The sequence below is a fragment of the Coenobita brevimanus genome, chromosome 62 (genome assembly GCF_032717465.1).
Source record: "Coenobita brevimanus isolate Jiangsu-jjx chromosome 62, ASM3271746v2, whole genome shotgun sequence".
Taxonomy (NCBI): domain Eukaryota; kingdom Metazoa; phylum Arthropoda; class Malacostraca; order Decapoda; family Coenobitidae; genus Coenobita; species Coenobita brevimanus.
Genome location: NC_137015.1, coordinates 20,642,390 through 20,714,478, shown reverse-complemented (window position 1 = coordinate 20,714,478; position 72,089 = coordinate 20,642,390). Strand labels below are relative to the sequence as shown.

General features: G+C 40.3%; 2 pseudogenes; both read right to left on the bottom strand.

The window, feature by feature from the left end:
* Positions 1 to 19,560: 19,560 nt before the first annotated feature.
* On the bottom strand, positions 19,561 to 19,679 carry LOC145404171 (5S ribosomal RNA; annotated as a pseudogene).
* A 14,370-nt stretch (positions 19,680 to 34,049) lies between these two features.
* On the bottom strand, positions 34,050 to 34,169 carry LOC145404154 (5S ribosomal RNA; annotated as a pseudogene).
* Positions 34,170 to 72,089: the final 37,920 nt, after the last annotated feature.

Genomic DNA, 72,089 nt, shown 5'->3' with positions numbered 1-72,089 from the left:
TCAAGTATAACAACCGCTCGTCCACAAGTCTAATATATATATAACTTCTCTACAAGTAACTACAGTCTTTTTATGACATTTGGTAGCAGCGAACGTATACGAACCTCGTCTACGAATCAACAGTGAATTCCTACAAAATATCAAGATTGAAAACAAAAAATACCTCTCACAACCAACAACTCAACCAGCTCCTGACAGTATTCTCTCCAACCAGCCCCTCCGTCTCCCCGATCATCACGCTGATGTAGAGGTGAAGAGGTCACAGGACGCCTTGCAAGTAGTTTAACAAAGTACTGATACAAACAATCTTGCAATTTCTACGACGAACCAGCGAACTACAACCATCTACAATCAACCACAAGTAACAACTCTACGAGTCATCTGTATAATCTTCTACACGCACCTACAAGTAGCGACAGTCTTCATCCTACAACGTGTAAATCACAAGAAAAAAGGACCAAGAATACATCAAAAAAAAAAAAAAAAAAACGAAGAGTGAGACACGACTCAACTCACAGCCACCAGACCTCACCCTCCTCTCTCTGTTATATCCACCCAACCTCCACCGCTGACGCAGGAGTGAAGAGGTCAAGACGACGAAGCAAATACCAAGTCCATATTCACAACTCATCTTACTCACTCATCTTCACTCAAGTTACTCATCGTTACTCATTCACTCACCACAGCTACCAGTGTGGGAAGTCGATGTCATCATGCGTGCTTGCTGAAAAGACGCCACGTCAATCAACCCGTGAGGAACAACGCTGTCACCACCTGCACCATCACTAACACCATTCCCACCACGGTAAAAATTACTGAGTTACTTCATTTATACAATACACAGTGAGAGACAAAAAACTTCTGCACAAACACATAAAACGTGCTGTATAGTTACAACTTAAATACATTTGGGGGAGGCGGTGGCTGAATTGGTAGAGAGGCGGTCTGCAGTCCCGATAGACCCAGGTTCGAATCCCGGCTGGGGCAGGGAACAGTTTAAGGATTTGAATTTCATGGAAGCAGACTTTCCTGATCTACCAGATGACCCGCCGACATGTCATAAAAGTACCCCCGCTAATACCAATACACCAGTCCTGTATGAGACAGCCCTAGCATGTATTCAATATGGACGGTGGGTGTTAGCGCCGAAGTGGTGACATGTGGAGGTGTAGGAGGACTACTGGGCCTTGGGATAGGCTACTGCCCCCGAGATATAGGACATGAAGCCTTTGCCCAGAGTCGGACACATTAAAAAAAAAAAAAAAAAAAAATATACCTACTTCAATTATCTTCATAATTCAATCATTAAAAACTTGCACCAACAATAAATATTCTACACGGTATATATTCATTCATTTATTATAACATTTATTTACTACCAACGAGTGTTACCATTTATAACTACATAAAATACGTGTTTCATACATACAGCTATACATTATTACATCTACAAAGTAATAAAGAAAATATACCATCACAGTTACTCAGTGAGAGATTAAAAGAACTGTATTAAACATTTATTAATTAAAGCTACCTAGTGGAAACATATAAATTAAGTTACAAGGTAAACTAGAGAAAAAAAAAGAAAATGGCGAACACAAATGACATTAGCAAGAGTGAACATCTTCAACACAATCGTGAAGACAATGATTTCCACACAGTGCTGACACACATATTACCCACGATAGGTACAAGTGAACAAGTCAGTGTATATAGTTAATACTGTATATAGTGGATATATATATATATATATTTTTATAAAATAACAAAATATGGGACTATATAATATCATTTTCAGTAATACCTGTGCAATATAAACTAAACTTTAAAAAAGTATCCCTAGGAAATTAGCCAGTAATTATGCAACCATGAACAACACAGAAAAAGCGTAGACAAACGAAGAAAACAAACTATAGAAAATCAATACATACAAAAAAAAAAAAGAATAAAGAGAGAAAAAGAGTAGGATCACATAACAAACAAATGAAAATAAGTGTAAGTGTTACTACATATGCCAAAATACCATATAAACTACAAACAAAAAAGCAAATTGTTGTCTCCACAAGCAAGTGACATGGCACATCATCACTATCATCGACCGCAGCATGACCGGATTCATATGTCAGGACTGCAATTAATACAATTATGTAACTACAAACGATATGTAACAATTATGTAACGACAAACGATTACATTATGTTACACTTGCTGCAATTATGTAACTACAAACAATATGTACCATTTATGTAACAGTTGCATTAACAAGATGTAACTTTTATGTAACTTTAACTACAATTATGTAACTACAAACGATATGTAACAATTATGTAACGACAAACGATTGCATTATGTTACGCTTTGCCAATTATGTTACAGTTGCATTAGCAAGATGTAACTTTTATGTAACTTTAACTACAGTTATAAGGCCTAGACACTTATTTAACAGTTGCATTAACAAAATGTAACTACAGTTATAAGGCCAACACAATTATGCATTACCACAATATTTTGTAACAATTCATAAAATGTTACAATTATGTATTACCACAATGCTACTACAATAAGTCATACAACTATACCACAATTCTGTATTACCAGTATCATCATACAAGTTAGGTGAAATATTAGACATTACTAAAGGGATAACTCAATATGTAATGTGTAACCTAGCAGTATTGCCATTGCACAATTATATGCGTACGTCTGTTGTACATGCACGTCTTACAAAGTGTCAGTGTCATACAACAACCATTGCATTTATTCAAATATATATACAACTTGTTTAAAATGTAATATTATTGAATCATTGCAATTTACTATGAATATTATATGTATACAATATTATAATCAATATTATATACTAATAGATTAGCATATGTCAATGATAATTGCTGTCGGAGGACCTCCAGCTGCGTGTACCGAGCATATGTTAGGACTCCATATTATATTTACAAATCATAATAGATAGATAGATAAATAGACAGATAGACAGCTCTATGCGAGCCTGGGAATGGGAAATGATCTTGCAAGTTACACTGAGGAAAAGCTGATGACAGATTACGAAGTAGCCAGTCAGGAGATGATGCAGTTAGTTTGTCAGCGATACACCAGGTGAACAAGCCTAGTGACCATACACACACATACACACATACTCACACACAGGCTTCTAGAACTTTCCAACCACAGGGAACACACGTGACACGACTCCTGTTTCACCAGAATTTAGGAAAGAGAGCTCAGAAGGAGAGAGGCCATAGAAGCGGCAGGGAATGGGAAGAAAGGCTTAGCAACTTGGAAGAGAGAGAGAGAGAGAGAGAGAGAGAGAGAGATAGGGAGATAGCTAGCGGGACTCAACTTTATACTTCGCTCTGTGTGAGAGACTTGTTAATATTTCCAAGACAAATAAAAATAGTCCCATACTATTCTTTACCTCTCCTTGTCATTGAATGACAAATGGGAAAGATTATCTACTTACAAAGCTACTCAAGTATAACAACCGCTCGTCCGCAAGTCTAATATATATAACTTCTCTACAAGTAACTACAAAGTCCTTTTTATGACACCCACACTGGTAGCTGTGGTGAGTAACTGAGTAGCGATGCGTAACCTGGGTGAAGAAAAGTGAGTAAGATGCGTTATAAATGTGGCTCTGGTGTTTTGCTGTGTGTCTTGACCTCTGCGTCAGTGATGGAGATAGGCGGGAGAGAGTGTTGGGGTTTTGTGTGCTTGTTGCTTGGGTCTTTCATTTTCTTTACTTGCTTTGTTTGTTTGTTTGTTTTTTTATTCTTCTTGCTGCTGCTTGAAGTTATGTGAAGATTATAGAGTTGTTTTGTAGACTTGTAGGCTCATAGGCTTGTGGCCTGTATTTTGTAGGAATTCACTGTAGAACTGAAGCTAATCTTGTAGAGTCTCGCCTGATTTTGTAGAAATTCACTGTTGATTCAAAGCCGAGGTCCGTACATTCGCTGCCAACCAAATGTGACTCGATTCTTGTAGTAGGAATTAAAGATGAATACAGGGAGTTTATCTTGACCTATTATCTTCAGAGAAAATCTTAAGTTTAGCAGTGCATGTATTACAGAGACTGAATACAATAAGTAAGTCTAGTTGGACCCCTCTTCTTGTTGACTCTCTCCACTACCTGTCGGTTCTAATGCTAGCCTCCTTCTCAGCTCTGCTTCCAAAATTCTGGTGTTGCAGGGGTCGTGTCACATGTGTTACACTGTTGTTGGAATGTTCTAGAAACCTGTGTGTGAGTATGTGTGTATGTGTGTGTATGATCACTAGGCATTGTTCATATGCTATCTCGCTGACACACTACCTATATCATCCCCTGACTTGCTACTTCCTGTGTATTGTCAACATTTCTTCAGTTACACTTGCAAGATCATTTCCCGTTCCCAGGCTTGCCTGGTGCTCTGTCTATCTATCTATTCATCTATCTATCTATTATGATTTGTAATTATAATATGGAGTCCTAACATCTCTCTCTCCTGGGGGAGATGTGCGTCACACTAGGGAATTTTGTTTCTTCTGTGTCTTATAAACTTGTGCTTTCATTTCTATATTTTGTTTTTTATTATATTATTGTTTTACATATGGTACCAGATGACCTCAGTGTTGCTGCGCCTTGATTTGTTTTCACTGAATCATTCTCGCCCTCCTTTCTTCCCTCCCTTCATCTTTCCCTCAGCTTGACAATGCACTCAACACTGCCCCTGGCCTGCCTTCTCTCTCTCTCTCTCTCTCCTCGGGGGAGATGTGCATCACCCTTGGGAATTTTGTTTCTTTTATGAGTGACTTATAAACTTGTGCTCCCATTTCTTTATTTTGTTTTTATTATATCTAATTATATTTAAAAATATTATTGTTTTACATATGGCGCCAGATGACCTCGCTGTTGTGGCGCCATGATTTGTTTTCATTCAATCACTCTCTCCCTCCTTCCTTCCCTCCCTTCCTCCATCTCTCACTAAGCTGCACTCAACACTGCCCCTGGTCTGCCTTCCCCTCCCCCCCCCCTCTCTCTCTCTCTCTCTCTCTCTCTCTCTCGTCTGTGGTATTTTAGGATACACTTTGGTTATTTTCTTTTACCTTATAATGTACATATTTTAAATCTGACTATTTCCACACCACCCAGGAGGTAAAATTCTTGGTGCGTTTTTTTTAAGAAGTGTCCCCAAACAGGCCCTCAGGTCAGCCTGGGTGTGTGTGAGTGTTGCCGCTCACGAGGGTTTAATGTATTATTATTTTTTACTAAGAAATTGACATATTTTTACTTATATTCCTGTGCATTATCTTATAATCACAATTGTGATATTATTACCAACCCCAGAAATACGGTAACAGCCAATAAAAGTGACTACTTTTTTTTTAAGCAACACTGTAAAATATTTATGCCACGTTTCTCTATTGCTGTATAAATATTTTATGCATAATAAGTTTATTGTTCTTTCATATATTATAATACACATGTTACCATTATATTCTTATGTGTTTATCTTATTGTGATGCCTATTACATATATCAGAGCCGTTCACATACCGGGTATGGAACACGTGACGACACTGTACAGAGGTTCGTGCCCCACCCAAACCGCCACTTAAGAATGGTACCACCATAGTATGTAATCGAGTCTATATAAAGATAATAAAAATAAAGAGGTTTATTATTATTTAGGATACAGGATATCTTTGACACCTTAAAAACTATACTGCAATGACTAAGAATACAGTTGGCCGCTCACTCCCATGCTCCCCCCTTTCCCTTACATCGCACCATTTCTGGATGAACTTGCCCTCTGTTTCTGAACCACAACTCAACCTGTATCGAGGTTCACGCTACAAGGCAGGAGAATTATTTAATATAACTCAGACTAAGAGTAATATAGTGCATAGCCCATTATCCCAATCACATAATACTTGTTAGCCTATATCACAGCATAAAACAATGGCCACATAATATAATTCGGAAGATGAAGCTTAGCGATTCGAAAAATTGTCGGGCATGTAAACACACACACACACACACACACACACACACACACACACACACACACACACACACACACACACACACACACACACACACACACACGGGCGTGCGCTGTTGCCACGTTAGTCAAATCCCGCAACAAGGTGGTCCAGTCGGAAATCTTGCCGAGTGTACATATATTCTATTTTACCTGAACAATTTTAACACTACATCTTATTCATGTATATTCTCTTTTACTTGTTTCAAGGCCTGGGTGGGTAGAGGGTAGGACAGTAGGTGACAAGGATGCCATATCACCCAATTTCATCAATAAATTAAGACAGAAAATGGGCGAACGTTACATAACGAAGCCCACCTCCTCACGCACGGACGTTACGTAATGTCACCCACCCGTTAGGGGTAAAAAAAAAAAAAAAAAACAGACTTAGAACACCACCTTGCAGAGCGAAAAGATCGAAAGCCTTGGAGGAATTACACGCTCCAAAGGACATTTATACCGGTAGTTCTGTTATGAAGATAACCCCATATCCATCTCAAAAGGTTTCCTTGGACACCAAATTCCACCAGCTGATTGAGGATTATATCTCTGAAACATCAAAGGTACTTTTAAGATCAGTGAATGCTACAAAGGTGGGGCAGAGGAGGGTATAGAGCTCCATTGGACAGTACTTCTTTGTGGCATAAAACATTCAGTCTGGGTGAGAGTTTGTCCTTTAGCCGAAACACAAGACAGGTAAGGAAGATGTGTTCAAGCACCATGCTGAAGCAGGAAGTGAGAAAAATAGATCTGAATTTGCCAGTACCAGGTTTAGGAATGGCCACAATCGTGCTGGAGGTCCAGGCATTAGGCACATATCTGTGAGTTGAGGGCCTGCAAATTTACCACCAGGACTTAAGGTTGATCTTAAAGACTCCGTATGGTTACTGGATGCTTTACTGGGAGCTTAGATGTTACACCCACGGAGTGTAGTTGATCTCTATCTCTCTTGCAGTCTTTCAGGGCATAAGTAGAGAGTTTCCTTTGTGTGTTGCCCAATGTCACCCCTGGACTGTTTACAATGTAGGGGTGACAACACTGTTTATATGTTGTCTTTCTCTCTAGCAGAATTTTGCAAGAGGTCAGCTGGCCTCACCCTGACTCACTGAGAGATCAGTGCAAAGCATCCGGTTGCTTATTCTTACATATCTCTTACAGAAGCAAAGAATTTAGAGCTTTAGCAGGAGGCTACTAGGGACTTTCAGGAGTTGGTTAGCACGACGGTATAAACTATAGAAAACAGGAATAAAATCCAGCCAAATACACAGGCAACAGAAAGGACTGAAACAAAGTCAAAGCATAAACACAAGAGGAAAATAAAGTATTGCGAAACCAGGAAATTAAAGTCAAATATAGAGAGAACAAGAGCGTAAACAGTCAAGGAGATATGCAAGAAAAATAAGAATTCAAAATAATAATGCCGGTATACAAGAGTAATAAAAACAAAGTCAAAAATAAAGATATAACGATGATGGCAGGAATATCCGCAGTGGGCCCGAGCCCTGACGAAGATAAACTATGCATATTGGTTTGCCAGTCATGCCCGGGAAGAGAAGAAATTGGGCTGCGAGATGATTGTGTGCTGAGGTCGTCGGGGGAAGGGGGTGTGGGGATGGAGGGAGACACGACCCCTCCCTTCCTCCCTACGCTACTATATCATCCTTTTCCCCCACTGGTTCAAGGTCTTTCTCTCTCTTGTTTTCGAGGCTTATCTTCCTCCATTTGTTATTTCGTCTTTCTTGTTTCGGTTTATCTCTTCCTTAATTTTTTGTCAATTCTTGCTTGCAATTCTTATTCTTTCCTCGCATTTATATTTCTTCGTATCGTCCTCCGTCCCATTACACCATTTCTTACCCAAGATTACGCCAACCGTTTCAAAAGAGTGCCTCATGACTCCTCGCACCCTTGTAAGCAGTGCCTTTCTCTTTTGTATATTTACTTCTCCCCTTTCTTTCCAGTTTCCTGATTATGTATTTTGCTCTGCTTCATAATTTTATGTCTCGTTCTTTCATCTCTCTTTTGGTTGACGTATCTTTACTCGTTTATCTTTTATTGTGGTCATTGTAGGAGTGAGGTCGACGGCAGGAGGGGCAGAGATCTGGAGGAGAAAGCTCAACCTTGCTTTCCCACCAGCATAACCTTTTCCCTAGCGAATTCACTGCATTTCCTTCTTGTTTATGTTTTCCTTTCTTGCTCTCGAAGTTTCTCTTTTTCTTTCTTTCACATCTAGATTTTCTTCTTCCTTTGGCTTCCAGTTTTCTGTGTGGTATCTTCCTAGCTCATCTTGTCTTTGCTCCAGAATTTCATTTTCTTTTTGTCTCTCTGTCTCCTTTTTGGCGCTTGTTTACTAATTACTTCCGAGCTTGCAAAGCGAGAGAGGGTTTTATTTGATCGGAGTGCGCGCATGAGAGAGAGAGAGAGAGAGAGAGAGAGAGAGAGAGAGAGAGAGAGAGAGAGAGCACTCAACGACACGACTGGAAGATGATATAGAGAGAGCATGAAACAAGAGGACGAATATGGAAAAGAGTAGACGATAAAAGAAGCCAAAAAAAAAAAAAAAATGGAATGCCAGAAACCCTCATAGAGCGCATTCCATTCCTCCACCAACGACACTCTGGAAGATTACTTTAGGGATATTGACTTCATCTTGTCTTTGCTCCCAGAACTAAATTTCATTTTCTTCTTTTCTCTCTGTGTCCTTGTTGGCGCTTGTTTACTTATTACATCCGCGCTTGCAAAGCAAGGGAGGGTTTTATTTGATCGGAGTGCGCGCATGTGAGAGAGAGAGAGAGAGAGAGAGTGTGTCTGTCTGTGTGTGTGTGTGTGTGTGTGTGTGTGTGTGTGTGTGTGTGTGTGTGAGAGAGAGAGAGAGAGAGAGAGAGAGAGAGAGTGTCTGTCTGTCTATGAGGGAGAGAGAGAGAGAGAGAGAGAGAACAAAATTACATTCAATTTAAACTAAACTTGGTGGAAGGGTTGAGGGTCATCTAATGAGTAAACGTCAAAGGTCAAAGGTCAAAGTCAACTTAAACGGTTTTTATCCGAAGGGTTGAGAGCAGGGCAAGAAAGGCGCACTGCAGTTTTGCGAGCAATCAATCAAAGGGCAAGGTCACTGTGAAAAGAGAAATTTCGACCAGTGTGTGTGTGTGTGTGTGTGTGTGTGTGTGTGTGTGTGTGTGTGTGTGTGTGTGTGTGTGTGTGTGATTCTAACTCAAACAGTTTTGAATCGACCTTAACCAGACTTAGTGGACTGGTGGAGGGTCACACAAGGAGTACACCTTTGTCAACAATAGGTCAATAGTCGAAGTCACAGGGCAAGGTCAACTCAAACTTTTTTTTTTTTTTTTCACTTTACACCAATCCTTGTGGAAGGGTTAAACTTAAGGCTAAACTATGAGTTTGTGTTGAGGATGCTCACTCAAATATCAAGGTCACTGGGATAGATTAAAGGCCAAGATCACATGGAAAGGTCAGTTCAGTTTTTAGCTGACTTGATTTAAACTCCGTGGAATAGTTAAGTGTCAGGGAAGAACAAAGGCATTCAGTTTTGAAAAACACCTGACAATGGTTGACGGCAAAGGACAAGGTCAAAGTTCGATCCGTGTCTGTGTGTGTGTGTGTGTGTGTGTGTGTGTGTGTGAACAAAGTAAAGTGTTGACCAGATTTGGATCAAACTTGGTCGATGAGTTGAGGTTCACTTATGAGGTTGATCTATTACTTCTGAAAACAATAGACCAAATGCCAAGGTAACATGGCAAGGTCAACTTAAACTGCTTGTGTTCAGTGTACACTTAATATTGTAGAAGGGTTCAGTTTAAAAACAAGGACGAAGAATTCGATTTTGAAAGCAATCAGTCAAATGTGAAGGTCACAAAAATGTAAAAATCAAGATTGCTGGACGAAGTCAACTGAGACTGTTTTGATGTGACGTGAGCCAAATGTGGTGGAAGAGCGAAGGTTTGGGTAAGAACGATTTAATTCATTTTTAAGAATGATCAGTTGAAGATAAAGGTCACAGTGCAAAGTCAAATATTCCGTCCTCAGACCAATTGGTGAACATTCGAGTTGCACACTTTGACTGCTCCTTGTTTTTCTTGTGGGGACTGGGACAGTGCTGATGGAAACTCGATCCCCCCCTCCTGCAATTATATCACCATCTTTTCTCGAATGTTTCAAGGCCTTTCATTGTTTTATTTTTCAAGAGGTATTTCTTTTTCTACCTTTTATTTTCGGACTGATTTCTCGTTATCCGTTTTTTACTTCATTGCTAATTTTGTTTTTGATAATATACCTGTAAGCTTTTCATTTGGCATTGAGTTTTCCATCTTTAGTATGTCTTTAAGTCTTTTCTCGTGTTTCGATTTGCTTCGCGTCTACTTGTCTCCCTACCTTTTTCTCGACTTGTTTTTTTTTTCTTTCTTTGTGATGGGACCTTCCATCCCCTAACCCGACGATGTCGCCCTATTCTTCAACAACTTCAAAGTCTTTCCCTCTCTTGTTCTCCATTGTTTCTTCTAACCCCACCTTTTCATCCCTGTTTCAACTTTGATCTTTTTCCTCATCTTTTGTTTCATGCCAGAATATTTCTTACCTTAATCAATCTTGCATTTGTTTCTTCTTCCTATTGTTTCCTAACTGCCTGTTTTACTTGTTGCTCCATCATTTTCATCTTTTTTCCTGATACCTATTATTTTTTCCTTGTGTCATTACTGTACACACTGTTTTTGTTTTCCTGCTGCATATGTTATCTTTGTCGCATTTTTTTTTTTCCAGTTTCCTAAATTACCTTTCTTGATCCATAGCCTACCCTTCTTCCTGTTTCTGCTGAACGTATTCTTTCATTTCATTCATATTCTCTACTTTTCTTCTTTTCTGCCTCCTGATGAGTATTTTACTTCTCTTTATTCCTTACGTCTCTCCTTTTTTCTTTTGCTCATTGTACCTTTATTCAGTCTTTTCGATATGTCTTTATTTCTTGTTCTGTTGATTGTGGTGAGCCAGACGAAGTCGACTCAACCCGGGTATCGCCGCAAATATCCTTTGTCAGACACATTCAAGGGCTTTTTCTTTCTGTTTCTAGTTTTTTTCTTTACTCCTTTTTGGCTATTTAATTTCCCTTTTTGTTTCTCGATTTCCTTTTCATCTTACTTTTGCTTTTTGCGTCACTATTATATCAGCATTATCCCAACACATTCGATGCATTTCCATCTCTCTTCTCCTCCAGTCTTTCTTCTTTTAGGGTCTTTTCTAAGAACATTATATTTTTTTCTTATTTGCCACCTTCGCCATCGAAGTTGGACGGAGATTATGTATTGCCCAATTCTGTTTGTCTGCTTGTCTGATTGTGCATGAGATACTGTAAAAAAGTTGCAACCGGATTTCAATGAAATCTGTTGAATGAGTGAGCAGTGGGTGAAGGAACAGTTAATTAGAATTTATGGTGGATCCGGGAAAGGATACATAAATGAAAAAAAAAAAAATGACGTCAGCAAAGGTATGCGCACTCCGGCTCAGTAACAGGGCAAACTAAGAACGTGAAACAAATTGACTGTGTGAGACTGTAAGAGTATTCATCTGGTAGGAAACAGGAGTTATAGCTGCAAATAATATATTTTATTGTCGTTGATGGAAGAATACACTCTGTAAGGGCTTTATGGTATTCCACTCTTTTTCCTTGCCTCTTTTATCGTCTACCTTTTCCATTTTCCTCCATTTTCTTCTACCTATCTATCTATTGCCAGACTCCTCAATCCTGTTCGGGGTGGCCACAAACAAATCGCCTCCACGTCGCCCTATCCCCCGCCATTTCACTGCCCTGCTCCCAACTCACACCCCACTCTCTCATATACCTCTCCACCCCATCCCTCCATCTCATCCTTGCCCTCCCCCTCCCTCTCCCCCCCTCCACCTCACTCTCATACACTCTCTTCGTCAGTCTTTCACCCTCCATCCTCTCCACATGGCCAAACCACCTCAGTGTATTTATCCTAACGCTTCCTATCACATCCACACCACAACGCTCCTTTATATCCTCATTTGTCAGCCTGTCTCTCCAGGTGACTCCACAGGCTCCTCTTAAATAACTCATTTCCACCGCTCCCACTCTTGACTTGTGTCTTTCCAACAACGCCCAAGCTTCACTTCCATACGTTAGAGTTGGTATCACAATACTGTCATGTAGTAACTTTTTCACTTCCATGCTCACTTCCCTGTTTCTTATCACTGCTTTCAAGGAACCAGCAACCTTTCTTCCCTGCTGTACCCTTTCAAGCACTTCACCCTCCAAACCTCCATCCTTGCTCATCACACTACCCAAGTACTTAAACGTACTCACATTTTCCAATTCCTCACCATCCAACCTCGCTGTACATTCACTGACTTCACCTCATCACTTTACTCTTCCGTACATTCACCTTTAGATTCCGTCTCTTACACACTCTCCCAAACTCATCCACCAAGCCTTGCAGCTCCCCTTCGTCTTAACAACACAGTATCATCTGTAAACAACAGTACAGGGAGTTTCCAAACACTACCCTCTCTCACCAGGGCCACTCCAACATCCACTACCCTACCTTGTACCTCTTTTATTACCCCATCCATGTACAGATTGAACAACCATGGAGACATGACACATCCCTGTTTCAACCCAACCTTCAAGGAGAAAAATTCACTCAGTTCACCATCCACACGCACTGCAGCCTTAACACCATCATACATACTCTTCAATGCATTCAACAACTTCCCATCTACTCCATATATTCTTAATACTTTCCACAATCCTTGTCTATCCACCCTGTCATATGCTTTCTCCAAATCCATGAAAGCCGCATTCAACTTCTTTCCCTCCCCTAGAAACTTCCAGTAAAGATCTAAGAATCAATATCTGATCTACATAACCTCGTCCCTTCCTAAAGCCTCCCTGTTCTTCTCCAACTAATTCCTCTGTTCTTTCTCTAACTATGTCAATAAGTATCCTACCATAAACTTTTCCTATTATACTAAGAAGACAAATTTGTTTCATGCTCTCTATTTATTATCTTCCAGTCGTGTTGTTGAGTGCTCTCTCTCTCTCTCTCTTTCTCTCTCTCTCTCTTTCTGTATTGTCTTTTTTCTTCCTACCGCCTGTCACCGGACTTTTTTTCATTTCAGTTTTCAGCACACACACACACACACACACACACACACAGAAAAAAAGAGGAAAAAAAGGATTAGAAAGGAAGTGAAAGAAATCATCAAAAACAACCCCAAATTGGTCAAAGAGTCAGCAGATATCAACAAATCTATGGTAATCATTGGTATAGATGAAGAAGAAATAAGAAACAAAATTTCGAGAAACAAAAAGGAGATGGAAAATAAAATGAACATATTGAAGGAAGTATCGGATATCTGTGACAGACATAGAGGAATACAAAAGACTAAGGAATTATGAGAGAAATAAGTCAATATCCCTAAAGTAATCTTCCAGAGTGTCGTTGGTGGAGGAATGGAATGCGCTCTATGAGGGTTTCTGGCATTCCATTTTTTTTTTTTTTTTGCTTCTTTTTATCGTCTACTCTTTTCCATATTCGTCCTCTTGTTTCATGCTCTCTCTATATCATCTTCCAGTCTTATCGTTGAGTGCTCTCTCTCTCTCTCTCTCTCGCTCCCTCTCTCCATTATTTTCCTCTTTCCTTCCTACCGCCTGTCACTGGACTTTCTTTTTCCCTGTACGGCTCAAGACCCTCTTCTTTTCACTTCAGTTTTACACACACACACACACACACACACACGCACACACACCTTGCGCATTACGGAGGTTATTCTCTCGGGCATGGAAGCATACATTCCTTTCTCATATCCTCTGACTAAAGCAAGAAAGCCTTGGTTTAATCACGCTTGTTCTAATGCTGTCCGCAACAAGGAGAGGGCCTACCGAAGCCAACCCACCCCTGAATCACATCTTTTATACGTTTCTGCCCGGAATCGTGCTAATTCTGTTCTTCGCTCTCCTAAAAATAATTTCATCCGTACTAAATGCTCTCAACTCTCCAACTCGAATTCTTCCCACTCCTTCTGGCACCTTGTCAAAAACCTTTCTAACAACTTTACCTCATCATCCTTCCTTCCTCTTTTCTACTCTGATGGCTCTGTAGCTATTTCTTCTCCTGATAAAGCAGATCTCTTCGCTCAGACTTTCTCCTCCAATTCCACCTTAGACAATTCCGGTGCTGTTCCTTCATCACTTCCCCCCTCTGACTTCCTCATGGCTGACATTAAAATTTCTTCAGCTGATGTATTTTCTGCCATTGCTGGCCTCAATATAAATAAGCCATATGGGCCTGATGGAGTCCCTCCTGTTGTTCTCAAGAACTGTGCTTCTGTGATTTCTGTACATCCTGCCTAGGCAAGCTCTGTCGCATTTGTCTATCAACTTGTACCTTTCCTTCTTGCTGGAAGTTTGCTCTCATTCAGCCAGTTCCAAAGAAGGGTAACCATTCCCAACACTCTAACTATCGTCCAATTGCTTTAACATCCTGTATCTCAAGAGTTTTCGAGTCAATTCTTAATAGAAAAATTTTACAGTATCTTTCCTGTCACAACCTTCTTTCTGATCGTCAGTATGGGTTCCATCAGGGATGCTCCACTGGCGATCTTCTCACCTATCTTTCAGACTCCTGGTCATCCTCCTTTCGGAACTTTGGCGAAAGCTTTGCCATTGCACTTGACATCTCTAAGGCTTTCAATCGAGTCTGGCATAAATCTTTAATTTCCAAACTGCCCTCTTACGGTTTCTATCCTTCTATCTGTGCCTTCTTCTTTAGCTTCCTTTCTGGTCGATCTATAGCCGCTGCTGTAGACGGCCATCGTTCTTCTCCTAGATCTATCAACAGTGGTGTTCCTCAGGCCTCTGTCCAATCATCAACTCTCTTCCTTTTATTCATCAATTTCCTTCTAAGCTGTACATCTAACCATATCCACTCTTATGCTGATAACACCATCCTTCACCTTCCCATTCGGTTCCCACAACGTCCATCTCAGCAGTTACTTCAACAAACAAGGGATGAGGCTATGGCACACCTAATGTCTGACTAGGGTAAAAAAAAAATCTTGGTGTTTTTAATGCATCAAAGACTCAGTTTTTACACCTATCAGCCCGACAAAATCTTCCACAATAATGTTTAATAATATTCAGCTTAATCCTGCATCATCCTTGAACATGCTTGGGGTTTCATTTACTCGGGACTTATCTTGGAAAGATCATATTACATCTCTTGTAAAATTTGCTTCAAAGAGGTGTGCTAAGCCGACTTCGTTCCTTCTTTACCCCGCAAAATTGTTGACTCTATACAGGGGTTTTATCCGCCCCTGTGTGGAGTACAACTCCCATGCGTGGGAAGGCTCTCCATGTATAGCTCTTCTCAATAGGGTGGAGTCAAAGGCTTTTCATGTCATTAACTCTCCTTCTCTTACTGACTCCCTTCAACCTCTGTCTCTTTGTCGCACTGTTGCATCTTTATCTCTTTTCTATCGCTACTTCAATGGTCACTGCTCCTCTGAACTGTCTGCATGCATTCCTCCACCTCTACAACGGGCACGTAGCACCCATCTAGCAGCAAACGCTCATCCTTTTTCTGTCCAACTCTCTAATGCAGGAGTTAACCTTTACTCCCAGTCCTTCATTTATGCAACAGGTACACTCTGGAACTGTCTTCCTCTGTCTGTATTTCCTGCTTCATATGATCTCCTGTCTTTCAAATGCAGTGTGTCCAGGCATCTCAAAATGTGCGGATCTTCAATTTGGCTCTCTCTTGTGTTTTGTTTTTCTCTTGGAAGGAGCAACAATTGTGGGCTTGCAGCCTTTGGTTCCTTCTTCCTCGCATAAAAAAATGCACAAACACACACACACACACACACACACACAAAGAATAAAAGATAAAAAAAAAAGCATTAGAAAAGAAGTGAAATAAATCATTAAAACCAATCCAAAACTGGTCAAAGATTCAGCAGATATCAACACATCTATAGTAATCACTGGTATAGATGAAGAAGAAATAAGAAAGAGAATTTTGAGAGCAAAAAGGAGATGGTAAATATAATGAACATATTGAAGGAAGTATCAGAGGATATCTGTGATAAAGGCATAGAGGAACAAAAAAGGGTAAGGAAATATGGGAGAAATAAGTCATGGCCTCAGAAAGCAACCTTTCAGAGTGCGAACACTGTGGAGGAAATACAAAAAAATTCAAATTCATGGAAAAAGAGTAATTTCAAAAAGTATAGAAAAAAATGCCTAACTAAAGAGGAATCGGGAATACTACCGGAGAAGAGAGAGGAAACAAAATCAAAGAATGAGGAAAGATCAGAGAAAGAAGAGTAATTTTTTTTTTCCAAAGTAATTGGGTTGCAGGTACGAAAGTGGTAAATGACCAGCAGGGAATAAAAAGAAGGAAGGTAGGAGACTCAAGGTATGGCAAGTATGTAAACAAGATGATTAAGATGATGTACTCAAATGTAGATGGAATGGTGTTTAAATAATTAGAGATGAAAGACTATACCAAAGAAAAGGAATCGCATAATATCTGCCAAACTGAAACAAAATTAACCCCAAAGATATCAGTTAAATGATACCCTAAACTTAGAGGAATACAGTATATGGAGAAAGGACAGAAATTTAAGAAAAAGTAGAGGAATTATAATATTAAAAAAGAAAAATCTATAAGTCTAATAAACAGAACTACATATACCCTCACAGGCAGAACAGATTGCAGTAGAGATTAACACATTGGAAGGGAAAGTAACTGTGGCAAAATTATACATGCCACCCAGAACAAACACTTGTGAAAGAAGCAAATATGAAGACCTGGCAGAAAGTACAATTCAGAATTTATGAACATTACTACATAGAATGGAAGAGAAATTGAATTATATTAACTAGAGATTTCAATACAAATATAAATTGGAATATACTCTAGATGTAAGAAACCATGAAAGCTGTTGGTATCAAAAGCTCCTGGATCTTGTGCAGGAGTTTTTCCTAACACAACGTGTAAAAGAAAACACCAGAAAAAGAGGACTTGATGACCCACCAGTACTAGATCTTATATTTACTAGGCAAGAAAATGATACTGACAGTATAATGTATCACCTTCCATTTGGCAAAAGCGACCATGCAGTATTAAACTGCAACTTCAGGATTGTATATGACATAGTTAATAGCAATGAGAGTTACAAAAAAAGACTAAACTATAGAAGGGGCAACTGCCATGACCTTAAGATGTACATCTTAAAAATAGATTGGAAAAAAGAGCTTAGAGGACAAGATTTAAATGTTATACATAGAAAATTCTGTGAATTTCATGAAATTGGAGTCCAAAATTACATCCCCTCAGCACAGAGAAACAGAAATGAAAATAAAAAAATAGTTTAATACAGAATGTTAAAAAAAATCAAAAGAAAAAAGAGAGTTGTTGTGGAACAGATACAGAAGACACAATAGTGACAGGGCATATGGCACCTATTAACAGGCAAGAAATTATTATACAAGGATAAGGAGAGAAGCTCAGAGACAGTTTGAGGAAGACATTACTTGTGTATATAAAAGTAGTGATCAACCGAAGCTATTTGACAATTACATCCGAAGCAAAAAACAAAGTTAAAGATAAAATACAGTCCATTATGGACGAGAGGATCATCTATACACAGGAAAAAGATATTTGTAAAGTACAAAATAGACATTTCCAATCAGTTTTTACTGAAGAAAATACTGTAATTTTGAGATAATATGGAACATGCATGCCCACACTTATTGCCTGATATACAAATATCAGAAAAAGAAGTACAGGAAAAATTAAGTAAATTAGACAAGGCGAAAAGAAAATGATCATGATGAAATTACAGGTTGGGTGTTGCATGAATGTGCAGAAGAGTTAAGCAGACCATTAATTTATTATTCAAGGAATCCTTAGGTCAAGGTAAACTACCTGCTATTTATAAAGAAAGCAAACATTGTTCCCCTATTCAAGAAAGGGAACAGACAGAATCCACTCAACTACCGACCAGTATCGCTGACGAGTGTTGCAAGATACTAGAAAGGCTGATAAGAAAAGTTTAGGTAAACCATCTAGCAGAACACAATATGATAACAGAAAGGCATTTCGGTTTTAGAAGGGGAAAATCATGTGTTACTAGTCTATTAAGCTACTATGATAGCGTTACAGAAACATTACAGAAAAGAGAAGGATTGGTGAACAGTATCTATTTAGATTTCAAGAAAGTGTTTGACCGCACCAAAGTCTTATGCAAACTGTACCATCAAGGAGGAATCCAAGGCAACCTGTACTTTTAGATGCAGGATTCTCAGAAAAAGGGAAATGAGAACAGTACTAGGGGGATACTACTCATCATGGAGGGAAGTGACTAGCAGAGTTCCAAAGGGCTCAGTGCTGGTACCAGTTATGTTTTTAGTATCTATAAATAACATATACAGTAACATTGTAAATGGAAGCTATCTAAATATGTTTGCTGATGATGCAAAATTAAAAGGAAAATTACTAACAAATCGTTGCAGAGAGCTACATGAAGAATTGAATAAACTTCATGAATGGAGCAATAAATGGCTCCATTTATCGCTCCATTCATGTGGAGCAAGTGTCATGTAATTAAGTTTGGTAAAAGTGAAAAAAAGACCAGACTGGAATTATAATTTAGGAAGCTCAAACCTACACATCAGAAAGGGAGAATGACCTTGGAGTGATTATCAATAACAGACTACCTCCGGCTGACCACATCAGTCAGAAGGTACCGAACTGTTTGCTGATATGAGAATAGCATTCACATATATAAATGAAGACATGCTGAGAATGATAATAACATCATTCATAATACCAACCCTGTAATATGCATCACTATTCTGGAATCATTATCTAAAAAAAAAAAAAAAAAAAAAAAAAAAAAACAGTAAGACTGAAAAAGTACAAAAGGCAGCCACAAGATGGGTACCAAGCTTAAGGGATCTAAGGTATGAAGAAAAACTAGAAAAATTGAATCTACCAACACTTCAGGAGAGAAAGAAAAGAGGAAACATGATATGCTATAAAAATGCATCTCAGGGAAAGAGAAAATAGGCATAAATGAGTATATACCCTATGGAGAAGCATCAGAAAGAGGACACTGACAAAAAAATAAAAATAAAAAGAGAGGAGATAAAGACGTAAAAAAATAGTTTCCCAGACGAGGCAACTGATCAGTGGAATGCGCTATCAACAGAAATAGTGTATGTCAAAACTATTCATAAATTTAAGGATGTGTATGATAAAAATGATTTAACACACTGGACAGTACGAGCTTGACCCATTCCTGTAAAGATACAGCTACTAAGAACAATTAGGTAAGAACACATATGTATCCACATGCACACATGCACAGCCACACATCCATCCATTCATCCATTGCCAGACGCCATGTATCCCAGACGGGGTGGCCAATGGCTTAGAGTTAATTGTTTTACAGGGAGGGGCACTAATCCTCCACCAACCCCACTTGACATGTAGGGATGCCAACAGCATCTGGTGTTCCCAGGCGGTCACCCATCCAAGTAGTAACCAGACCCAGCGTTGCTTAACTTCGCTGATCGGACAGGAAGCGGTGTACTCAACGTGGTATGATCCCAACCTTTAATGCGTTTTCGCTCTTCCTATTCTCTCCTGTGGATATTTTAAAACTTTTGTCATTCTGATCTCGATGCCTCCTCATGTTTTCCTTCCCATTTTTCACTTCTATCCCACACCGTAATGATTTTTTATTATAGTTGGTGGGGACACCCATTATCCATCCACTTACTGTTGCGGTACCCTACTCCAGAGTAGCTATACACTTAGTGGCAAGCCAAGTGATTTCCTGTAAAACAAGAAATCATTTATTTTGCTGGGTGGTAACCTTATAACCAACCAACACGTCATCCCTACGTGTCAACAAGTGGGTTGGCGGAGAGTTAGTGCCCCTCCCTGGAAAACAACCAACTAAAAATACAAACAAGAAGCCTCGAACCGGGACTGACCAACAAGTGACAACTATGGACCCGACAAAGGACATGGTACGGATTACAACATGGAATGTAAGGGGTGTGAATCAAGAAGTGAAAGAGTGAGAGACTGTCCAGATATGTAAGGGTGCAAAAGTGGACATATGTGGACTGTGACAAAATGGAGAAATGAGAGTGTGAGAGAGTGGGAGTATGGTTGGGGTACATGTGCAGGAGTAGGTGAGAATGAGAGGGCAAAAGAGGGAGTAGGTATTCTTGTGTGCAAGAGATGGAAGAAAAATATAAGACAGTACAGATCAGTTGGTTTGAGGATTATGTGGGTAAGCTTGAAAGTAAGATTTTAAATGTGGGCAATTATGTGTGTGTATGCGCCAACGCAAGAGCGTGCAGGCAGAATGAAAAAAGAGTTCTGGGCAAATGTGGAAGCGTGTGATGAAGTTTGAGAGGAACGAGAAAGTGTTTTTGATTCGAGATATGAATGGAATAGTAGGGAACGTGAAGGTGGATGGAGTAGCTGGTGTGTGGTGTGTGCCTGCAGAAGTGGATGAGTACGGTAGTGCTTTCGTGGACATTTGTGCGGGGGGGGGGGGGTTGGTGATAGCTAATACCCTCTTTAGGCACAAAAGAATCCACAGCCATACATGGCGAGGGATGAATATGGCAGGTGGTGAACTGAATGAACGGAAGGCAATGACTGATTATGTGTGTGTAGATGACAGAATGAAACCGTATGTAATGGATGCAAGAGCATACAGAGTTTGGGGGAGTGGACTTTCTGACCATCACTTGATGGTGATGAAAGTCAAAGTTCACATGAAATGGAGGAGCAGGAAAAGGGAAGGACAGGAGGAAGTAGTCCATACATGGTGGGTAGAAAGGTTGCAAGAGGATGGAGAGAGACAGAATATAAGAGAGGACTGGGGGAGCAATTGGGTAAATATGATCTGGAGCAGATGGGAGGGGCGAAAGGTGTGTGCATGATATTCACAGAAGAAATCTGTGCAGCAACTGAGGTGTGTGGGGTGAAGAGAAGACAAAAGGGGGTGTAAACAGCATGGTGGAATGAAGAGGTGAGACAAGCGGTGGTACAAAAGAAGAAAACATATAATGGGTGGACAGGAAGCAAAGGCATGGAGGACGCTGAGATGTCAATTAATTAATCTCTGTGGATCCAGTTATCCCAGTTTGCCTAATTATCTTTGAGAATGTGACATAGTACATCTAGTACTTTTTTATTCTGTCTCTCTACTAATCCATTGAAAGGTGGATGATAGGGAAAATCATTAACCTTTTTTATACTGTATTGTTTATATATTTCTTGTAAAATTAAAGAGTTAAATTCGCCTCCACTTGTTGCTTATTATCACCTTTTGTGCAGTGAATATACAGATAACATTATGCATGATTACCCGTGTGACTGTTTCTGCTGTCTTATCCTTAATTGGAACCAAAATTACATATCGTAAGAAACGTTCAGTAGCAACAAAACGATAATGATTATGATTATTAACCCCCTATGATTAACCCCCTATGATTATTAGAAAAAGGTAGCTTAACCCCCAAACGCCAGGCTATTTTTAACAGTCGCCACCTAACTATGAGCAATTTCCCGGAAATTGCTTATTTTCAAACCTTAGTATCTCAGAAAATATAGCACTTAGGGAAAAAATTAAAGACCATATTACTCATCATTTCTTCCTCTTGCAAATGAAAGTAACCCCAGGTCTGTACAGAAGGTCGTTGTGTTGATGAGCAATGACAAGAGAAAGAGAACTAATTTTTGGTGCAAGAGCAGGATGTGTTCATGTGTTTGCCAGCAGCACCAATTGTGTCTTTGTTCTCAATGTGATAACTTCTTTGCTACTAGATAAACTAGATACTGTTGGAACCAGCATGCCTTAGAGCACTATCACTGAGCCCTTTTTCTTGTATCTTTGGAAAGAGGTTTGGCAGGGGTGGATGATACTATTGGCTACAAGGGGCGTAGATGAAATCAGATAAATAGGAACCTGAAGACATCATTCTACACCTTGCAAAAGCACAGGGCAAACTGGTTCTCACCTGTATGCTATGAAGGGACTCCCTCCCTACCCTTTGGTGCCGGACGTGAAATGGCGTCCGGTTCAAATGGTGATGGGAAGACACTTGCATGTATAGCCGCTACCTGGTAGCCAAGTAGCACCCCGATTGTGACGTGTATAGATATTACCCGACGGTTAGGAGCAAAGTCAGCTGCAACAATGCCCCACATTTGGTTAGGCACAGGATATTTTCCAATGGGTGCTGGTGAATGTAACCTGAGTGCTTTGCACATGATTCTCATCTGTCAATGTGATCATGTATGTCCTTGTGTAATGATGGCCAATAATATGGCATCCAGGCCTGCCTGACTGGCTTATCTTTGCCAGGAAGGCATGCATGTGGACTACCATGTATTATTATTAAAATATGGGTATCATTGTACTAGGAATAACTAACTGCCTGATATTTCTGCTATGATTTGTTTATCCTATATAAGGCATTGTCTGCCACTGTGAATTGTTAAAATGGTACATAGAGCTTCACAATGATTTATCATCTCCTGATTCTACAGTAAATGACATATGACTTTAGACTATATGGGGTTGTCTCTTTGTGCCTGAGAAATTCATCATTGTTGGGGAGTGTTTCCCTTAGACAAACGTTGGCAACACTGGTCTTTATTGGATATCACGATAAAGCACCTGCAGCCATTTTTTTTTTTAACCTTTTGTATAATGAATAATTACATTGTAATCTGGACTGTACATTTCTATCTTGTTCGCCCAATACAGAGTTTTTCCAAACACATGCCCAAGAGAGGCTTGTGATCAGTATAGAGGCGGAATTCGTAACCATAGACAAGATCACGAAAATTTTGTAGTGCAAATATCACCGCTAGAGCTTCTAGGTCCATAATATAATATTTTTTTCTATGCTCCTTTTGTTTGTCTGCAGGCAGATTCAATTGGTTGATATTTTCCATGTATATCTTCTTGCATCGGTACAGCTCTTAAGCCTTTAAATGATGCATCTGTGCAAATGATGAATGGTTTATGAAAGTTTGGATATGCTAAGCAAGGTGCACATGTAAGTTTATCTTGTAAATCATTAACCTGATAGCTCCTATGTACTTCATATGATGGAAAACATGTAGCTGCTACATACATCATATGAGCAATTTTTTAAAATGGGTATGTTTCTAATGCCATTTGGCATCTCAAACGAGCTATTTCCATCTCCACCCATGGCTTCCTGCCATCACACATGCTCCCTCAGTATATCTCTGTTACTAGTAAGGAGAGGAGAGGTCAGATGCACAACTTCATTATTTCACCACAGCTAAACTAACGCAAATAATGAACTCATATATGTTTTTCCTATACTTTTCCATGTTCTCTTTCATTTCATACGAGCAAATAATATTTCTGATTTTTTTTTTTTTTTCTTTTTTGCATATGGGGAGGTAGACTAGGAAAACTAATGCAAGAGTTGTTAGGTTAAATGCTATCTTTTATTCCTCTCCCCACTGAAATATAGTTTGTTTTTTCAGTAGGTTGAATAATGTCTCTGCTACATTTAAAAAAAAAAATCCTGTATAATTGCTGTATAATATCCTGCTACTCCTAGAAACTGTCATACTTCATCCATACTAATTGGTTCAGGAAAGTCCTTTACTGTTTTTAGTTCTCCATGTGAGGTGTGGATACCTTTGCATCCAGCCTATGGCCTAGGAATTTAACTTCTTTTAAGTAAAATTTACATTTAGGCAGCTTAGTTTTAAATCTAGCATTGGCTGACTTGTTTAGGATTTGGTCTAATTTCTGTAAATGATCTATTATTACTGTTGCAATTGTAACGTCATCCAGCTAAACAAATATGCCATCACCTAGCATTCCTAACACACTATTCATCAATCGCTAGAAGGTGCCTGGAACAATGCAATGCCCCATTGGCATTCTGCGGTACTGAAAATGACCACAATTGGTGAAAAATTCTGTATATTTGCTGGATTCCCGATCTAACTCTGTCTGGTAATAGCCACTGACCAAATCGGTTGTTGAAAATACATTGTTTCCTGGTCCAGTATTTTGTAAGAAGTCATTTGGCAATGGCATGGGAAAACAATCAGGAATCGTTTGCTGATTTCGTTTGCAATAATCAGTAACTGCCCTCATATCACTATTTTGTTTTGGCACAAAGAAAAGTGATGTGTTCCATGGGGACACTGAAGGTTCAGTAATACCCAAACTTAGCATTTCATCCACATATTTTTCAGCTTATACACAGTGTGAGGGTGCTGCTCTATATGCTGGCACAAAGATAGGTTGTGTGTCAGGTTTTATGTTAATTGTGTGTTGAATTAACCAAAGGCGTCCTGTTGACGTATGGGTACGTCTCCGTGTTTTGTCACAGTGACATCCGTTGATGTATCCATACGTTTTGCAATTTTGAGGTCTGTCATTTGCACATTTTTCAAATTTCGCGCGTGATTTTGGGTACGTAAATGCGGGACACCTTCTTCCACCCAGGGCCAGGCAGGGACAATGCCTTACCCCACGTGACCTTCCCCCCCCCCCGCACGCCATTGTCTCGGCAACTCACCTGTTACCAGTGGCCTGGCCAGTAAAGACATGTCGCACCACGGTACGAAATTCAAGGCGAAAGTGATTCCTAAATTGATGACAATGTGGAAGACAAAGTTTATATGACATTAGAGGAAGAAACAAGCAGAAATGATGAAGAGGTAATGTCTCAAAGAGGGTGTGGTATGTTGATGTGTTTGGTGAATGAAACAACACTTATATTTCCTATATTACTGTGTCAGCAAAAATATACTCTTGTACTACACATAAGTTGGTACCAATTTAATAAATATCTACCTATTCCAAGTGGTGTGGAATAGTTACCCCCCCCATAGAAAACGTCTTCTCTGGAGCCTGGTTCGAGAGAATACGATACCAGGTGAGGGTAGGGTCACCTGTATCAGGCATTTCTAAGCTCAGGTGGGCATTTTCTCTCTGAATTTTCGATGTTTCTCATAAAAAGCGTAGGTTTAAGCCAAAAAAAAAAAAAAAAAAAAATCTGCCAAGATGGGGCCGGGGCATTGGTGAAAAATCTGCCGGGACGTGGAGGGTTAATTTCGTACACCTATTTTTTCGACAGGTATTGTGACTGTCTTTCAGTGTTCTTGTAGTAAATCTAGTATCGGAACGTCATTCTCTACATCAAAATATTCTGAGTGCGTCAAATGTTCTATTATGCACTCTCTGCCGAATTTTGTTTTCACTTGGTGCTCTGGTTACTGTTACTTCATGTATACGAGCTAGACAAGTCTCTAAATTACATATGCAAGTTCGTTTATTGATTTCACATCTCCATTCTTGAGGTTATTTAGGAACACACTCATTTCCCCTCTCTTATTTATCACCATAAAGTACTCTCTACTGATAAGCCTTTCATTTTGCAAGTCTCTTCTAATAGTATAACATTACAATTCTTTAGTTAACTCTTTATTGTGACTTTCATAAATGATCTTGGTGGTAAGTTATGTCATACCTAATGAAAGATGGGTGAGTGGTGGGTGGGTCATTACATGACTTTGGCTGGGAGATGTGAGAGGGTGGGTCAATTGCTCATTTTCTTTGAGTGTAGGTCATACTCTTCTTTTCTTAACTACTCTTGTTACTTTAGATTTTCTACAATTGTTAGGTGCAGTATATGGAGATGAATTTTCCTATATGAATTCATCATCGTTATGATGTGGATCAGTAAAATATTTACTTTTCTCATCGTACATATAGTAGGGCAAGAAACGTATTTGCTTCAACTGATACATTCTTTACTATGCAGAATATAGTAGTGATTGTTTTGGTAGTCTCTGAAAATTTGATGTCTAACTCAATCATACCTTTTATAAGTACTTCTTTACCATCTACAGTGTATAAATCTAGGGTTGGTTCATCAATACATGTTACCTTTCTTCAATTTCCAAAAACTAATCCTAATTCATCTTGTTATTAGATTGACTGGAGAGCCTGAATCCAAAATTAATGAAATCTTTTCATCTTCACAAATAGCCGAAACCAGAATGCTTTCATTTCCATCTGTGATTGCTGTCTTACTTTTGGCATGTTTGATTATTTACCTTGTTTTGTATTGTTGTCTTTTGTTGTGATTAATCCTCTTCCGACTTGTAAGCAGCTATTGACCTCTAGACCTATGTCTGACGAACGACAGTTTAGTAAAAAGGAGCATAAGTCCTATGTCTGTCGATGGTACAGAGCCTACCAAAAACTGGCAGTAGGTAGCACCACCTCTTTTATGACACATATGGGAACAAACCAATAGGAACTACAGTATCTGGTGGGGTATGGCCGGATTGGGCCTCTAAGGTGGGGTAACCCCCCCCCCCCTCAGTGATCTCTGCCTACTTCTGTCACACTTGGCCTCTCCTCATTATGGCCTCCTACCACCTTATACCCTATGGATACCATAGCTGGTGTGTGTAGCTAGCATACTTCCTCCCTTCCTTCACTCCCCCTCACCTCCAATATCTCCCTTCATCCACCACCACACTCCCTCCACCTTCATCCTTTCCCTTTGTTTTTAGGCACATGAGGTTTTCCCTTGCTACACACCATTATATACTTTATTTTCCTTTCGTGATCATCATTTCACCTTGTTTTATGCCTAGGAAAATATAATATATTCTTTACAGTTATGTTTGTATGGTTATTAGCCAACCTCTGGCAGATTCAGAGGTAAACTTTTTTTTTTTTTTTTTTTTTTTTTTTTTGACGGCCGCTAGTACAGTAACCATTCGACATATGAGCTTGAGATACATATGTTCAGGTGTATAAATTTAGGCTCTTTTAATCTGTAAGAAAAAAAATTACAGTCCAAGATAAGCAAAAAAATCGGACCCCATTTGCTATTCTGGACATAGCTCTGAGAAATCTAGTCTTTAGGGGTTAGTTTTTCCACTGTTTTACACTCTGTAGACCACTGACTGACAGTTTTCTGTTTTCTACAGTAGGGTTCAAACCCTTTTGATTTGTCTCTATCTTCTTTGATTTTGATGTAACATTCAGGTCTCATGTGGCCTGGATTTGTTCAGTAGAAACATAGTCTATCTTCCGAATTTGACCTACTATGAATTAACGTATTTTGGTTTTTCTGTGGCATGATACCTACTAGGGCTATGCCTGAATTTCTGAGCCTGCCTGGTGCTTGGTGTAAGTGTGTGATGCCTTGAGTTCTGCTGACTGTTTGTTTATACTCTAGATGACATTTTCTTTGGTCTTTACTTAGACAGTCTCTGCAACTCTCATCCTTGTGATATTTCAGGCACACCTGATTTATTGCACTGCAGCTCTAACACACACACTATCTAGTAAACACATTCCTGGACTACAAGGTATTGTGCAGCTATATATTCAGTTATGTCAATGACAAGTATTAGTGACATTACCATCATCTCTAACCCATTATGAATTTTCTATGCTAGCTAACAAACTTCATTTTGATGGTGGACACCTCTGCTATTATATCACCTAGATCAAAGTTGGAATTTGTTTTAGTAAGTCTACAACTGGAACTATACCAACTAAAAAATTTCTACCTCCAGAGAGTTTTCCCTAGCATACTTTCTTATACTCATCGTATGTTCTAGCTCACAAAAGCTTGTCTGACTTAAGCAAATTGCCAGCTAGGCAATGTTCCTGATTATTCTAACTGAAATAAACAGCTATGTTTTCCCTCTTGTCTATGATGTTTCTTCTAACGGAATGTTGTTGACATTCATCTAGTGTTGTCTGTATATCAACTCTATCCTTATCATTGCCTGAAAATTTTGTGAGATATTTGACCTCTTGATATACATACACCGGTGCCGAATTTGTGCAAAAATATGGGGAATGTAATGCACTGGAACTTGCTTTTTTTTTGTCTTGCTACTACCTGTTTGTCCATCCATTTTTTTTCTATAATTTCCTTGTAATTGTAATATGAAGGTATTTCATGTGTTTCCTGATCTGTGTTCTCTCTTGTTTAGATTGTTTGAATTTACTAGATTAAGTAGACATGAAGGGATTAAACTTCTCACTCTCTATATCTGAAAACTCTGACCAATCATCAGTATCGTTTAGTTTTGATTAATTTTCATCTGTATTTTGTTGTTTTGTTTCTACTTCTGAAAGATTATTCACTTCCTGGTTTTAGTATTCTGCCTGTACTTGTATTTTTTCTTGTGTGAGGTTATTTCTTTCTTTGTGGAGGTTTTCTGCTGCTACCTATGTAAGGCTATTAGGTATTGCTAATGCTGTTTCTTCTGTCACTAAACATGCTGGTTTTTAAACATAATGATATTACTCACTATATAGTATTAATTAATAATCACATTTTACCAATCTCTTGATTGCTCATTAAATAAATATTTAAATTATAAAACATATTATATATCAGTGTAAAGTGTATATTGCTACATCCCCATCCCACAATGCCACAGGCTCCAACAGCAATACTTCGGTATAGGAGGGACGTTGTCCTGTGAGTTGTTTTTCCTGTGGTCAGCCTTTCGGTGTACAGCACACAAAATCAGCTGAGGCGAAAATAAAAAATGGCTTGTAAAGTTAACTGTCTTTATTTTCCAGATAATTACACTTAATGCTTTCCAACTTCACTATTTCCACAAGTACCGAATATATAAAAATTTTGCTAACTGCAATTGCACTTATTGCTTGACAGCAACACTTCACTGTTTTCACAAATACCAGTGATATACAAACTTCAATACCACTTCACTGTTTGCCAACAAAACTTCACTATTTTCACAAGTACCAGAAATATACAAACTTCGCTGACACTGTACTTCACTCAAACTGAACTGAAAACCAACTGAACTTGCTCTAGTCTATTCCCCATCCTTATATAAGCTTGCATTGTTCTAGAATGATCTACATTTCTCCAAAGTTCGGCGGTATTCCCGAGGGAGCTCGGTTACAGCAGTTACCAACTCGGAAACATACGTGTCAAGTGGGGTTGGTGGAGGATTAGTGCCCCTCCCTGTAAAACAATTAACTCTAAGCCCTTGGCCACCCCGTCTGGGATACATGGCGTCTGGCAATGAATGAATGAATGAATGAAACATAACACTGTATATTATTTGGCATACAAACTTAAATTACGTGATGTAACAAGCAATCACATAAATAAAACATTATAGAGAAAGAGAGCACAAAAATTTATGTACAATTTACGACATAACTGTGTTCACAATAGCAGTCTAACTGGCAACTCTGAGACACAACGGTACAGTACTAGAAACATTGAGATACGTCCAGACTACCTAACTAGCAAATTCTGCTTCTCAACAGTATTGAAATTCATTATACTTGTATAAGACGTAAGTTAGGTAAAATATAAATGATGACTTGCTAATAAAATAATGAAACCTTGAAAAGAATAAATATGTAACTCACTAAAGTTAACTGTGGTAGGAATGGTTGTGGTAGCTGTGGTGGCGGTGGAGGTCAGGAGATCAGGTGATGAAGTGATGACTCGAACTGCTGCGTCAAAACAACATTCTCACAGCTAAGACGTTCATTTCTTAACTTCTTCTTTATCATGATTAACTTGTAGAATTGATTACTTGTAGATACTTTGTTGAAGTTTATCGTGGAGTTGTGTCGTCACTTGAAGAATACTGCTTTGTTGTAACTGATCATAGAGTTGCAAATTGTAGTTGTAAATCATAGAGTTGTAAATCTTAGAGTTGTAAATTGTAGAGTTGTAGTACTTCTCTACCGCTGCTTTACCACTACTTTTACTGCTGCTTCTTTACCGCATCTTTATTGCTGTAATCTTCTTTCTTCTTTACTGCAGCCACCAATGTCAATAGGTAGATTGAGAGGTAGGTAGGTAGCTAGTTAGGTAGGTGCCACCAATGTCGATATTGTGGATTCTGTAGGAGATCGATGCCACGAATGTCGGGTATTGTAGAGGACTGTAGATTACATCTGCTGCCAATGCAAAACTGTGAAACGTTAGATAGCGTGGAGATTGTATATTTTGGAGGTCGAACTTTTTTCTGTCTCACTGTCCTCTCTGTTTATATTGTATCATAAGTGAGGTGATATAGAGCCACTCGGTGGTTAAGGAGTTTTGTTGTGACACAGTTATATCATTATGTGATGGGCAGAGTGACGTGACCAGGATTGTCAGAGTGAGAGCTGATCATACTCTCCCCAATCTCCTTCTTCTATACAACATCTTCTCTAATGCCTACCAATTTCCTTCTACCTCTCTTGCCCTGAGTCTAGGTTTATAATACGATTTGGCTTCCCACTAGCTTACGTGTGTGCATATGAGTGGATAGCTTCTGGCACGCTTCCCTCACGTGAGCTAAGTGGCTACTGAGAATGTGTTAACAACATCCTAAGTTTGATTTACATCCTGAGATTCATGATAATATAGGCTAGAGAATGTGTGTGTTTCTGTTCCTGATGCCCTAGACATATCGACCTGCCTATTTTATGTTGTGCTATTGTTACATAATGTGCTATGATTATATAATGTCTATAATTATTAGATATTGTTCTATTAATGCCTACAGAGACACAGAAAATACAGTTATTTGGAGAGAGGAAGAGAGGTGAAAAGATAAATAAAAGTAAGGAGAGACTGGATGAGGAATTTGGAAGTTGAGTGTTAAGTAGAGGGAATGTAAGAAAATGTTCTGGAAGGAGGTAAAGGGAGTTAGACAGGGTGATAAAGAAGTTAGTCGGGAGTGAAAAAAAAAATGGTAGATTGCTAGTGGAGGAGAGAAAGTGAGCAGGAGGAAAGAATACGTTAAGGAACTGTTAGACAAAGTCATGTGAGTATAAGTGGCTGGGGAATGGTTGGGAGAGAAGATGGTGAGAAGGGAGGAAGAAATCAGTAGAATGGAAGTAGTGGACGTATTGAAGAAAGTCAAAGTGGGGAAAGCTACAGGAAATAATGGAGTGAGTGGTGAAATGGTGAAGCATGGGGGAGAGACAGTAGTTGAATGGATGACGATGTGCAGATTAGTCTGGGAGGAAAGTTGAGTCCTAGAGGATGGGAAATTAGGTATAATTATTCCCCTGTACAAAGGAAAGGGGGAAAAAGAAGTGTGTAGTAATCACTCTATAAAGGAGTTTTAGCCGCCCCTGTATGGAGTACAACTCTCATGTGTGGGAAGGCTCTCCATGTATAGCTCTTCTCAAAAGGGTGGAGTCAAAGGCTTCTCGTGTCATTAACTCTCCTTCTCTTACTGACTCCCTTCAACATCTGTCTCTTTGTCGCACTGTTGCATCTTTATCTCTTTTCTATCGCTACTTCAATGGTCACTGCTCCTCTGAACTGTCTGCATGCATTCCTCCACCTCTACAACGGGCACGTAGCACCGTCTAGCAGCAAACTCTCATCCCTTTTCTGTCCAACTCTCTAATGCAAGAGTTAACCGTTACTCCCAGTCCTTCATTTATGCAACAGGTCAACTCTGGAACTGCCTTCCTCTGTCTGTATTTCTTGCTTCCTATGATCTCCTGTCTTTCAAATGCAGTGTGTCCAGGCATCTCGAAATGTGCGGATCTTCAATTTGGCTCTCTCTTGTGTTTTGTTTTTCTCTTGGAAGGAGCAACAATTGTGGGCTCGCAGCCTTTGGTTCCTTCTTCCTCACATAAAACACACACACACACACACACACACACACACACACACACACACACACACACACACACACACACACACACACGCACACACACACAAAGAATAAAAGATAAAAAAAGCATTAGAAAGGAAGTGAAATAAATCATTAAAACCAATCCAAAACTGGTCAAAGATTCAGCAGATATCAACACATCTATAGTAATCACTGGTATAGATGAAGAAGAAATAAGAAAGAGAATTTTGAGAGCAAAAAGGAGATGGTAAATAAAATGAACATATTGAAGGAAGTATCAGAGGATATCTGTGATAAAGGCATAGAGGAACAAAAAAGGGTAAGGAAATATGGGAGAAATAAGTCATGGCCTCAGAAAGCAACCTTTCAGAGTGCGAACACTGTGGAGGAAATACAAAAAAATTCAAATTCATGGAAAAAGAGTAATTTCAAAAAGTATAGAAAAAAATGCCTAACTAAAGAGGAATCGGGAATACTACCGGAGAAGAGAGAGGAAACAAAATCAAAGAATGAGGAAAGATCAGAGAAAGAAGAGTAATTTTTTTTTTTTCCAAAGTAATTGGGTTGCAGGTACGAAAGTGGTAAATGACCAGCAGGGAATAAAAAGAAGGAAGGTAGGAGACTCAAGGTATGGCAAGTATGTAAACAAGATGATTAAGATGATGTACTCAAATGTAGATGGAATGGTGTTTAAATAATTAGAGATGAAAGACTATACCAAAGAAAAGGAATCGCATAATATCTGCCAAACTGAAACAAAATTAACCCCAAAGATATCAGTTAAATGATACCCTAAACTTAGAGGAATACAGTATATGGAGAAAGGACAGAAATTTAAGAAAAAGTAGAGGAATTATAATATTAAAAAAGAAAAATCTATAAGTCTAATAAACAGAACTACATATACCCTCACAGGCAGAACAGATTGCAGTAGAGATTAACACATTGGAAGGGAAAGTAACTGTGGCAAAATTATACATGCCACCCAGAACAAACACTTGTGAAAGAAGCAAATATGAAGACCTGGCAGAAAGTACAATTCAGAATTTATGAACATTACTACATAGAATGGAAGAGAAATTGAATTATATTAACTAGAGATTTCAATACAAATATAAATTGGAATATACTCTAGATGTAAGAAACCATGAAAGCTGTTGGTATCAAAAGCTCCTGGATCTTGTGCAGGAGTTTTTCCTAACACAACGTGTAAAAGAAAACACCAGAAAAAGAGGACTTGATGACCCACCAGTACTAGATCTTATATTTACTAGGCAAGAAAATGATACTGACAGTATAATGTATCACCTTCCATTTGGCAAAAGCGACCATGCAGTATTAAACTGCAACTTCAGGATTGTATATGACATATATAGTTAATAGCAATGAGAGTTACAAAAAAAAGACTAAACTATAGAAGGGGCAACTGCCATGACCTTAAGATGTACATCTTAAAAATAGATTGGAAAAAAGAGCTTAGAGGATAAGATTTAAATGTTATACATAGAAAATTCTGTGAATTTCATGAAATTGGAGTCCAAAATTACATCCCCTCAGCACAGAGAAACAGAAATGAAAATAAAGAAATAGTTTAATACAGAATGTTTAAAAAAAATCAAAAGAAAAAAGAGAGTTGTTGTGGAACAGATACAGAAGACACAATAGTGACAGGACATATGGCACCTATTAACAGGCAAGAAATTATTATACAAGGATAAGGAGAGAAGCTCAGAGACAGTTTGAGGAAGACATTACTTGTGTATATAAAAGTAGTGATCAACTGAAGCTATTTGACAATTACATCCGAAGCAAAAAACAAAGTTAAAGATAAAATACAGTCCATTATGGACGAGAGGATCATCTATACACAGGAAAAAGATATTTGTAAAGTACAAAATAGACATTTCCAATCAGGTTTTACTGAAGAAAATACTGTAATTTTGAGATAACATGGAACATGCATGCCCACACTTATTGCCTGATATACAAATATCAGAAAAAGAAGTACAGGAAGATTTAAGTAAATTAGACAAGGGGAAAAGAAAATGATCATGATGAAATTACAGGTTGGATGTTGCATGAATGTGCAAAAGAGTTAAGCAGACCATTAATTTATTATTCAAGGAATCCTTAGGTCAAGGTAAACATTCATTCATTTTTTTTTTCATTCATTGCCAGACGCCATGTATCCCAGACGGGGTGGCCAAGGGCTTAGAGTTAATTGTTTTACAGGGAGGGGCACTAATCCTCCACCAACCCCACTTGACACGTAGGGGTTATGCCAACAGCATCTGGTGTTCCCAGGCGGTCACCCATCCAAGTACTAACCAGACCCAACGTTGCTTAACTTCGCTGATCGGACGGGAAGCGGTGTACTCAACGTGGTACTACCTGCTATTTATGAAGAAAGCAAACATTGTTCCCCTATTCAAGAAAGGGAATAGACAGAATCCACTCAACTACCGACCAGTATCGCTGACGAGTGTTGCAAGATACTAGAAAGGCTGGTAAGAAAAATTTAGGTAAACCATCTAGCAGAACACAGTATGATAACAGAAAGGCAGTTCGGTTTTAGAAGGGGAAAATCATGTGTTACTAATCTATTAAGCTACTATGATAGCGTTACAGAAACATTACAGAAAAGAGAAGGATTGGTGAACAGTATCTATTTAGATTTCAAGAAAGTATTTGACCGCACCAAAGTCTTATGAAAACTGTACCATCAAGGAGGAATTCAAGGCAACCTGTACTGTTAGATGCAGGATTCTCAGAAAAAGGGAAATGAGAACAGTACTAGGGGGATACTACTCATCATGGAGGGAAGTGACTAGCAGAGTTCCACAGGGCTCAGTGCTGGTACCAGTTATGTTTTTAGTATCTATAAATAACATATACAGTAACATTGTAAATGGAAGCTATCTAAATATGTTTGCTGATGATGCAAAATTGAAAGGAAAATTACTAACAGATCGTTGCAGAGAGCTACATGAAGAATTGAATAAACTTCATGAATGGAGCAATAAATGGCTCCATTTATTGCTCCATTCATGTGGAGCAAGTGTCATGTAATTAAGTTTGGTAAAAGTGAAAAAAAGACCAGACTGGAATTATAATTTTGGAAGCTCAAACCTACACATCAGAAAGGGAGAATGACCTTGGAGTGATTATCAATAACAGACTACCTCCGGCTGACCACATCAGTAAGAAGGTACCGAACATGTATACACTGTTTGCTGATAATTGAGAATAGCATTCACATATATAAATGAAGACATGCTGAGAATGATAATAACATCATTCATAATACCAACCCTGTAATATGCATCACTATTCTGGAATCATTATCTAAAAAAAAAAAAAAAAAAAAAAAAAAAAAACAGTAAGACTGAAAAAGTACAAAAGGCAGCCACAAGATGGGTACCAAGCTTAAGGGATCTAAGGTATGAAGAAAAACTAGAAAAATTGAATCTACCAACACTTCAGGAGAGAAAGAAAAGAGGAAACATGATATGCTATAAAAATGCATCTCAGGGAAAGAGAAAATAGGCATAAATGAGTATATACCCTATGGAGAAGCATCAGAAAGAGGACACTGAAAAAAAATAAATAAAATAAAAAGAGAGGCGATAAAGACGTAAAAAAATAGTTTCCCAAACGAGGCAACTGATCAGTAGAATGCGCTATCAACAGAAATAGTGTATGTCAAAACTATTCATAAATTTAAGGATGTGTATGATAAAAATGATTTAACACACTGGACAGTACGAGCTTGACCCATTCCTGTAAAGATACAGTTACTAAGAACAATTAGGTAAGAACACATATGTATCCACATGCACACATGCACAGCCACACATACACTCAAGAAATGGATGGAGACTAGGATGAAATGACAAGTAGTCTGATCCCAGCCTTTAATGCGTTTTCGCTCTTCCTATTCTCTCCTGTGGATATTTTAAAACTTTTGTCATTCTGATCTCGATGCCTTCTCATGTTTTCCTTCCCATTTTTCACTTCTATCCCACACCGTAATGATTTTGTATTATAGTTGGTGGGGACACTCATTATCCATCCACTTACTGTTGCGGTACCCTACTCCAGAGTAGCTATACACTTAGTGGCAAGCCAAGTGATTTCCTGTAAAACAAGAAATCATTTATTTTGCTGGGTGGTAACCTTATAACCAACCAACACGTCATCCCTACGTGTCAACAAGTGGGTTGGCGGAGAGTTAGTGCCCCTCCCTGGAAAACACCCAACTAAAAATACAAACAAGAAGCCTCGAACTGGGACTGACCAACAAGTGACAACTATGGACCCGACAAAGGACATGGTACGGATTACAACATGGAATGTAAGGGGTGTGAATCAAGAAGTGAAAGAGTGAGAGACTGTCCAGATACGTAAGGGTGCAAAAGTGGACATATGTGGACTGTGACAAAATGGAGAAATGAGAGTGTGAGAGAGTGGGAGTATGGTTGGGGTACATGTGCAGGAGTAGGTGAGAATGAGAGGGCAAAAGAGGGAGTAGGTATTGTTGTGTGCAAGAGATGGAAGAAAAATATAAGACAGTACAGATCAGTTGGTTTGAGGATTATGTGGGTAAGCTTGAAAGTAGGATTTTAAATGTGGGCAATTATGTGTGTGTATGCGCCAACGTAAGAGCGTGCAGGCAGAATGAAAAAACAGTTCTGGGCAAATGTGGAAGCGTGTGATGAAGTTTGAGAGGAACGAGAAAGTGTTTTTGATTCGAGATATGAATGGAATAGTAGGGAATGTGAAGGTGGATGGAGTAGCTGGTGTGTGGTGTGTGCCTGCAGAAGTGGATGAGTACGGTAGTGCTTTCGTGGACATTTGTGCGAGGGGGGGGGGTGATAGCTAATACCCTCTTTAGGCACAAAAGAATCCACAGCCATACATGGCGAGGGATGAATATAGCAGGTGGTGAACTGAATGAATGGAAGGCAATGATTGATTATGTGTGTGTAGATGACAGAATGAAACCGTATGTAATGGATGCAAGAGCATACAGAGTTTGGGGGAGTGGACTTTCTGACCATCACATGATGGTGATGAAAGTCAAAGTTCACATGAAATGGAGGAGCAGGAAAAGGGAAGGACAGGAGGAAGTAGTCCATACATGGTGGGTAGAAAGGTTGCAAGAGGATGGAGAGAGACAGAATATAACAGAGGACTGGGGGAGCAATTGGGTAAATATGATCTGGAGCAGATGGGAGGGGCGAAAGGTGTGTGCATGATATTCACAGAAGAAATCTGTGCAGCAACTGAGGTGTGTGGGGTGAAGAGAAGACAAAAGGGGGTGTAAACAGCATGGTGGAATGAAGAGGTGAGACAAGCGGTGGCACAAAAGAAGGAAACATATAATAGGTGGACAGGAAGCAAAGGCGTGGAGGACGCTGAGATGTCAATTAATTGATGCTTTATCTCTGTGGATCCAGTTATCCCAGTTTGCATAATTATCTTTGAGAATGTGACATAGTACATCTAGTACTTTTTTATTCTGTCTCTCTACTAATCCATTGAAAGGTGGATGATAGGCAAAATCATTAACCTTTTTTATACTGTATTGTTTACATATTTCTTGTAAAATTAAAGAGTTAATTTCGCCTCCACTGTTGCTTATTATCACCTTTTGTGCGGTGAATACACAGATAACATTATCTATGATTACCCGTGTGACTGTTTCTGCTGTCTTATCCCTAATTGGAACCAAAATTACATATCGTAAGAAACGTTCAGTAGCAACAAAAAGATAATGATTATGATTATTAACCCCCTATGATTATTAGAAAAAGGTAGCTTAACCCCCAAACGCCAGGCTATTTTTAACAGTCGCCACCTCACTATGAGCAATTTCCCAGAAATTGCTTATTTTCAAACCTTAGTATCTCAGAAAGTATAGCACTTATGGAAAAAATTAAAGATCATATTACTTGGGAAGAGGGAAGGGTTCCAGAGGACTGGAAATCAGGTATAACTGTTCCTCTGTACAAAGGAAAAGGGAAGAGAGAAGTATGTGGTAACCATAGGGGTATTTGCCTTCTTAGTGTGACTGGTAAAATATATGGTAGAATACTCATTGATAGGGTTAGGCATATGACAGAGGAGCTAGTTGGAGAAGAACAAGGGGGATTTAGGAAGGGAAAAGGGTGTGTAGATCAGATATTTGTTCTAAGATGTTTAGTGGAGAAGTATCTAGAGAAGGGAAGGAAAGTGTATGCTGCCTTCATGGACTTGGAGAAAGCTTATGACAGAATAGATAGGCAAGGTATGTGGAAGGTATTAAGAATATATGGAGTGGAGGGGAAATTGTTGAGTGCTATGAAGAGTATGTACGAGGGAGCTAGGGCTACGGTGCGAGTGGATGGTGAGCTGAGTGAGTTCTTTGATCTCAATGTGGGACTGAAACAGGGGTGTGTAATGTCTCCATGGCTGTTTAATATATATATGGATGGGGTTGTAAAGGAGGTACAAGGTAGGGCAGTGGATGTGGGGGTGGCCCTAATGAATGAGGGTGAGATTTGGAAGCTTCCGGTGTTGCTGTTTGCTGATGATACAGCATTGTTGAGTGAAGATGAATGGGAGTTGCAAGGTTTGGTGAATGAATTTGGGACAGTGTGTAGGAGGAGGAAGCTGAAAGTTAATGTAAACAAAAGTAAAGTTATGGTGTTTGAGAGGAATGAAGTCACAGAGTGTGCAGTGAGGTTGGATGGTGAGGATATGGAGAATGTGAGTGCATTCAAGTACTTGGGTAGTGTGATGAGTAAGGATGGAACTTTGGGGGATGAAGTGCGTGAAAGGGTACAGCAGGGAAGAAAGGTTGTTGGTACACTGAAAGCAGTGATGAGAAATAGGGAGGTGAGTATGGAAGTTAAGAAGTCACTGCATGATGGTATTGTGATCCCTACCCTGACGTATGGAAGCAAGGCGTGGACATTGCAAGAGGGGAACAAGTCAAGAGTGAGAGCAGTGGAAATGAGTTACAGTTACTTGAGAGGAGCATGTGGAGTGACGTGGAGGGACAGGTTGACGAATGAAGAAGTGAAGGAACGTTGTGGGGTAGATGTGGATGTGGTTGAAAAGATTAGGAGAAATACACTGAGGTGGTTTGGACATGTGGAGAGAATGGAGAATGAAAGACTGACTAAGAGGGTGTATGTAGGTGAGGTGGAGGGAGGGAGAGGGAGGGGTAGACCGAGGGTGAGGTGGAGGGATGGAGTTGAGAGGTATATGAGGGAGGGGGGGGTGAGTTGGGGGGAGGGGAGTCAAATGGTGGGTGACAGAGTGACTTGGAGGCGTTTTGTCTGCGGCCACCCTTTGCGGGATTAGGGCGTCGGGCTATAGATAGATAGATAGATAGATTACTCATCAATTCTTCCTCTTGCAAATGAAAGTAACCCCAGGTCTGTACAGAAGGTCGTTGTGTTGATGAGCAATGACAAGAGAAAGAGAACTAATTTTTGGTGCAAGAGCAGGATGTGTTCATGTGTTTGTCAGCAGCACCAATTGTGTCTTTGTTCTCAATGTGATAACTTCTTTGCTACTAAACTAGATACTGTTGCAACCAGCATGCCATAGAGCACTATCACTGAGCCCTTTTTCTTGTATCTTTGGAAAGAGGTTTGGCAGGGGTGGATGATACTATTGGCTACAAGGGGCGTAGATAAAATCAGATAAATAGGAACCTGAAGACATCATTGTACACCTGGCAAAAGCACGGGGCAAACTGGTTCTCACCTGTATGCTATGAAGGGACTCCCTCCCTACCCTTTGGTGCCGGACGTGAAATGGCGTCCGGTTCAAATGGTGATGGGAAGACACTTGCATGTATAGCCGCTACCTGGTATCCAAGTAGCACCCCGATTGTGACGTGTATAGATTATCACCCGACGGTTAGGAGTTAAGTCAGTTGCAACAATGCCCCACATTTGGTTAGGCACAGGATATTTTCCTGTGGGTGCTGGTGAATGTAACCTTAGTGCTTTGCACATGATTCTCATCTGTCAATGTGATCATGTATGTCCTTGTGTAATGATGGCCAATAATATGGCATCCAGGCCTGCCTGACTGTCTTATCTTTGCCAGGATGGCATGCATGTGGACTACCATGTATTATTATTAAAATATGGGTATCATTGTACTAGGAATAACTAACTGCCTGATATTTCTTCTATGATTTGTTTATCCTATATAAGGCATTATCTGCCACTGTGAATTGTTAAAATGGTACATGTAGCATCACAATGATTTATCATCTCCTGATTCTACAGTAAATGACATATTACTTTAGACTATATGGGGTTGTCTGTTTGTGCCTGAGAAATTCATCATTGTTGGGGAGTGTTTCCCTTAGACAAACTTTAGCAACACTGGTCTTTATTGGATATCATGATAAAGCACCTGCAGCCATTTTTTTGACCTTTTGTATAATGAATATTTACATTGTAATCTGGACTGTACATTTCTATCTTGTTCGCCCAATACAGAGTTTTTCCAAACCCATGCCCAAGAGAGGCTTGTGATCAGTATAGAGGTGGAATTCGTAACCATAGACAAGATCACGAAAATTTTGTAGTGCAAATATCACCGCTAGAGCTTCTAGGTCCGTAATATAATATTTTTTCTATACTCCTTTTGTTTGTCTGCAGGCAGATTCAATTGGTTGATATTTTCCATGTTTATCTTCTTGCATCGGTACAGCTCCTAAGCCTTTAAATGATGCATCTGTGCAAATGATGAATGGTTTATTAAAGTTTGGATATGCTAAGCAAGGTGCACATGTAAGTTTATCTTGTAAATCATTAACCTGATAGCTGCTATGTACTTCATATGATGGAAAACATGTAGCTGCTACATACATCATATGAGCAATTTTTTAAAATGGGCATGTTTCTAATGCCATTTGGCATCTCAAATGAGCTATTTCCATCTCCACCCATGGCTTCCCGCCATCACACATGCTCCCTCAGTATATCTCTGTTACTAGTAAGGAGAGGAGAGGTCAGATGCACAACTTCAATATTTCACCACAGCTAAACTAACGCAAATAATGAACTCATATATGTTTTTCCTATACTTTTCCATGTTCTTTTTCATTTCATACGAGCAAATAATATTTCTGTTTTTTTTTTTTTTTTTTTTTGCATATGGAGAGGTAGACTACGAAAACTAATGCAAGAGTTGTTAGGTTAAATACTATCTTTTATTCCTCTCCCCACTGAAATATAGTTTGTTTTTTTCAGTAGGTTGAATAATGTCTCTGCTACATTAAAAAAAAAAAAATCCTGTATAATTGCTGTATAATATCCTGCTACTCCTAGAAACTGTCATACTTCATCCATACTAATTGGTTCAGGAAAGTCCTTTACTGTTTTCAGTTCTCCATGTGAGGTGTGGATACCCTTTGCATCCAGCCTATGGCCTAGGAATTTAACTTCTTTTAAGTAAGATTTACATTTAGGCAGCTTAGTTTTAAATCCAGCATTGGCTGACTTGTTTAGGATTTGGTCTAATTTCTGTAAATGATCTATTATTACTGTTGCAATTGTAACGTCATCCAGCTAAACAAATATGCCATCACCTAGCATTCCTAACACACTATTCATCAATCGCTGGAAGGTGCCTGGAACAATGGAACGCCCCATTGGCATTCTGCAGTACTGAAAATGACCACAATTTGTGAAAAATTCTGTATATTTGCTGGATTCCCGATCTAACTCTGTCTGGTAATAGCCACTGACCAAATCGGTTGTTGAAAATACATTGTTTCCTGGTCCAGTATTTTGTAAGAAGTCACTCGGCAATGGCATGGGAAAACAATCAGGAATCATTTGCTGATTTCGTTTGCAATAATCAGTAACTGCCCTCATATCACTATTTTGTTTTGGCACAAAGAAAAGTGATGTGTTCCATGGGGACACTGAAGGTTCAGTAATACCCAAACTTAGCATTTCATCCACATATTTTTTAGCTTATACACAGTGTGAGTGTGCTGCTCTATATGCTGGGGCAAAGATTGGTTGTGTGTCAGGTTTTATGTTAATTGTGTGTTGTATTAACCAAAGGCGTCCTGTTGACGTATGGGTACGTCTCCATGTTTTTTCACAGTGACATCCGTTGATGTATCCATACGTTTTGCAATTTTGCGGTCTGTCATTTGCACATTTTTCAAATTTCGCGCGTGATTTTGGGTACGTAGATGCGGGACACCTTCATCTACCCAGGGCCAGGCAGGGACAATGCCTTACCCCACGTGACCCCCCCCCCGCACGCCATTGTCTCGGCAACTCACCTGTTACCAGTGGCCTGGCCAGTAAAGACATGTCGCACCACGGTACGAAATTCAAGGCGAAAGTGATTCCCAAATTGATGACAATGTGGGGGACAAAGTTTACATGACATTAGAGGAAGAAACATGCAGAAATGATGAGGAGGTAATGCCTCAAAGAGGGTGCGGTATGTTGATGTGTTTGGTGAATGAAACAACACTTATATTGCCTATATTACTGTGTCAGCACCAATATACTCTTGTACTACATATAAATTCGTACCAATTTAATAAATATCTACCTATTCTAAGTGGTTTGGAATAGTTACCCCTCCGATAGAAAACGTCTTCTCTGGAGCCTGGTTCGAGAGAACACGATACCAGGTGAGGGTAGGGTCACCTGTATCAGGCATTTCTAAGCTCAGGTGGGCATTTTCTCTCTGAATTTTCGATGTTTCTCATAAAAAGCGTAGGTTTTAGCAAAAAAAAAAAAAAAAAAATCTGCCAAGATGGGGGGGGGGGGCATTGGTGAAAAATCTGCCGGGACGTGGAGGATTAATTTCGTACACCTATTTTTTCGACAGGTATTGTGACTGTCTTTCAGTGTTCTTGTAGTAAATCTAGTATGGGTACGTCATTCTCTACATCAAAAATATTCTGAGTGCGTCAAATGTTCTATTATGGACTCTCTGCCGAATTTTGTTTTCACTTGGTGCTCTGGTTACTGTTACTTCATGTATACGAGCTAGACAAGTCTCTAAATTACATATACAAGTTCGTTTATTGATTTCACATCTACATTCTTGAGGTTATTTAGGAACACACTCATTTCCCCTCTCTTATTTATCACCATAAAGTACTCTCTACTGATAAGCCTTTCATTTTGCAAGTCTCTTCTAATAGTATAACATTGCAATTCTTTAGTTTACTCTTTATTGTGACTTTCATAAATGATCTTGGTGGTAAGTTATGTCATACCTAATAAAAGATGGGTGAGTGGTGGGTGGGTCATTACAAGACTTTGGCTGGGAGATGTGAGAGAGTGGGTCAATTGCTCATTTTCTTTGAGTGTAGGTCATACTCTTCATTTCTTCTTTTATTAACTACTCTTGTTACTTTAGATTTTCTACAATTGTTAGGTGTAGTATATGGAGATGAATTTTCCTATATGAATTCATCATCGTTATGATGTGGATCAGTAAAATATTTACTTTTCTCATCGTACATATACAGTAGTAGGCCAAGAAACGTATTTGCTTCAACTGATACATTCTTTACTATGCAGAATATAGTAGTGATTGTTTTGGTAGTCTCTGAAAATTTGATGTCTAACTCAATCATACCTTTTATAAGTACTTCTTTACCATCTACAGTGTATAAATCTAGGTTTGGTTCATCAATACATGTTACCTTTCTTCAATTTCCAAAAACTAATCCTAATTCATCTTGTTATTAGATTGACTGGAGAGCCTGAATCCAAAATTAATGAAATCTTTTCATCTTCACAAATAGCCGAAACCAGAATGCTTTCATTTCCATCTGTGATTGCTGTCTTACTTTTGGCATGTTTGATTATTTACCTTGTTTTGTATTGTTGTCTTTTGTTGTGATTAATCCTCTTCCGACTTGTAAGCAGCTATTGACCTCTAGACCTATGTCTGACGAACGACAGTTTAGTAAAAAGGAGCATAAGTCCTATGTCTGTCGATGGTACAGAGCCTACCAAAAACTGGCAGTAGGTAGCACCACCTCTTTTATGACACATATGGGAACAAACCAATAGGAACTACAGTATCTGGTGGGGTATGGCCGGATTGGGCCTCTAAGGTGGGGTAACCCCCCCCCCCCCTCAGTGATCTCTGCCTACTTGTCACACTTGGCCTCTCCTCATTATGGCCTCCTACCACCTTATACCCCATGGATACCATAGCTTGTGTGTGTAGCTAACATACTTCCTCCCTTCCTCCACTCCCCCTCACCTCCAATATCTCCCTTCATCCACCACCACACTCCCTCCACCTTCATCCTTTCCCTTTGTTTTTAGGCACATGAGGTTTTCCCTTGCTACACACCATTATATACTTTATTTTCCTTTCGTGATCATCATTTCACCTTGTTTTATGCCTAGGAAAATATAATATATTCTTTACAGTTATGTTTGTATGGTTATTAGCCAACCTCTGGCAGATTCAGAGGTAAACTTTTTTTTTTTTTTTTTTTTTTGACGGCCGCTAGTACAGTAACCATTCGACATATGAGCTTGAGATACATATGTTCAGGTGTATAAATTTAGGCTCTTTTAATCTGTAAGAAAAAAAAATTACAGTCCAAGATAAGCAAAAAAATCGGACCCCATTTGCTATTCTAGGCATAGCTCTGAGATATCTTGTCTGTAGGGGTTAATTTTTTCCACTGTTTTACACACTGCAGACCACTGACTGACTGTTTTCTGTTTCTACAGTAGGGTTCGAACCCTTTTGATTTGTCTCTATCTTCTTTGATTTTGATGTAACATTCAGGTCTCATGTGGCCTGGATTTGTTCAGTAGAAACAGTCTATCTCCCGAATTTGACCTACTATGAATTAACGTATTTTGGTTTTTCTGTGGCATGATACCTACTAGGGCTATGCCTGAATTTCTGAGCTTGCTTGGTGCTTGGTGTAAGTGTGTGATGCCTTGAGTTCTGCTGACTGTTTGTTTATACTCTAGATGACATTTTCTTTGGTCTTTACTTAGACAGTCTCTGCAACTCTCATCCTTGTGATATTTCAGTCACACCTGATTTATTGCACTGCAGCTCTAACACACACAATATCTAGTAAACACATTCCTGGACTACAAGGTATTGTGCAGCTATATATTCAGTTATGTCAATGACAAGTATTAGTGACATTACCATCATCTCTAACCCATTATGAATTTTCTATGCTAGCTAACAAACTTCATTTTGATGGTGGACACCTCTGCTATTATATCACCTAGATCAAAGTTGGAATTTGTTTTAGTAGGTCTACAACTGGAACTATACCAACTAAAAAATTTCTACCTCCAGAGAGTTTTCCCTAGCATACTTTCTTATACTCATCGTATGTTCTAGCTCACAAAAGCTTGTCTGACTTAAGCAAATTGCCAGCTAGGCAATGTTCCTGATTATTCTAACTGAAATAAACAGCTATGTTTTCCCTCTTGTCTATGATGTTTCTTCTAACGAAATGTTGTTGACATTCATCCAGTGTTGTCTGTATATCAACTCTATCCTTATCATTGCCTGAAAATTTTGTGAGATATTTGACCTCTTGATATACATACACCGGTGCCGAATTTGTGCAAAAATGTGAGGAATGTAATGCACTGGAACTTGCTTTTTTTTTGTCTTGCCACTACCTGTTTGTCCATCCATTTTTTTCTATAATTTCCTTGTAATTGTAATATGAAGGTATTTCATGTGTTTCCTGATCTGTGTTCTCTCTTGTTTAGATTGTTTGAATTTACTAGATTAAGTAGACATGAAGGGATTAAACTTCTCACTCTCTGTATCTGAAAATTCTGACCAATCATCAGTATCGTTTAGTTTTGATTAATTTTCATCTGTATTTTGTTGTTCTGTTTCTACTTCTTAAAGATTATTCACTTCCTGGTTTTGGTATTCTGCCTGTACTTGTATTTTTTCTTGTGTGAGGTTATTTCTTTCTTTGTGGAGGTTTTCTGCTGCTACCTATGTAAGGCTATTAGGTATTGCTAATGCTGTTTCTTCTGTCACTAAACATGCTGGTTTTTAAACATAATGATATTACTCACTATATAGTATTAATTAATAATCACATTTTACCAATCTCTTGATTGCTCATTAAATGAAAATTTAAATTATAAAACATATTATATATCAGTGTAAAGTGTATATTGCTACATCCCCATCCCACAATGCCACAGGCTCCAACAGCAATACTTCGGTATAGGAGGGACGTTGTCCTGTGAGTTGTTCTTCCTGTGGTCAGCCTTTCGGTGTACAGCACACAAAATCAGCTGAGGCGAAAATAAAAAATGGCTTGTAAAGTTCACTGTCTTTATTTTCCAGATAATTAAACTTAATGCTTTCCAACTTCACTATTTCCACAAGTACCGAATATATACAAATTTTGCTAACTGCAATTACACTTATTGCTTGACAGCAACACTTCACTGTTTTCACAAATACCAGTGATATACAAACTTCAATACCACTTCACTGTTTGCCAACAAAACTTCACTATTTTCACAAGTACCAGAAATATACAAACTTCGCTGACACTGTACTTCATTCAAACTGAACTGAAAACCAACTGAACTTGCTCTGGTCTATTCCCCATCCTTATATAAGCTTGCATTGTTCTAGAATGATCTACATTTCTCCAAAGTTCGGCGGTATTCCCGAGGGAGCTCGGTTACAGCAGTTACCAACTCGGAAACATACGTGTCAAGTGGGGTTGGTGGAGGATTAGTGCCCCTCCCTGTAAAACAATTAACTCTAAGCCCTTGGCCACCCCGTCTGGGATACATGGCGTCTGGCAATGAATGAATGAAACATAACACTGTATATTATTTGGCATACAAACTTAAATTACATGATGTAACAAGCAATCACATGAATAAAACATTATAGAGAAAGAGAGCACAAAAATTTATGTACAATTTACGACATAACTGTGTTCACAATAGCAGTCTAACTGGCAACTCTGACACACAACGGTACAGTACTAGAAACATTGAGATACGTCCAGACTACCTAACTAGCAAATCCTGCTTCTCAACAGTATTGAAATTCATTATACTTGTATAAGACGTAAGTTAGGTAAAATATAAATGATGACTTGCTAATAAAATAATGAAACCTTGAAAAGAATAAATATGTAACTCACTAAAGGTAACTGTGGTAGGAATGGTTGTGGTAGCTGTGGTGGCGGTGGAGGTCAGGAGATCAGGTGATGAAGTAATGACTCGAACTGCTGCGTCAAAACAACATTCTCACAGCTAAGACGTTCATTTCTTAACTTCTTCTTTATCATGATTAACTTGTAGAATTGATTACTTGTAGATACTTTGTTGTAGTTTATCGTGGAGTTGTGTCGTCACTTGAAGAATACTGCTTTGTTGTAACTGATCATAGGGTTGCAAATTGTAGTTGTAAATCATAGAGTTTTAAATCTTAGAGTTGTAAATTATAGAGTTGTAGTACTTCTCTACCGCTGCTTTACCACTACTTTTACTGCTGCTTCTTTACCGCATCTTTATTGCTGTAATCTTCTTTCTTCTTTACTGCAGCCACCAATGTCAATAGGTAGATTGAGAGGTAGGTAGGTAGCTGGTTAGGTAGGTGCCACCAATGTCGATATTGTGGATTGTGTAGGGGATCGATGCCACGAATGTCGGGTATTGTAGAGGACTGTAGATTACTTCTGCTGCCAATGCAAAATTGTGAAACGTTAAATAGCGTGGAGATTGTATATTTTGGAGGTCGAACTTTTTTCTGTCTCACTGTCCTCTCTGTTTATATTGTATCATAAGTGAGGTGATATAAAGACACTCGGTGGTTAAGGGGTTTTGTTGTGACACAGTTATATCATTTATGTGATGGGCAGAGTGACGTGACCAGGATTGTCAGAGTGAGAGCTGATCATACTCTCCCCAATCTCCTTCTCTAATGCCTCCCAATTTCCTTCTACCTTTCTTGCCCTGAGTCTAGGTTTATAATACGATTTGGCTTCCCACTAGCTTACGTGGGTGCGTATGAGTGGATAGCTTCTGGCACGCTTCCCTCACGTGAGCTAACTGGCTACTGAGAATGTGTTTGACAACATCCTGAGTTTGATTTACATCCTGAGATTCTTGATAATATAGGCTAGAGGATGTGTGTGTTTCTGTTCCTGATCCCCTAGACATATCTACCTGCCTATTTTATGTTATGCTATTGTTACATAATGTGCTATGATTATATAATGTCTATAATTATTAGATATTGTTCTATTAATGCCTATAGAGACACAGAAAATACAGTTATATGGAGACAGGAAGAGAGGTGAAAAGATAAATAAAAGTAAGGAGAGACTGGATGAGGAATTTGGAAGTTGAGTGTAAAGTAGAGGGAATGTAAGAAAATGTTCTGGAAGGAGGTAAAGGGAGTTAGACAGGGTGATAAAGAAGTTAGTCGGGGAGTGAAAAAAAAAAATGGTAGATTGCTAGTGGAGGAGAGAAAGTGAGCAGGAGGAAAGAATACGTTAAGGAACTGTTAGACAAAGTCATGTGAGTATAAGTGGCTGGGGAATGGTTGGGAGAGGGACGATGGTGAGATGGGAGGAAGAAATCAGTAGAATGGAAGTAGTGGACGTATTGAAGAAAGTCAAAGTGGGGAAAGCTACAGGAAATAATGGAGTGAGTGGTGAAATGGTGAAGCATGGGGGAGAGACAGTAGTTGAATGGATGACGATGTGCAGATTAGTCTGGGAGGAAAGTTGAGTCCTAGAGGATGGGAAATTAGGTATAATTATTCCCCTGTACAAAGGAAAGGGGGAAAAAGAAGTGTGTAGTAATCACTGGGGCATTTTTCATCTTAGTGGAATAGGGAAAGTATATGGTAGGACACTTAACCCATCCCATCTGGCACATCTTCCCGCAAACACTTCCCACAGCTGGCCATTCCTGAGAAAATCGTGAAAATCAACTATTTTTAAACCTTCATATCTCAGTTAACACTTAACTAAAAATAAAAAACAAAGTGTCTTAGTACTCATCAATCCTTCGACTTCAACCTGATTGCATCAGATGGTCTGTGAAGGGAGAGTGAGTGAGTGGGGAAAGGGGGCAATTTTTGTTGTTTTTTCTTTTTTTCCTGGTGTCCATATGCATGGCAGAGGTTCAGTGACACAACTAAGGCTTAGACTAGCCCTCCACAATTATAACACTTTGATAACACTTCCAGAAGACCGAAATCCACCACAAACACTATTGATGTGAAAAATTTTCCATAATTAGACACTTCACCAGATCCTTTTTCAGAAATCGCTTCCGTTGCCCAGCTCTGATGCGAGTTAGGCATTGAAAAAGTAGCCAGTGCGTAATTTCTTTTTAATTTTGACACAAAGTAAAACACTCCAAAACAGATTTTACTCATGAAATTACTCAGTTGGCATGATATGCTACAAAGAAATTACAATATGGGAGCCTTTGGTTATATATAATGTATTATAAGTGTCATACTGTAAACTCAGCTTTCATCAGTTTACTCATCTCTGTAAACATAACATACAGACAAAATCTAGGCAATTTTACCAGAACCATCCATAAAACAGGATAACTGAAATGCGTGATGTACAGCATAGTGCCCCTGGAAACTCACCGACACCCCCACCCGGACCCTATGGAGTAGCCACAGACGAACCACGGGATGATGTGTGACAACAGCATAAGTCAGCCCGGGCCGTGCGCCCTTATAGCATCCAGCCGTCGCACCGTCGCCCTAGCAGGAAGATGACACTACCTTTGGGGAGTGGGACCACCAGATCAGACCGGGGTGGAGCTGCCTATCCAGCTCCAAACAGTGTCTCTCAGGCGTGTGCCTGTAGCCACTCCCGCCTTCAACAGGAGTGTGCCTGTAGCCTCTCTGAAGGTGTCTTCCTCTTTGGGATGGCCGGTTGCCGCCCGCCCCTCGTAAGGGAATCGGTGTGTCACCGACCTGAGGTAATCAGGAGATGGCTGGTTGCCGCTCCCACCTTCATCAGAAGGTGTCCTTCCAGGGATGGCCTGTGGCCGCCCTACACCCCTTCCTGCAGGAGTCGGCCTGTAGCCGCTCCTCCCTCTGGCAGGAGATGGCCTGTGGCCGCTCCCACCTTTGTCAGATGGCCGGTTGCCGCTCTGAAGGTGCCGCCCCCGAGTCGGCTTGTAGTCGCTCCTCCCTCCGGCAGAAGGAGACAGCCTGTGGCCGCTCCCGCCTTCGTCAGACAGCCAGTTGCCGCTCCAAAGGTGCTGCCCCCGAGTTGGCCTGTAGCCACTCCCCCTCCCTCCTGCAGGAGACGGCCTGTGGCCGCTCCCACCTTCGTCAGATGGCCGGTTGCTGCTCTGAAGGTGTCCAGAGGTGCGCTAATTCCCCCTCTCAGATCACAGCCAGTAGCCAGGCCTTGGTGCCTCATAGTTGCACCCCTGGGCAGCCACAGCCAATAGCCGGGCCCCACGGCCAGATAGAGGTGTTGGCAGTGTCATAGCCCCAGCGTGAGACAAGAGCCCAGACCTCCAGCATCGGAGAACCCCAGTGAGGCCCTATGGCTTCCCCTGGCCTCTGCTCCCTACGCCTGGCCCTGGAGATGACCCACCTGACAGACCCTAGTTCAGATCGGTGCCACAGCCCCTCCCTGATGGCGCCCCTCGACTCTGGGGACCGCAGCCCTCAGTCACTCCAGACCCTCCCCAGGATGCCCGGGTGTGATCTCTTCACGTCCCCAAGACGGTGTAAGACCACCTCCTGCCGAGACCTGAGCCAGAGATTCCTGGACCTGTTTGGCCCCAGTCCTGAGGGCCACACTCCTGAACCTAGCACGGAGACTATGGGCCCCTTCGCCACCTGCAGCCCTGGACGAGAGAGGACACCCCTGTGAGTCGTCCCGTGGCCTCTTGGCATGCCCTCCCTTGGTGGTGCCCCTATTTCAGCAGCGTTGTTGCCAGCGTGTCTCCCCGCCGCCCCCACTATGTGAGTGAATTATGTTAAGTGTGGTGTTGCCCCAGAATTAGTTAAGTGACTTATGCTAAATGTGACGTTGCCCCAGATTTAGTGTAACAGTGATACAGTGACTTAATGTACGTTGAATATCGGGGCGAGTGAAATCACGGGTGGATGAGTAAGGACGAGTGCAGAAACTAAGTTCTGGTGAATCAGACTCACGAGTGACGCCCTTGCAGAAAACCAGTAAGACTACTACCCCGAGAAATCCTCTATAGTGAAATACACCAATGTCCTTTGTTACAGGAAACAGTAGAGAAAAGTGTTAATAATATTCTCCCGCTTGTATTACTGTAAACACAGTGAATTCCCAGTGTCCTCCACCCTCTCTTTAAGAATCTCCTCCCAGCCGATAGTGTGAACGTAAACGAGGAATAGAATTAATTGTCAAAACCCCTTTGCTACCAGATAATACTAAGTTTGAATTAATAATACTTACTCTCTCCCAATATTACTATAACTCTGTTCTGACCCGCCGCGAGTCACTCCCCTCGCCCCCCCCCCCCCGTGTGAGACTCACTCCCTGCGCTCCCACATGCACCTGTATTCCCTGTACACCTGTGCAGTAGAATTACTGTGTTGGCATCAGTATCTGTTAAGCCAGTATCCTGCAAGATACTAATAGCCTAGTTAAGGTTTTATTTCTCTACCACATACTGTGTTGTAATATCTGCTGTTTTGTCCTGTGTCTGTGGTAATATACTTGTTAAGGTTATTGCCTGGAGTTTTTGTGTCCTACCTCTCTTTATTGCAATAAGCCCCGGTCTCGAAAGAAGACCCCGCTACACGTTAGGTGTTCTAGGACCGAGGAGTCGGGCCTTTTTTCACCTAGCATTGCAATAATAGTGATTAAAATATTTGTTATTCGTTAGTATCCACAAAAGAAAGTAGATATGTAGCTGCAGGTTCGGCAGCACCTTTCAATGTGCTGCCCTGCCTGACGTATGACTTTTCCTAACAATACCTAGCTGTTGGACGTCTTGATCATCTTAGTAACTAAGGTCTAACATAAATAATGCTTTTAAATGTTCCCCAGGCTCCACTGCACAGTTTAGTAAGTTTACACTTCAACTCCTCGTACTGTGTTATGATTATAGTGTCGTACCGCACTACCGTTTGTTTGGATTAATATGGCTCATTCACCAACTAAGCATTCGTTCAGTACATTATTTTCAGTGGAACAGCTTACTTCTTTAAAGTATGCTAAAATACACACATCAGAAGTCCTTAAGGTTATTTCCTTTTACATATTGCCACAATTTATTCAAATATATGTAAATAGACAGCACACTATTTTAGTCCCCAAGCTAAGATTCTCTGAGCGCCTGGTTATTTTTTCATTATAGGCGTATACATATGCGCTGGATCTAATAGGAAAGAAGATTCTTATAAACAGCAGTATTATTATAAACTTAGTATTAGTTTTTTTTTTTTTATACGAGGAAGAAGGAACCAAAGGCCATGAGCCCACAGTAACAGTTCCCTCCAAGAGAAAAACAAAATACAACAGAGAGCCAAATTCAAGATCCGATCATTTTGAGATGCCTGGACACACTGCGTTTGAAAGACTGGAGATCATAGGCAGCAGGAAATACAGATAGAGGGAGACAGTTCCAGAGCTGACCTGTTGCATAAATGAAAGACTGGGAGTAACGGTTAACTCTTGCATTAGAGAGTTGGACAGAAAAGGGATGAGAGTTTGCTGCCAGACGGGTGCTACGTGCCCGTCACAGAGGTGGAGGAATGCAAGCAGACAGTTCAGAGGAGCAGTGACCATTAAAGTAGCGATAGAAAAGAGATAAAGATGCAACAGTGCGGCGAAGAGACAGAGGTTGAAGGGAGTCAGTAAGAGGAGGAGAGTTAATGAGACGAAAAGCCTTTGACTCCACCCTATTGAGAAGAGCTGTATGTGGGGAGCCTCCCCACACATGAGAGTTGTACTCCACACGGGGGTGGATAAAACTCCTGTATAGAGTCAACAATTGTGCAGGGGTAAAGAAAGAGCGGAGTCGGCTTAGCACACCCAATCTCTTGGAAGCAGATTTTACAAGAGATGTAATATGATCTTTCCAAGATAAGTCCCGAGTAAATGAAACCCCAAGCATGTTCAAGGATGATGCAGGATTAAGCTGAATATTATTAAACATTAATGGGTATACCTGTGGAAGATTTTGTCGGGTTGATAGGTGTAAGAACTGAGTCTTAGATGCATTAAAGACAACCATATTATTTTTACCCCAGTCAGAGATATGAGCCAAGTCAGACATTAGGTGTGCCATAGCCACATCCCTTGTTTCTTGAAGTAACTGTTGAGATGGGCGTTGCGGGAACCGAATGGAAAGGTGAAGGGTGGAGTCATCAGCGTATGAGTGGATAGGGTTAGATGTACAGCTTAGAAGATCATTGATGAATAAAAGGAAGAGAGTTGGTGATAGGACAGAGCCCTGAGGAACACCACTGTTGATAGATCTAGGAGAAGAACGATGGCCGTCTACAACAGCGGCTATAGAACGACCAGAAAGGAAGCTAGCGATGAAGGCACATATAGAAGGATAGAAACCGTAGGAGGGCAGTTTGGAAATTAAAGATTTATGCCAGACTCGATCGAAAGCCTTTGAGATGTCAAGTGCAATGGCAAAGCTTTCGCCAAAGTCCCGAAAGGAGGATGACCAGGAGTCTGAAAGGTAGGTGAGAAGATCGCCAGTGGAGCGTCCCTGACGGAACCCATACTGATGATCGGAAAGAAGGTTGTGATAGGAAAGATGCCTTAAAATTTTTCTATTAAGAATTGACTCGAAAACTTTTGAAATACAGGACGTTAAAGCAATTGGACGATAGTTGGAGGGTTGGGAGTGGTCACCCTTCTTTGGGACTGGCTGAATGAGAGCAAACTTCCAGCAAGATGGAAAGGTACAAGTTGACAGACAAAGGCGAAAGAGTTTGCCTAGGCAGGGTGTAAGCACAGAAGCACAGTTCTTGAGAACAACAGGAGGGACCCCATCAGGCCCATATGCCTTGTTAGTACTGAGGCCAGTGATGGCTGAAAATACATCAACTGAAGAAATTTTAATGTCAGCCATGAGGAAGTCAGAGGGGGGAGGTGATGGAGGAACAGCACCGGAATCGTCTAAGGTGGAATTGGAGGAGAAAGTCTGTGTGAAGAGATCTGCTTTATCAGTAGAAGAAATAGCTACAGAACCATCAGAGTAGAAAAGAGGAGGGAAGGATGATGAGGTAAAGTTGTTAGAAAGATTTTTGGCAAGGTGCCAGAAGGAGCGGGAAGAATTCGAGTTGGAGAGTTGAGAGCATTTAGTATGGATTAAATTATTTTTAGTAGAGCGAAGAACAGACTTTGTACGATTCCAGGCAGAAACGTAAAGATGATGTGATTCAGGGGTGGGATGGCTCCGGTACCTTTTGTAGGCCTTCTCCTTGTTGCGGACAGCATTAGAACAAGCGTGATTAAACCAAGGCTTTCTTGTGTTAGTCAAAGGATATGAGAAAGGAATGTATGCTTCCATGCCCGAGAGAATAACCTCCGTAATGCGCAAGGCACACTCAGATGGCTCACGGCCATGGAAGCAATAATCATTCCAGGGAAAATCAAAGAAGTACTGCCTGAGGGCCTCTCAGTCCGCGGCTCCAAAATGCCACAGACGACGTTTCCCTGGAGGGTCCACAGGCCGTACCGGAGTGATAGGACAGGTTAAGGTAATAAGGTTGTGATCGGAGGAGCCCAACGGAGAGAAAAGATTAACAGAGTAAGCAGAAGGATTAGTTGTGAGGAAGAGGTCAAGTATGTTGGAGCTCTCTCCAAGGCGGTCAGGGATACGGGCAGGGTGCTGTACAAACTGCTCTAGGTCATTAAAGATAGAAAAGATGTAGGCTTGTTCACCAGGTGGATCCGTGAAAGGAGAGGAGAGCCAAAGGTGGTGGTGAACATTGAAATCTCCAAGAATGGTCTTGGTCACAGGTCTTTAAAACCCTGCAAAAATATTTAATCGAGGCTGGGCGAAGTTAGACCACCTGGTGGCAGACCTCTGAAACAGAGTTTGGTGAAACCTCTAATTGGGCGTACTTGCTGCTACGAGGCTGGTAACCATAGCAACGACCTTGAGGCAGGCTACCTGCTCGTCTCTCCACCACACTGCCTTACAGACAGACAGACACACACACACACACACACACACACACACACACTCTCTCTCTCTCTCTCTCTCTCTCTCTCTCTCTCTCTCTCTCTCTCTCTCTCTCTCTCTCTCTCTCACACACACACACACACACACACACACACACACACATATGTGGAGATGTACAGGCATGTTAGGCTTGCATTGTTGCTCGATTCTGGCACCGCTGTGTGGCTAGAGATCTGGGTATTACAACTACTACAAATACTACTATTATTACTACTACTTTTACAACTACCACTACTGCAACTACTACTGCTACTACAACTACCACTACTACAAATACTATACTACTATAACTACCACTACTACAGCTACTATTACTACTACTACTACCAATACTACAACAAATACTACAATTGCTGCTACAACAACAACTACTGCTACTACTACATAAACCCTAAAAATAAATATTGTGAATACAATAGTTATACACCTACTGTCCATAATCGAAAATACCGTATTTTCAACTACAACAGATTTATTTTTTTTTCCTGTGATTTAGACTTTTTCATCGTAATAAATATACACACACGAAAACTTTCAGTAAAAAATAAGGCACTGATTTCATCATGAAACAAAGTTTCTGCTTCCATTATTTATGTAAATAGACAGACTAGTGGTGTGAGGCACCGGATTTCCTCCCCCATCCCTCCTCCTTTTTTGCATGTACTATTTTTCCACTATAATTTTTTTTTTTCCTGTGATTTGTACTTTTTCAACATAACAAACAGACACACAAGAAAACTTTCAATAAAAAATAAGGCACTGATTTCATCATGAAACAAACTTCTTGCTTCCATTATTCATGTACATAGACAGAAGGGTGGCGCAATACTCAATGCACCGCGTTTTCTCCTCCCTCCTTCCTCCCCCCTCCACCTTCTCCCTTTCTCCACTCCCTACCTCTTCTTCTATCTCCTCATCCATGCCAATATCCCCCTCTCCAGGATCATCAGTACCCTCTGAACCATTTCCATCATCGGAAATAGCAGATGAATGTACAGGGGGAAACATTGGGCACACAGTGGAGGAGTCATGTCCTCCACCCTCCTCACATGATGCATAAATATCGACACTCATTATGGTGGTCAATTTCCTGAGAGGAAGAGTCACTTTCTTTACTAACAATTGGTGATAATATCACCTCGAGTTCTCTCCCTATCGCACTGTCACTAAGGCCTTTTCTTTTCTGGCCTTTGGATGTCATTGATGTTGATGTTGGCAGTTGCAGGCACTAACCCGAGGATCCGGACATAGGAAAAAATTTTTTGCATAGGTCTCTTCATGACAGAGGTACACAGGCAACTGGAGCATGACTGGGATGCATGCTGGAGGGTTTCCAGTAGCTGCATGTGGTGGAAATAACCAGCTGAATATTCAGACAAGGACATGAATTAATAAATCATGTATACATGTCACATTGACAGCCCTGGGAGGACATGTATACATGACACAAACATGGGATAAGTTAATGATAGAATTAGGGAAATGACAGAGGAATTAGTTGGAGAAGAACAGGGAGGTTTTAGGAAAGGAAGAGGTTGTGTAGATCAGATATTCATCCTTAGGGCTCTAGTTTAAAAGTTTCTAGACAAGGGATTGAAGTTGCATGCACCCTTCATGGATCTGGAGGAAGCATGTGACACAGTGGATAGACATGGAATATGGAGTAAATGGGAAGTTGTTGAATGCCGTGAAGAGTATGTATGAGGGTGGTAAGGCTGCAATGCATGTGCATAGTGAACTGTGTGAATTTTTCTATCTGAATGTATGATTGAAAAAGATGTGGATGTGTCATGTCTCCATGGTTGTTCAATCTATATATGGATGGCTTTATAAAAGAGATACAAGATAAGGAGTAGATGTTGGAGAGACCCTAAGGAGAGGGTGCAGCACTTGGAAACTTTCTGTATAGTTGTTTGCAGATGATACTGTGTTGTCAAGTGAGGATGAAGGGAAATTGCAAGGCTTGATGAGTGAGTTTGGGAGAGTGTGTAAGAAATGGAATCTAAAGGTGAATGTAGGCAAGAGTAAAGTTATGGTTTTCGAGAGAAATGAAATCGCTGAATGTACAGTGCGACTGGACGATAAGGAAATGGTAAATGTGAGTGCTTTTAAGTATTTGGGCAGTGTGATGAGAAAGGAGGGAAGTTTGGAGGGTGAAGTGCTTGAAAGGGGTACAACAAGGAAGAAAGGTTGTTGGTTCTTTGAAAGCAGTTATAAGAAATAGGAAGGCAAGCATGGAAGTAAAAAAGTAACTGCATGAAAGTATTGTGATACCAACTCTAACATATGTTGGAAGGACGTAAGTCGAAAGTGAGAGCAGTGGAAATGAGTTATTTGAGAGGAGCGTGTGTAGTACATGGAGAAAGAGACTGATAAGTGTGGAAGTGAAGAAGCATTGTGGTGTGGATGTGGATGTGATAGAAAGTGCTAAGAGGAATATATTGAGGTGATTTGGCCATATGGAGTGGATGGCGAACAAGAGACTGACGAGAAGAATGAATGTGAGTTAAGTGGACGAGGCAGAGGGAGTGGGAAACCGAGGATGAGATGGAGGGATGGAGTGGAGAGGTAGTGAGGGAGTGAGCTGGGAGGAGGGCATTGACATGGCGGGGGACATTGTGGCATGGAGGCGAATTGTTTGTGGTCACCTCCTTACGGGAATAAGGCGTTTGACAATAGATGGATAAGTAGACCTTATCCACATTTTGTGATTTCGTTTTCATATTTCCTCTTGGTGTTGGGAAGGGACGCCTCCATACTGGGGCACCAATATAGCCTTCAACCTCCTCTCAGTATCTCGGAAGAGGGATGGTGCATTTCAAGTAAAGAGAACTTCAGCTGACATACCACCGGGTTCACGCTTCAGATGAACCAGAGGCAGAAATTGCTACATTCATTAGTCCATTCTTTGCACAACTTTAAAATGCTACTGGGTATTTCTGTTAATTATTTGCCCACTCCCCTGTTAAATAAATGTCCATCACTTCCAGTACCTCACTTCCAAATTCCTATCTCTTCCATTATCATGACCAGTAGACCTTTAATTTCTTGCTTATGATTTGTTTGTACTGTGGAATACAACTGTTTCAACTAGAAAATTGAGCCTCTGTGTGTGGCGGGGTGGGGGTGGAGGTGATGTTTGTACGTGTATGTACATGTACGTGTGCATTCATAAACATTCTTGTCAGCAACCTAAATCGAAGACATCACCATCATCATAACTACCATTACACATTGACCTTCCCAACCAAGAGGCTTTTGTATATCATCTTAAGAATCCTCCCTCCCCTCATTTTCCCACTGCTCCGACTTTGAAGGTAAAAAAATAAAACCTGCAGGAGGGCCTTTTAGCCCCGTGTTTGCCAGAGAGCCACGGGACTGGGCAGCCTATTAGCGGAATGACCCAGCGATGATTCAACACACACTGGGAGGATTGGTGGAAGGGAGTGGAGGGGGAAGGTGGGAGTGGATGTGGAGAGCATGGCTGAGGGGAAATTGAGAGGATTAGATGGAGGGGTTTAATAATGGAAAGGGAGTAAATGTGGTTTGATTGTCAGGTCTAAGCGACAAGGGCTATAAGTGGGAAAGGATGTGGATGTGGATATGGAATGGCTAGTTGTGAGGAAATGAGAAGGGTTAGATAGGGTGAAAAGCAAATCAGGGAAGGGAAAGCAAATTTGATTTAAACAGTAAGTCAGGATATAGGGAAGACTATAGCCTATTCGATTAGATCTGACAAGAGATGAGCATTAAGGTTTTGAATGCTGGCAGCTGATTGGTTGTTTGAGTGCATTAATTATTAACGACACATTTGAAATTATTTTTGTTATAGGGGTTATGATAACCGCTTGACGATTCTATCTGTTTATATATTGCCAGACTTAATTCCGTAAGGGGCGGCCACAAACAAATCGCCTCCATGTCGCCCTATCCCCCGCCATTTCATTGCCCTGCTTCCAGTTCACACACACCCTCTCTCATACCGTACAGTATATCTCTCCACTCCATCCCTCCATCTCATCCTTGGCCCCCCTCTCCCTCTCCCCCCCTTCCACCTCTCTCACATACACTCTCCTTGTTAGTCTCTCGCTCTCCATCCTCTCCACATGGCCAAAACATCTCAGTGTATTTTTCCTAATGCTTTTATCACATCCGCATCCACACCACAACGCTCCATCACTTCCAATTTTGTTAGTCTGTCTCTCCATGTGTCCACATGCTCCTCTCAAGTAGTTGATTTCCACTGCTTTCACTCTTTTTACTTGTGTCCTTCTAACAACGTCCATGCTTCACTTCCATACGTTAGAGCTGGTATTACAATACTGTCATGCAGCGACTTTTTAACTTCCATGCTCACTTCCCTGATTCTTATCACCAGTAGCGTACCCAGAAGCTTGAAAAGGGGGGGGGGGGACTTTCTATCTTCTTAACTGTGCAGCCCACGACTTTGGTGAGCGCAGCCAGCCCGTACATCTGTGGGGTTCGGGGAGGGGGCACTGTAAGCCACCTCCCCCACGAGAAAATTTTGCAATTTGGCCAATTTTATGATCATTTTGAGACCATATGAAACGGGTAGACATAAACATTGCGTATTCTAAAGTCATTTTTAAGTACTCTCTGCCACTGAGTTATGATTCAGTCTTTCCAATAATCTTATACAGTACTTCAAAATTCAGACGCTCACATTTCGATCAAACAATTTTACAACTGTAATAAACTAATAACAATAACATTAAAAAATTATGATAATTTAATCACTGTATTAGTTACAAACTGTTAAAGACAAGACATATCCAACATAATTTTCATGCTGGTAATTCAGTTGAAAGAGTTGAAGCTGATGAGCAGTTCTCAGAGCAACCAGTAGATAAAATCAGAAAATTGTTAGATACCACTGAGTATAATACATGAGCAGTTTATTCAGGTATGCATTATTTAAGCTGGATATTGAAACTGTTTTTGTTGTCAGCATATGTAGGTAGGGGTGATTTAAGTAATCTGAGAAAGCATTATATATATATATATATATTTTATATATATATATATATATATATATATATATATAGATAGATAGATAGATAGATAGATAGATATAGATAGATAGATAGATATATTATATATATATATATATATATATATATATATATATATATATATATATATATATATATATATATAAGCCACTGCTTATCACTGCTTTCAAAGAACCAGAAACCTTTCTTCCTTGTTGTACCCTTTCAAGTACTTCACCCTCCAAACTTACATCCTTACCCATCACACTACCCAAGTACTTAAATGCACTCTCATTTTCCATTTCCTCGTCATAGTTATATGCATATATTAATTTAAAAATGGGACCTTACAAAGTTTATCAGATGGGCTACATACATTTGAAATTTTGAATTCTCAGGACAAATAAAAACACTTTCAAGTATAGTCTTATGAATACCATTATTTTGTGTCTCAAGTTCAGGGAAACTAAGGTAAATTATGTCATTACTGCGACATTATGTTAAATCTAACCTAGTAGAACATCGGAATTCCAATGAAATATGAGATTACTCCCTGAATTTTCATGATTGCTAGACACGGGGGAGGGTGGGTAGGCCGCTCGAAGGATGTTCGATATAACTAAGGAGACGAATATTCGAATTGAAAGCGTTTTGCTGTCGCATCAGTTTTCATTATGCTTCCTACTTTCACATCATCAGAAAGTTCCCTATCTTTTTAATTTCGTATATCTAGTTACAACTTACAACAGAGCTGTACTAAGGTATGGGCTACTGGATATTTTAAAGTGATGATGACATCCCTCCTCTTCATCCGTGTCTACCAGTCGGTTTTCACTGGAATTCCAGTGTTTTACTAGGTAAGATTTTACATAATATCGCAGTAGTGACATGATTTACCTTTATCTGCATGAACATGAGATGTAGATCAAGGTACTTGTAAAACTTTGCGTGGACGAATTTTGATTTGTCCAGAGAATTCAAAATTTCACACGTATCTAGGCCATCTTACAAGAGTCGTAAGGCCCAGTTTTTAAATTAATGCCGTATATGCAAATAGCTATAATAATATTATATTTAGGCAATCTTATCGTCAAACGGTTAATGTTACCCTTGTACTAAAATGATTTTAAATACATCGTTAATAATTATGAATGCACTCGACCAGTCAATCAGCTGCCAGCTCTCAGTAGCTGAAGGCTCGTCTCTTCTCAGATCAAATCGAACAGGCTATAGTACAGTCGTGGCCATAAATAATCACCTATCCTTCTGTACCCCGTGCCTCAGACTGGCTCGTTTACTCGCAGCAAGTCACACTGGAGTAAGAGGGGCTGAGAGGGAGGGGTCAGAGAGAGAAGAGAAGGTGGGTGGGGGGACGAACGATGATGCTGGGGTGGAGTGAAGTAGGGGAAGGAGGGTAGGTAGGGGAGGGAGAATGAAATGCGAAGTTGTGGCCACATAATTTTCTATTTTCTTTCATTCAGGGCATCATATAAAGGAGTTACTATTCGGTAGATAAAGTTGCATTACACCTTGTATAGCGGCGTCAGATATTAGATAGGTGGTGATATCAAGGACTGGCTCGTGAGAGAAATACAGTATACTGACGTGACATCAAACATCAGTGCAGAGCCAGATATTTGTGTTTATCCGTGTATTTTGACTTCAGACGCAGAATGGAATCTGGATGGCTTTGACTTCCATAATGTTTGTGTAAGAAACGTCCTCTACCCTTACATATAATTAATTTTTGGAACTAAATATTATACGCAACCTTTGAAACGGCTATGTCCAAGTAAATATGATCAGCTTCGCGGTATATACTTCCTCTATACAGTCACCATCATGTCAGTTCAATAATTATTTAATGACATCTGAATATGAAAAGGCTATTTAAAATAATTCTGCATAAAAGGTAAATAAATTTGATGTCTGAGCTCATGGGTGGATATGATAACGGTGTTTCTCATAATCTGATAGAGGGAAAATTAAACAAAATCCTACCCAAACTCCCCAAATATATCTATGTCAATGTTTACCGACACTGGTTAAGCCAAAGCAACCAGGAACGCCTTAGTATGTAGTCCAGTGGCCTTATGCCTTAAAAACCTCATGCAGTCTTCGCGCAACCGAGGAAACAATGTTGTTGACGGTTTGCTTGTTTCGTCTGAACAGCTCCCACTCGTCCTTGGTGTGCTGGAGGAGGCGGGGCCGTGTCCTCTCGTTTTCTGGCTTCCTCGCTTTTACAATCTGGGCACACCATCTCCAAGGCTCGCACTAATATTTGATCTGTCACGTCAGCATATTTTTCTTACGAGCCACTCCTTGATGTCACCACCTATCTAAAGCTTGTTATCTGACGTCGCTATACAAGGTGTAATGCAGCTTCATCTATCGAACAGTAACTCCTTTATATGATGCCCTGAATGAAGGAAAATCAACAAATTATGTGGCCACAACTTCGCCTTTCATTCTCTCTCTCCCCAACCTCCCTCCCTCCCCTCCCTCATTCACCCAAGCACTATCCTCGTTCCCCCACTCACCTTCCCTTCTCCCTCTAGTCCCTCCATCTCAGCCCCTCTTACTCCAGTGCGACTTGCCGCGCATAAACGAGCCAGTCTGAGGCGCGAGGTACAGGAGGATAGGTGATTTTTTATGGCCACGACTGTACATGAGCCCGACGCCAACTGTGACCCACAGGGGTCATCCTCCCACCCACCTTTTTTACTCCATGAATCTGTTCTCACCCCATGGACCTATTTTGCTTTATGGCCGGATTCTCCTTTTACCTATTTTCTCCCATACATTTATTTGTCTCCCATGAGCCTATTTTCTCCCCTGGGACTATTTTACCACATGGACTTACCTTTTTACTAGAGATCTACCTTCCTCTAAGGACTTGTTTTCTCCTATGGACCTTTCTACCCCATGGACCTTTTCCCCATAGATCTATTTTTTCCATCGATCAATTTTCACCAAAGGGCCTATTTTCTCTTCATGGACTTATTTTCCATGATATTATTTCACCTATACCTAATATTCCTCCATGGACCTATTTTTCCTTGTCCCTATTATCCACTACGAACCTATTTTCTCCCGTCGGAGAAACACCGAATCCCCACATGGACCTATATTCCTCCCATTGAGAGATGCCCAATCACCACATGGACCTCTTTACCTCTTGGATGTATTTTTACTCACTGGACATGTTTCCAACTGGGTCCATTCCCCATGGACAAAATCCCCAGTGGACCTATTTTCCCAAACAGGCCTTTTCCAGCCATGAATAAATTTTCCCATATGGGCCTTTTTCACCAATGAATTTATTTACCCCATATACATATCATCAGTGGATCAATTTTCCCCCATCCATCAGTCCATCCACGAACCCACATACCTACTGTACCCACTCACCCAGTGTACTCTGTTTCAAAAGAAGCACAATGAGTTGGCAGTTTCAGTCACACACACACACACACACACACACACACACACACACACACACACACACACACACACACACACACACACACACACACACACACACACACACACACACAGGGCTTCCCGGGTGACATTCTCCCTAAAGTAACCAGACTCCTCATGGATTACGATTCTGAAATAAGCTCTTAATTCATCGGTCTCCTAGGCAACACTTAAGAACACTCGGTCGGTTCTCAGTAGAAAGGTCATTCCAGCTAAATTTACACTTAATTTCTTCATGGCAACTTTTTCCAAGTCGTCCGCCAGCTTCAGTATCATTAATGATGTTTTTTCTGTTACATAAAAGCAAATCTGTTATTAACTCGAGGGCTTCCCGACATTCTGATAAAGGAAATTATCCTGCACTACTTCTTGAGCTTTTTCTGACTGCATCCTCTGTCAGATTATTGTGATTCACTTACTGCAGTCACAAAAATCATTTTAAATATCATGAAAATAAATACTGTATCACAGTACCATCACTTTTTGTGGAAATTTCCTAAAATGATTTGGATGCTACATGCTACCAGCATTTTTTGTGGAAAAAAAAAAATGGGTTTGATACTCCATACTTGCATCATTTTCTCTACATTTTTTATTATTTATTTTTTTCTGTGTGTGTCTGACTTTGGGCATAGGCTCCATAACCCCTTTCCAAGGCCCAGTAGTCCTCCTAAGTCCATTACTTGGTACCATCATTTTTTTTTTTTTTTTTTTTTAGTTTTTATCATTGTCTAATTGTTGCTTGCTATCTTTTTTTTTTTTTTTTTTTTTGGGAGGGGGGGAAATTGTCAATATTGATCACTTTGTCACTACCCACCATCACTGTTTGTTGAAAAATCTAAAAAGATTTGGAATCTACATACTACCATCATGATTTGTGGAAAAAAAAAATGAATTTGAAACTCCATATTACCATCATTTTCCGTGGAATTTTCTTTGAATGGTTTGCATGTTGCTTGGTACCATCATTTTTTGTTGTAATTTCTAACTTTGTCAAATTGTTACTTGCTGCTATCATTTTTTGCGGAAATTTTTAATACTGGCCACTTGGTTTGTCGTTTTTGTTGAAAAATCAATAATTGATAAAATGTTAGGTGCTACTATAAACTCTTGGTGTAATATTAAATATTGATCAAATTCCGACTGGTTACCATTATTTTTGTGGCAGCTTTTTAAAATGCTGCTCAGTACCATAATTTTTTGTGAAGTTTCCATTATTGTCAAATCCTTATTTGCTACCATAATTTTTTGTGGAATTTTTTAATACTGACCAAATTGTTGCTTTCTGCCATAATTTTTGTTGAAAATATTTGTTGAAATTCTGCATTTTGATCATGTGCAGGCATCCACGGGGTGAAACGTTGAATCGCATCTGAAGGCCATAGGGAAAGCACTATAATATGGTTAAAGATCTGCGGTGTTCCTTTTGGTTTTAGGGCGTGATTCATCGCTCCACCCCGTGGACGCCTTCACTTGATCTTTATTATCTTCTCTCTTTTCTCTTCCTCTCTTTTAATTTTTTGCTCTTCAATTCCATGGTTCTTTTCTTTTTTCTCCACTCTTCCACTTCTCTTATACACCTTTACACTTTTTCCCCCTTTCTTCTCTCCTCTTTTCTTTTTCCTCTTCTTCTTTCTTCATTCTGTTTTCTTCTGTCTTCCTTCCTGTTTTTTACCGTCTCCTCCCTTCTCTTTCTCTTCTACTCTTTTTCCTTTCTGTGATCCTTTTATCTCCTTATCTTTTCGCATCTCTTCAGTATTAAATTTTCTAATTTGTCTCTTCTCTTTGTGGTAGGTGGGAGCGCTCACCATCCACTCACTCGAAGTAGTGCTGCTCTCAGATGTCTGCCCTTTCCTTTCCCCCATCCTTCTTTCTTTCCATCCTCTTCTGTCTTTCCTTCATTCTTTCCTCGTCCTTCTGCCTACGGGTGACTTTACACTCCTTCTTCTGTCATTCTTTCCTTCACTCTTTCCTTTTCCTTCTGCCTGTGGGTGACTCTACACTAAGTGACAAGCCAAATGGTTTCCTGTTCACCAGGAAATTATTTATTACGCTGGGTGGTAACCATATAACCAGATTTTGGCGCCTGGTGGTTTAGTGGGTAATTACGGTGCTCCAGTCGGATTTAGCCGGTGCAGGTTTATATCCAAGGGAAGGTTGGGGTTTATTGCTCATGTAATGCCACTCAAGGATGATTGAGGCTGGTCACTCTCATCTTGAATCTCAGGACCAACTTGCCTAGCCCCGGGCTCCTACGCTTCTCATGGGGCAACGTAGGACTGGATGATGGATGGATGGATGGTCTCTTCTTTTTCGCTTCTATTTGCCCCCCTCATTCCCTTTCCATTTCTTATCTTCTCTTTTTCTCCTGTCTGCTGCTCCCTTATCTGCTCTTGTTCTCGTATCTTTTCAAAATTTTCGTCTCTTAATATTTTCCCTCTCCCTTTCTCTCATCAGAGGGAAGATAACTGTGTTGGTGGTAGTGGTGAGAGGGAGGATAATGGCACTTGTGGTAGCTGTGAGAAAGATGATAATGGTATTAGTAGTGGTGAGATTGAAGCTAATGGTACTGGTGGTAGTGGTTGGTGCTAGGAAAGATAATGGTACTGGTGGTAGTGGTGGTAGGATGGTGGTAGCAATGGTAGAGAAGATAATGGTAGTAGTGGTAGATAATAATGGTAATGACAGTACCAGTGGTAGGGAGGATAATGGTACTGATGGTAGTGGTAAGATGGAAGATTATGGTACTGGTGGTAATGGAAAGAGAAGAGATGATGGCACTGTTGGTAATGATGGTAGGATGATATTGTAATGGTGGTAGTGGCGGTAGGATGGTAATGATACTGGTGACTGCAGTGGTAGGATAATAATGGTAGTGGTCGTACTACTGATAGGGAAGATTTTAGTAGTGGTGGCAACTAGAGGGCTGGAAGGATAGTTTCACTTGTGATGGTTATGATGGTAGGGAGTATAAAGGTATTATGGATTTCTCTGGTGGTATGGAATACAGTAACCGTATTGATACAGACCGTAATGGTATTGGCAGCTGGGAGAATTGTGGTAGTGGAGGTAGGCGGATAGTGCCAGTGATGGTAAGGAGGATACTGCTAGCGGGAACGGTGGTAGCACTGATAGCTGGAGTAGGAAGGGTACCTGTAGTGATAATAATAATGATGGCAATGAGAGTGGTAGTGATGGATGGGAATGTGGTACAATTGGTAGTACAGAAGATATTAGTATCAAGCGCATTTGCTCGCTGCACTTGCTAAGATACCATGTCGAGCGAAACGGCAAAGGGGCATAAAAGAGCAAAGTAACTCTCCAGTCTGGCCTCACACCCTCTCTCATACTAAGGGAAATCTTAAGTCAATACGTGACTACGAAACTCCATCCACTCAGCTGTCCACACTTCATTAGCTATTACAAGAGAACAAAATTGGTCAAAACGTCAGTCTCCACCAAACTCGAAATGTAAGCTGTTGCACTGCCAGTGGCCACATGAGCAAAGTTTCGTTAAAAACGTTTGTCAGGATAGAGAATATCACATACATACATACATAGGAACTTACGTTAACAGTAAGAGAAGATGATAATGGCGGTAGAGAGGAGTGTGACAGTGTTTTTTTTGTTTGTTTGTTTTTAAGACAAAGAAGAAAGAACCAAAGGCTAGAGCCCAGTATATTGTTTCCTCCCCAAAAAATAATAACAAGATAACGGGGAGCCAAATTCAGAACTCTTTCTTTTCGAGATGACTGGACACACTGCGTTTAAAAGACTGGAGGTCACTGATGTTAGGAAATGCAGACATCGGAAGACAGTTCCAGAGTTGACCCGCTGCATACAGGAAGGTTTACTCTTGCATTAGAGCACTGGACAGAAAATGGATGAGAGCATGCTGCTAGACGGGTGCTACGTACCCGCCGTAGTGGTGGAGGAATGCAAGCAAACAGTTCAGAAGAGCAGTGACCACTAAAGTAGCGGTAGAAAAGAGGTAATGATGCAACAGCGCAGCGATGAGGTAGAGGTTGAAGACAGCCAGTAAGAGGAGGAGACTTAATGAGACAAAAAGCCTTTGATTCTACCTTGTTGATAAGGGCTGTATCTGGGGAGCCTCCCCATACAGGAGAGTTGTGTAAGGATAAATAATATCTGTTTAAAAAAGGTAACAACGGTGCAGGGGTAAAGAAGGCATGGAGTCGGCTTAGCACACCTAATCTCTTGGAAGCAGATTTTATGAGAGGTAATATGATCTTTATAAGATAAATCCCGAGAGAATGAAACCCTAAGCTTGTTCAAAGATGACGCAGGGTTGAACTGATAATTGTTAAAAATTAGAGGATATTCCCGTGGTAGATTCTGACGGGTCAGAAGATATGTAAGACCTGAGTATTTGATGCATTAATTAAAAACAACAAGATTGCTTTTGCCCTAATCAGAGATAGGAGCCAAATCAGCTATTGAGTGCGCCATAGCCTCATCAACTGTCTGTTGAAGTGACTGCTGAGATGGACAAGTAAAGGGTGAAGTCATCAGCGTATGAGTGAACTGGGTTAGATATACAGCTTCGAAGGTCACTGGTGAAGAGAAGGAAGAGGGTTAGCGATAGGACAGAGCCCTGAGGAATACCACTACTGACAACCCTAGGAGACGTATGCAGGCTGTCTACAACAGCAGCAATAGAACAACCAGAAAGGAAGCTAGAGAGGAAGACACAGATATAAGGATAGAAGCCGTAAGAGGGCAATTTGGAAATTAAAGATTAATGACAGACTCGATCAAAAGCCTTTGAAATGTCAGGAGCAATGGCAAAGGTTTCGCCAAATTCTCGAAACGAAGATGACCAGGAGTCTGAAAGAAAAGTGAGAAGATCGCCAGTCGAGTGTCCCTGGTGGATCCCACACTGACAATCGGAAAGGTTATGATAGGAAAATGCTATATATATTTTTTTTTCGTTAAGAAGATGGTTTGGGCATATGGAGAGAATGGATAATGAGCGATTGGTGAAAAAGATAACTAGATCTGACGTGAGAGGTGTAAGGCTGAGAGGAAGACCACGAATAGGATGGATGGACAGTGTGAAGAGAGCGCTGGATGTGAGAGGGATGTCTGTTGAGCAAGGAAGAGTGGCTGTGCGTGAGAGAAATAAATGTAGAGAAATTGTGAATGAATAAATGATGACGCAGCCCTGAGGGGATATTCTCCCTCATTTGGTCTGATCAGCTAGTCAGGTCAGGTGCGGGTAAGGGGATGGGTCTATTATGATGTGGCAGGGGTAAACTAGCTCTGCTGTTGGGCCCTGCTGCGGATGTCACTGATTTGCACTGCACAGGTGACCTTTGTGTGGTGTGGTGCGGTGAGGATCTGTCCCTTCTCCCCTTTGGGGCTAAGATGCGAATGAAATGTGTTTGAATGGATGAGTAAATGGGGAGTGTGTCGTCCTGTCTCGGCTACCTCCCTTTTCTTGGGAGAAGCAGCCTAGGTATATAGATAGATAGATAGTTAAGAAGATATACAAAAATTTCAGAAATGCAGTACGTTAAAGCAATTGGACGATAGTTAGATAGGAGGCAGTGGTCACCCTACTTTGGGACAGGCTTAATGAAACCAAACTTCCAGCAAGCAGGAAATGTACAATATGACAGACAAAAGCAAAATAGTTTACCTAGGCAGGGTGTAAGAACAAAAGAACAGTTCTTGAGGACAACAGGACCCATCAGTCCCATATACCTTGTTAATACTGAGGCCAGTGATGAAAGTAACCACGTCAACTGAAGAAATTTTCATGTCAACCATGAGGAAGTCAGAGGGGGGAAGTGATAGAGGAACATCACCGGAATCGTCCAAGATGGAAATGAAAAATAAAGTATGAGTGAAAAGCTCTGTATTATCAGGAGAAAAAAAAATGGCTAAAGAGTCATCAGAGCAGAAAAGTGGAGGGAAGGATGAGAAAGTAAAGTTGTTAGAAAGGTTTTTGGCAAGGTGCCACAAGGAATGAGAAGAATTTAAGTTGGAGTGTTCAGAGCATTTACGAATGAAATTATTTTTTAGCAGATCAAAGGACAGACTTAGCAGGATTCTGCGCAGAAACATATTAGAGATGAGATTCAGGGATGGGTTGGCTCCGGCACCTGTTGAAGACCCTCTCCTTGTTGTAAACAACATTAGAACATGCGTGTTTAAATCATGGTTAACTTGCATTAGTAAAGGAATGCAAGTAAACCTTGCATGAATGCATCCATGCCTGAGAGAATAACCTCTGCAATGCACGAGGCACACTCAGATGGCTCTTGGCCATGGAAGCAATAATCATTCCAGGGAAAATGAAAGTACAGCCGGAGGGCCTCATAATCAGCAGACCCAAAGTGCCAAAGCTGCTGCTTCTTGGGAGTGCCCATAGGCCTTCCTGGAGTGATAGGGCAGGTTAAGGTAATAAGGTTGTGATTAGAGGAGCTCAACAGAGGGAAAAGATTAACAGCATGAGCAGAAGGATTAGTTGTAAGGAAAAGGTCAGGTATGCTGGAACTCTTTCCAAGGCAGTCAGGGATACGGGTGGGGTGCAGTTCAAGCTGCTCTAGGCCATTAAGAATAGAAAAGATATAGGCTTGTTCACCAGGTGAATCAGTGAAAGGAGAAGAAAGCCAAAGTTTGTGGTGAACATTGAAATAACTTAGAATGGAGATTTCAGAGAAGAAATTGGTGAGATGTGTTCCATCATAGAAGAAAGATAGTCAAATAACTTTTCATAGTCAGTAGAATCAGGGGATAAGTAAACAGTACAGATATATTAGTTAGGGAAAGACAGGATAGCAGAGGCCACAGAGTAGAGAATTCAGAAGATTCAAGTTCAGGAACAAGAGAGCAAAATATGTTGCTGCATACATGTACACAACAGTCACCTCTGGTGAAGTTCTTCATGGGTACAATTTCGTGTTCCCTGACTCAGCATTGGGGCCTGATGCCACCAAGGTTCGAAGGACAATTTCCTCTTCAGTATGAAGACGTCTGTCCCAGTGAAGAGAGTTTTAAAATAGCTAAGTTTTCATCGAACAAGAGAGACTGAAGACTGTTCCTAGCTAAGTCTTTCCTTGAGAGAGGTATCACCTATGCTGAATAATACTGGCTGGCTTTAGCTAGAATAAACTGCCGACGACGTTACAATTCTGAAGAGATTAAACTAGACTAACGTATTGACCCTTTCACTATTAATGGTTTCTCGTAGTCTTATTAACCTTGTCTGCAAAATGCAAGAACAATATATAAGGGACGCGATCGCTCAAAAAGGATTAACCATCTGATCCCTATGACTTACCCAGGTGAATAAAATTATCTAGTGTTTGCTGGAGTGGGTTGCTACAACAGTACTCACCGAGAAGGTTTATTGGTAAAAAAAATTAACACTCTGGGGTTTTTATGTCACCTAGCTGAATACTTGTAAATAATTTGTCGTTAGAGCAGAAAGAGTTGTTCTCAACATAAGAGGGTTAACTTCCTTAATCGCGTAAATTCTTTTTATATATTCATCCTGCTACCGGTCATTTTTATCCATTTGAAAAGAAAACCATAATAGTGAAGAGGTTACACCTCAGTTTGAAAAGTATCTCGTACCTAAAATATAATCGTTTGAGAATTTAAAAAACTACTGCTTACCTTAAAAAATTTTCGGAACTAACTAATAGCTCATCCACCGCAAAATGTTTTTAAATTATATAATCTTTGTTTCCATAGCGTTTTTGGGCTCACAATGACCAATTCTGACCAAAAGTCAATGCAATAATTTTCTCGTATTTTCGCGTGTCACCATTTATGACAGTTTCAAACCGTCGCGTCCATGGCATCGCCAGTTTTTATTCTGACATTTTATGGACTTATCATGACCTAATGCAAAAAGAATTAGGTTGAAATCTCTTACCGTTCTCGTGAAAGAAACGAGCAAACGCACAGACAGACTTTTTCGTGTCGTTAAAACCGACAATTTCTCGCCGTCGCTTCTCGCACAATCGCTAAAATATTTGTTTGGTATTTTTCTGATGCTCCCTGGACTTACCACGACTTACATGTAATGCAAAAAAAGAATCAGGTTAATATCTATTACCGTTCTCGAGAAAGAAACGAACAAACGCACAGACAGACACACACACATTCACAGCTTGACTTGATTATTCAAGGTAAGAAAAATGTCACCCCATTCAATCCCACAACATCCTCAATCATACTAGAATAGCGTTCACTGCATTTGCCGAATCTTCCAAAAAGGCACGATTAAAATAGAGAAATATTTATTCCATATACTTCCATATCATTCATCAGAAAGGTGAGGAACATTTAATGTCTTCACACCCAATTCAAGACCACTAACAGAGGGAGAGAGAGAGAGAGAGAGAGAGAGAGAGAGAGAGAGAGAGAGACAGACAGACAGACAGACAGAGAGAATTAGATGGGCGTGCCGTCAGGCCAACGAGTACTGGGCTGGCATGCGTGTGGTGGCCTATATAAAAAGGATCTAAAATAGATCTTCCCTTCAACTTGCAGCTGGTATGATCAGCTAGCATCGCCTATCATCCAGTTTGATACAGGAAGGATAGCTGGAGCCGCC